General features: G+C 37.7%; 2 protein-coding genes across 3 annotated transcripts in view; one reads left to right on the forward strand and one right to left on the reverse strand.

Moving 5' to 3' along the window:
* The first annotated feature begins 48041 nt into the window (after nt 1-48041).
* Nucleotides 48042-59777, forward strand: si:dkey-8e10.3 (serine/threonine-protein kinase SBK1). Of its 2 annotated transcripts, none has more exons than XM_052093754.1 (4): nt 48042-48173; nt 50048-50228; nt 51087-51289; nt 57897-59777. In XM_052093754.1, exons 2-4 carry the CDS (start codon nt 50060-50062, stop codon nt 58542-58544), a joined length of 1020 nt encoding a protein of 339 aa, XP_051949714.1. In that variant the 5' UTR covers nt 48042-48173; nt 50048-50059; the 3' UTR covers nt 58545-59777. The 2 variants fall into 2 exon arrangements, with proteins under 2 accessions (XP_051949714.1, XP_051949715.1); XM_052093755.1 differs by having other exon boundaries at nt 48080-48173; nt 50052-50228.
* A 9228-nt stretch (nt 59778-69005) lies between these two features.
* The window catches only part of LOC127620582 (antigen WC1.1), a 17281-nt gene continuing 16398 nt past the window's right edge, over nt 69006-69888 (reverse strand). Inside the window, exons 16-17 of the mRNA XM_052093745.1 lie at nt 69731-69883; nt 69006-69645 (exon numbers count right to left, since the gene is read on the reverse strand). Of these exons, the coding sequence (XP_051949705.1) occupies nt 69392-69645; nt 69731-69883 (407 nt within the window). The 3' untranslated portion in view covers nt 69006-69391. The remainder of the gene's footprint in view (nt 69646-69730; nt 69884-69888) is intronic.

Genomic DNA, 69888 nt, shown 5'->3' on the forward strand with positions numbered 1-69888 from the left:
AGCAGCAAAATAGCAGCTTATCGACTGACTTGCTATAGCTAGTAAATAGTGTTTCAACAAACATTCAGTAGACTTTCAGTAGCCTGTATAGATCTCTATTAATTACCTACTTACATTATTGTTGAGAACATCAGTTCATTAACAGGTCATTAATAAAGATCTATAAACTGGCTACTGAAAGTCTACTGAATGTTTGTTGAAACACTGTTTATTAGCTATAGCAAGCCAGTTGATAAGCTGTTATTGTGCTGCTGTTATACAGGCTATTGATAGTCAACTGAATGTTTGTTGAAACATTGTTTACTAGCTATAGCAAGCCAGTTGATAAGTCACTAATAGTCAGTTAAATAGTCACTTATAGTCAGTTAAATATCTACTTGGGATCATCAAAATTAATTGGCACCTAATAAGAATAATAATGTGTGTATTATTTTGTATAGCATGCATCCATCTCTCGACTATAACTTTACTTCCAAAGAATCTATTAAAAAACTGTTTACATATAGGGCTGCTCTTCATTTCAAATTTGTATGCCCTTCCCTCGCAAACTTCATGTCGTCTCATGGACTCGGATGCACATCACTGCTTACGTTGAGTGTCCACTACTGGCGGAAGACAATGGGGCAATGGGTTTAACTGGAACACCTTGATTAACCCATGATCAGAGCATGTTGAAGGCTGATGTCAATTTGTGGAATTATTTTGTGATTTTCTCACCTGAGAAAACAATGTTTTTTGGAGATTTAAGAGGCTTATGTATAAATCTCGTAAGTTTACTTATTTTTTTTTAAGTATTAATCAAGATTTACACAAACAAATGTTTTTACATAATAATGAACGCATAGGCTATAACTGTGTGATAAACAGTTTAAGGTAGCTACAAGTATTATGCTGTTAAATTTCAATATAATTTTCTAAACTGCTTAATTGACCAAACTTTACTTCCATGTTACATTAGAGTTATGTGGGGGTGGGGTATATGAAGTGCAATCTGCTGTCACGGCACAATCGAGTTGCATTGTGGGATATGGAGCAGAATGAAGCATACATCAGAGTAGGCTCGCTCCAATGGTTGAGGGTCTGTCAGTATAAACTTCCCCCGCTCACTTAACAAAGTGGAACGGACTTCCAAAATGGCGCCAGGAATTCCCCCAAAGGGAAGTGCTTAGGGGAGGTAGCGAGTGGATTTTAAAAGTGGAATGCAGCCTAGTTGTCTCTGCATACTAAGCAGGGATAGTTACACACTTCAACTTTAAATGCTCTTTTGGGATGGGGGAGGATGTTCAAAGAATTTACAGAATGTTATTATAGTAAAATGGAAAATTTTATTCCTCATGATTAGACTCACAGTAACACCCATGACTAATGTTTATTAAGGCTGCAACACAGACACATACAGTTCTTACTAACACTCTAAAATAACACCCTAGCTCTTCAGTTCCTCGGTATCTAAGCGTAAACCTGGAAAGTGTTGTCAACATCTCTTGAAGCTCCATTAATGGCAAGTCTTCCAGGCGATGTCATTATTTCACCCTCTTACTGAAAACAGACTAAGAATAACGCAGCTAACAAGAGAACTCAAAGAATCCTTATATGGCCAAAGAGATCAGACCCCAACATTAGACCTGTGCCTCCACTGAGAGCTCTTGAGCTGTACATCTCTCAACGGTGGGGGCCCATGTGTTGGAATGACTGGGTCAGGGACCACAGTGCAAGCCTGTGACTGAGGAATGTGACGCTGGAATGCGAGGATCGGGAAGTTGGTGTGCGGGACAAGTGAAGTGTTCTCTCTTTTATAAGATCATGTGCAACTCTGTGACTCCAGACTGTCCTGTAGTGTGATTCCATTGAGAGGTCAGCTGATTACAGAAGAGCTGACTACTGATTACACAGAGTTGTCACAGAGCTGGAGGAGATTGTTGTTGTCACATGTTGAATGTTTGAGATGAACTGTGTGATGATGAGTGTAGACAGCTTCTAAAATGTCTTATTTCAGAGTTTCAGCTGATGCTTCTGGGGTAAAATAAAAATTCAAAATTCAAATTCTGACTCATGTTGTTCCAAACCTGTATGACTTTCTTTCCGTAGTGGAACACAAATGAAGATATTTTGTTGAATGTCCAGAATGTTTTGATTTGTTTCTGACATAAAGCTATCATACGGCTTTAGAAGACTTGAAATATAATGCACAAGTCATATGGACTGCTATTATGGTCCTTTTTTCTCCTCATTTTTGGAGCTTGACAGCCTCAGTCCCCATTCACTTACATTGTACTAAAAGGAACAATCTGGAAATTCTACAAAATATCTAAGGACAAATGCCAAATCCATACTAATCTGTTTGAATTTGAAATATCTGTTTTCAGTTTCCTAATGTCATAATTTTCAAGAATATGCAGTTATGGAGAGCATTTCAAAACCGTACATTTTGGTGAAAAACTCCATTATAGTGTGGATAAGCAGTGTTGGGTAAGTTACTTTAAAATAGTAATCAACTGCAAATTACTAATTATTTCAAAGATTTTAATCAGATTACTTTACTTCTTAATTAAAAAAGAATCACTTTACATTTAAGTTACTTTCAAAACACGTTCTGCTCAACAAATTCAAAATAATTTCTATATTTCTTACACACAAGTCATACACTCAGCACCTCACATTTCCTTCTTTTCCTCCTTCACAATGACTTATTACAGGGCCATAATTAATGTATTCTACATAAATAATATATTAGCAACAAGCATATAATTTACAAAAAAATATTTAAATACATTTTAATTAAGTCAATAACTCTATACTGATTACAAGAATTAAAAATATAATGCATTACACAAATTTTTGGGACTAAAAATGTATTTGATTATTGTTGATGAGAGGTGTTAATGTAGCGAAAGTAAAATGGTTTACAATAGAAACATTTTAGTGTGGACGTGGCCTTAGTTTGTGTTCCATAGAAATACGCAGCTCATAAAGGTTTTGTCACGTATTGGACTCCTGTTAAGACTATACATTTGAAAGTTCCTTTTTTCCGCCCTCTGAACCTTCTGTGGCTCCACATTCCGAGCCTTCCACGGCTCTGCCCGCTCCTCCTCCAGCGGCTCCACCCACTAATCCTCCAGCAGTTTCGCCCACACCTCCTCCAGCGGATCCTCCCAATCTTCCTCCTGAGACTCATTCTCCTGAGAATCTTCCTCCTGTGGCTCCGCCTGCTCCACCTCCTGCGGCTCCACCCATTTCTCCTCCTAATGGTGCTTTTCCACTGCAAGGAACATCTCAACTCAACTTGACTCAGCTCGCTTTTTTGAGGTTTTCCACTGCGGATAGTACCTGGTACCTGGTACTTTTTTTAGTACTACCTCTGTTGAGGTTTTATTGGACTCCTGTTAAGACTCTTATTTTGAAATGTCTTTTGTTTCCCTCCATAGTCTCTGTCTTCAGTTCCTTCCTTAAATGTATCCCAGGTGTTCCCCATTTATCTTGTTATCCTTCTACATATTTATATCCTCAGTTTCCTTGTTCCTTTGTCGGTTCTTGATTGTATGTAGTGTGTTATTTACCTGCATACTGCTGTTGAGTTTTTGTTATCTTTATCATTGTTTCCCCTTCTGTTGTTTAATATAATAGTTCAGCATTTGGATCCTTACTCTCTTGTCTCTTCCCTGTACAAACTCTAACAGGTTTGAAACAACATGAAGGCCAGTAAATGATGACAGAATTGTAATTTTAAATCTTTGCAAATAACTATTTGATTTTCACCAGAACTATAGCACTTTTTACTCTATTTCGATGGATTTCTACAAGCATCACTGCAGCTCCCAGCAATCAGTGACATTACCATTAATGTCAGTGTCACCTCGTACTGACAACACAAATAAATCAGATGAGATGTAATCAGAAAGCCAGGAATGTCAACATTTTGTACTCTTTTGCTTTGTTGCCGAGAGGCTGGGCTGGAACATTCCAATCTAATTTGTTCCTTTAGGAGGTTTTGTACCATTCTAATTATGGTCAATGCAATATTGTGCAAACCCACTGTGTCTGTACCCAAACCAATGGTTTATTAGTGACTGCTCAAAGCAAATGCTGTAATGACAGCACTGACAGCCCTCTGAAGGTATCACTCCTCTGTTTCCATAGCAACATGACTCCCAACACGTGCTTGGGTGTCTCTGGTGCTGCACTGGCCACCACTGTGGATCACATTACCAGATTGCTTCTCATTAACCACGGCCCACCTGATCTCCCAGCTTGACACTGAAGATTCACCATAGCCTTTGCTCCTGTAATCACAGCACACAGCTGCCAAAACAATTACAGCTGTGCCAGGAGACCCCAATGTAAATATCATGGCCTGTTGAAAAGGGCTTGCAAACCAAATACATGGAATAGAAAATGCACAACCATATAATGGAGCATAATTTGTAGTGCCAGCCATTTTTGAAAGCACACTGTGTATGTTTTTTCATATCGAAAGCACTATTTCATTTTGATCAGTGATTTGATGTGGTTTTGGTATTAAAGATATAGCAAAATAGTAGTGAAGGTTCATTTAATGATGCACAAATATTTTTTTTTTCTAAAAATTCCTATGACCTAAAATGTGTATTTGAAGTACCTCCTGAGATTTGTCTGTCTGTCTGTCTGTCCGTCCGTCCGTCCATCCATCCATCCATCCATTTATCCATCCTTCATCTATCTGTCCATCCATCCATCCATCCATCCATCCACAACCACGCAGTTGGGAAAACCTGGCTTAGATGCTAATGCCGTGGTATTCTGAGTCATATAGGAATGCTAATTGAATTGCTATCGTAATTTGGAACATATCAAGTCAAGTGGTTTTTATTGTCGTTTCAACCATATACAGTTAGTACAGTACACAGCAAAACGAGACAACGTTCCTCCAGGACCATGGTGCTACATAAAAAACAACAAAGGACCAACATAGGACCACATGAGACTACACAACGAAATAAAATACCTATATAAACTACCTATATATACCTATATAAAGTGCACGTGCAAACATGTGCAAAAAGTACAGGACAGTACAACAAATTACTGACAATGAACAGGACAATAGACAGTGCAGCGCCGACCAGTACTCAGTAGTGCAAAAAGATGACAGTTTCTAAAAATGTAAACATAACATACTATGAGATAGTGTTCTATGCACATAGCAGTTATTGAGGTAGCAGACAGTTATAAAGTGACAGTTATTAAAGTGCAACTCAGGACACGTGTGTGTCAAACCAGTCTCTGAGTATTGAGGAGTCTGATGGCTTGGGGGAAGAAGCTGTTACACAGTTTGGCCGTGAGGGCCCGAATGCTTCGGTACCTCTTGCCAGACGGAAGGAGGGTAAAGAGTTTGTGTGAGGGGTGTGTGGGGTCGTCCACAATGCTGGTTGCTTTGCGGATACAGTGTTTTTTGTAAATGTCTTTGATGGAGGGAAGAGAGACCCCAATGATCTTCTCAGCTGTCCTCACTATCCTCTGCAGGGCTTTGCGGTCCGAAACGGTGCAAGTCCCAAACCAGGCAGTGATGCAGCTGCTCAGGATGCTCTCAATAGTCCCTCTATAGAATGTAGTGAGGATGGGGGTTGGGAGATGTGCTTTCCTCAGCCTTCGAAGAAAGTAGAGACGCTGCTGGGCTTTCTTGGTGATTGAGCTGGTGTTGAGGGACCAGGTGAGGTTCTCCGCCAGGTGAACCTCACATATCCTCAATGGCTCCAATAAGGATCATCTAAGCATCAAATAAGGTCCTACTGTATAAACTACAATCTACTACACCTACAAATAAAAACTTTTATAAAATGTATGCAGCAGGATTTAATCTATTATTTTCCAAATTGTGACAGAAATTCAGAAGTAGTGATTTGTTAGCATTCATCTATGATTGTATGTTAGAGACTGTAAGATTATAATTTCCATATACAATTATTTAAATGGTTTATGAATGGTAAGGTATGTCATAGAATACCATGGCTTTACCATCATAGTAGTATCAACAAAAAACATGTTTAATATGCAAACATTCTAGCATAGTTTTAATTTATTTCACTATGCCATATGCAGGTATGGTAATACCATGGTATTTTTTTGGTCAGGGAAAATGCTTGCACATTCAACACATCTTCAATGGGTGCCAGATCAAGGCAAAAAGCATGAAAATATAACTGAAGAAGTAGATCCACACACTTTTATACTATTCACTTTTATTGATTAAAAAACAGCTGATGATCAATCAAAGATCCGTTTGATCAAAACATTGCTGTTGTTTTTAAACAATAAAAGGGAATAGTATAACTGTCTGCGAATTTACTGTACTTCTTCAGATATACTTCTTATGTGAGGGGACACAGTTAAACTGAAAAAAAAAAAAACCTCTCTTAGCACTTACATGAGAAACAATCTTCAGTATAAAATGATTACCTCCAATTGCCCCATTCCCACTGGTCATGATAACACAAGAGCTGCTCTGTCAGAGATAATTACCCTCTCTGCCCCTCCATGATGTGCTTTAACATGCAGCTGCTACTGGTGCTACACCTGCGATCGTCAGACTCGCTGTAAATTTTCAGCTCAAAATAATGGAGCCCAGGTCTAGCACTAGCCCATCATCTATAATCTAATTAGGATTAATAACACATATGATGATGGATGTGCAGCTATCATGGACTAAACCAGGTCCCACACTGCCAATCTGCATTAAGACGAGCAGCTCTGCAAAGATGATAGACAGCAATTGGCTTGTCATATGTGAAAAAAGAGACTTCTCTGTGTGTAGCCTATATGTTGGAACATGGTTTGAAAAAGAGCTGTTTTGTGGCCCATCACCTGTCATGACTTAGGAGAATTGGTTATGAAGCTGAAACATAATTAGGAGGCCTTGTCCAAAAGCTGAAAAATGTTGCCTTCACAACATAGAAAATGTAAAAAAGCATCAAGACATGACATAATCCAAATGTTTACAATTCTGTCTACTAAGGCCACATCCACACTAATACATTTTCGGATGAAAATGCATTGATTTTGTTACGTTTATGCCTCTTATCCACACTGAAACACTGTTTTCCTGTACTGAAAACCAAGACTTGCTCTTGCTAGAAAATCATCTCTAGTATTGCATACTTTAGAAAACTATTGTTAGGAAACTGACCTATTAGTGTGGACGGAATAAAAATTATGCCTGACTGAGCAGTTAAAAGGAGTAAAATTATATATAATTATATTATGCCTCCATTTCTACCAAGAAATAAAAATTGTAGTGTCTAGTTATTTACTTGGTTATGTCTATAGATCATTTGAATTTGTTTTACAGTAGATCATTTGATGTAACATTATGTTGCCTGAGAAGTATGTCTGAAACCAGCTTTCATATGAGGTAAATACATAGACCAAAATGATGCTTGTTCCTGTTAAAGGGGTGCTTCACCAAACATTTAAATATTGTTCTAAACCTAGTCATTTTTCAGTGCAAATAGTGACATTTGTTAAGCGTTCATGAGTTCTTTCAGAGAAGCTTGTTTTTCATGTTTTCCTTTTGTGTTCCACATTGGATCGAAATTCATATGGTTTTGGATCAACATATTTTAGTTTTGTTTAGTGTACTGTAGTACCCATTAACCGACTGGGCAGTGAGGCAGTATGGCAGCTTCCTTAGGATCCGGACACAGTTGTTAAGTCCACAAGGTTTATAGTAATGGTGAGCTCCAAACAGGTGGATAGGGCCAGGTGTGGGGTCAACAAACCTGTATTGTTTTATAGGATACGAGAGTTCCAAGCAGGTGGAAATGTGACAGACACCAAAAGGTGAAGATGAGCAAAGGGTCCTGAGAAGATGAACAGGTGTTAAGTGACAAACAGAACACAGAGCAATGTCACTGCAAGGGGACAAAGGTTAAATTGATGTCGCTTCCTGATTGTGCAACAGACTGATGTGGAAAAAAGTTGAGAAAATGAATAAAACTGTCTAAATAAACAAATCTCCAACATATAACTGTCTTAGTGATATTACTAAGATATTACTAACTCACTGAGCTGTCTTCGATCTACTGCCTACATCAGCAGTTGCCTTAGAAGGCCAAAGTTTAAAAACTCTGTGTCCCTTTTCCTAACATCATGTTTTTTTTCCCCAAATATGTGGTAATGGAGAGCTTTTTGAAACACTGTTATTGTAGGAAAACAACATTCTACAGTGTATAAGGGATATAAACATGGCGAAAGCTATGTGTTTTCAAAAGAAAAACAATTTAGTGTGGATGTGGCCCAAGCAATATTCTAAATGAAATGAAACCCCTTATGTAACAGATCTGCAATGTTTACATCTTTATTTGTCTTACAAATAGCACTTCTCATGCAAAGCACTTAAAACTAATGAAGAGTTTAATGTTAGCATGATGCTAACACATCTCTACAGTGGACTATGCCATGAGATACATGTGATTTTAAAGTAATTTTTAAGTTTTAACATATGAAGCTGCACTTATTACTGTAAAATACTTAATTTTGATGGAGTTTAATGTTGTAATGCTAAGTGATTGTGCAGTGTGTGTGTGTGTGTGTGTGTGTGTGTGTGTGTGTGTGTGTGTGTGTGTGTGTGTGTGTGTGTGTTTCACTTGGAGCTTGCCGTAGGTGGGTTGTAAATGCATAAACACTAAATACGCGGCAGGCAGTTCAGTCATAGCAACGTGGTGCATCAAATAAATGTAAGTACATTTGTTAACAGTAGTCTTTCCATAAATCAGTGATTACCTGTCACTTGAGTTATGTAAGCAATATAATTTTGCTTTAATTATATGAATTCAGCCAAGGAGATTTATTTGTGGACTCATTGATAGATCTTTGTTTGTTCTCTGTCATTTGGATGAATAAAATGCTTAATATGTTCTTGTGTGTGTTTTTGTCCACGGTTTAGAAATGCAGACCATGTACCAGAAAGAAACCATGTACGTTGTAAGTCGTTACATTCAATTTAAAATCTTGACTGCCATGCATGAGAGGGAGCACCAAACTGAAAGATTAAATTTTTAACCTTAAAGATAATTCATTGATTCACAGTCATTTCTGATTTTACAGGTTGGTACCAGTGGCTGATTTCCTGCACCGTGCAAAATATGCAATTTTTCCATACACACTGATACTTGAGTTATGTAAGCAATATAATTTTGCTTGAATTTTATATGAATTCAGCCAAGGAGGCTGGTTTTGATGAAATGTTTCCGCTTTTGTTTGTTTTCTCAACACATTTCCAGATTTTTATCTCGGGTTGATCACTTTCTGTACACCTATAGCCGAGTGAGGCTGTGTTGCGGATGCAGGCATGATAGAGATATGCAACGTAAACATTCATGAAGGCAGAACCGCGTGGGAGACTGACACTTTTGGAGACCTGTAACTGTAAGTACTTGTAACAGCTAAAAGGATGGGCAAGGAGGAGGCAGGAACTGGCTGAACAGTAAAGGTAAAGTTAATGAGATAAATTAACTTAAAACAACATAAAACATAAACAGTTTATTTAGTGCTGGCTGTGCACCATCACGGCACGGCCACGCCCTCCTCCTCATCACAGTACGTCTTTAAAGGAGACCTATTATGTCCCTTTTTACAAGATGTTCAATATAAGTCTCAGGTGTCCCCGGAATGTGTCTGTGAAGTTTCAGCTCAAAATATCACACGGATAATTTATTATACCATGTTGTAAATGCCTCTCTTTGAGTGGAATCAAAAACACGCTGTTTTCATGTGTCTCTTTAAATGCAAATGAGCTGCTGCTCCCCCCCCCAACATAGCTATGGTCTCTGTGAATACAGTCAGAGACAATGGTAACCTTAGCGGCATTAGCGGTGGAATCAGCTAAAAAGCACATTCAGAAAGGCGATTTGTAAACATTCACAAAATATAAAGTGCGATTCTTACATTTTCAGGATATGAAGCTGGAACATGAACAGTTGGTACTGATCCATGCTTGAGAATCAAATTTTTTTAATCCTGCTTTATACTGACACTCATTCACAAAGCAGTCCGTTGTAAAATGATTTGCATAAACATACACAATATTTTTTATGTTTTGGGGCACATTTCCTTCATAAACAAAACTTGTCCACAGCATCTTCTGTGGCGTTGATGCCGGGAGTACATCATGCCTGAACACTAATGATGCTTACGAAGCTGAGACATTATTCTTCTCACTGTATCTGCTCCAGTGCAGAAAAAAATGGCGAACTGGGTGTAGATCACCCAGGGGAGGATCTAGCATAATAGGGTGGAGTCCGTCACCAGTCGTGGCCGAGGCCTGCTCTAACGTGACGTCATGTGACACACAGTGACACACTGTTTTTGATTAATAGAAATATAAGAAAGAGGAGTGGGTGGACTTTTAACATTGTAGGGTGGTTGTGTACACACACTGCCGACTCACATTTATGTACAAACACCATGTATAAATGAATTATGCATAATAGATCCCCTTTAAACTATTTTTACAAGTTTAACTAAGCAATATTTGATGACGGACCAACGCACCACCGTGTGCTGTGCATTCAATGGTCTGAAATGATTCTGCATTTCCAAAGATTATCACATACATTTATTTTAACAAATCTTTCCAATTTTCATTCTCACAATGCTCTTCTCATAAGGGTTTTACTATATTAATATGAACCGTTTTGTTTTGTTTTTTGGCACAACAAAAATATTTTTACTTTTGTAAAATTGTAACAACAATGATTTCACTACAGTAATACTGCAGTATCTTTATAGAAACCATGGTTTTAATAAAATAATATTGTAGTAACTAACTATAGTAATCATGGTTAATTTGGTGTTTCTGGTTTTACCTTAAATACCATGGTTTAACCATGCTTACTAAAACCTTGGGTAGTTTTTGCAAATATCTGATGGTGGTTGTCTTTTTTTCTTTACTTTGATAAGACTTCTCAGTTTTGAATCCTGACTCCACTTCGAAGCTCAAAGAGAACTGGGTACTTGTGTTTAAGGACCTGGAGCCGGTTGCATAAAACTGTTTTAGACTAGTCTTACTAGTTAGTCGTCTAAAATGTTGGTCTTAATTTTTTAAGTCAGTTGCATAAAAACTTAGATCAGTCTAATTAAAGACCAAAATGTAAGACAGCACACCTCAGGCTAACTTTTGTTTACATTCTATTTTGCCATTGAAAATAACAGCTGAGCCAGTGGGGGCTGAAAGGGGCTTGAGTTGAGACTTTGACTTCAAAAATGGTAACAAAATATTGTTTTTTTAATTATTTGGGTTAAATCACTAAATGTGGTAATTAAAATACATTTTGAAGCATTGTAGTCCTCTAATAAGCAAATATTAAAGCGAATAAAAAATGTATTGAGCATCCACTGTCGGCCATTTTTTTAAGCTGTTCAGTGTCTTATTTTTCCCGCAATGCAAATTAGACTGTCTTACTAAAGACAACTGTGAGCTTGTTTTATGCAACAGGCTTTCTACGGCGTCTTCAGCTAATCAAACTAATTGTTAGATGCAGTCTTAAGTTAATGGCTATGTTTATGCAACGGCCCCAGATCCTGCACTTTCTAACAGAGAGAAGTGGCTCTTATAGTTTATAGTTTATAGTTTATTTGCACATATAACATTTAAAATACTACTTTACAAATCCATTAACGGAAAAAAAACAGAAAGAAAAAACATACTGTGCGGGAGAGAGTGAGAAGACCATGAGGTCTTATAAAACCACCTCCCCAAAATCTCATTAAATGGACATAAAATTACATGATCAAGCAAGACAATACAATCAATACATCAATCATTTTAATATAACAAATTAACAAGATAAACTTAATTATATGTTAACATTTTTTTCAGCTCTCTTTTAAAAGAGTTTAGAGTGATTTTAGTCTTTAAAACAGGGTCTAAATGATTCCAGAGGGAAGGCCCTCTGTATTTCAGTGTAGACTGATTAGCTGTAGTTCTACAAAAAGGAAGATAAAAATCTTTACAACGCCTTGTGGAATAGGCATGAACATCCGAAGAATAAATGAAAAAATTATTAAAAGCTCTGGGCATAATATTTGTCATATTCACATACTTATACATAAAAATATTTATGCAATAGATGTTAACATTAAATATTGTCAAGATGTTATATTTTATGAATAGCGGAACAGATGATGACAATCTATTTGAATTACTCATAATTCTCAAGAATTTCTTTTGTATTAATAAAATCTTATTTAAATATGTTTTGCATGTTAGCCCCAAATAATATTACAGTACAGAATGTGGGGATAGATTAAACTGTAATATAATGTTTTCATACATGAAATATAAATTAAAGAGCGAACTCTACTCAATATACCAACAGATTTCATTATTTTTCTGCAAACATGTTGAATATGATATTTCCAGGTTAGTTTTTGGTCGACAATGACACCTAAAAATTTTATTTGGTTCACTTGGCTAATTTTTAAACCATCAATTGATACCTCTATGTCCTGGCAATCTCCTTTGTTTTTTTTTACTAAAAATCATAAAATTAGGTTTTTGTATATTAAGAGAGAGTTGATTAACTTTAAACCATTTAGAAATATTTTCTAATTCTTCATTTGCTTCTCTTATTAATGTGTCAATGTTAGAATGAGATAATAGAAGACATGTATCATCTGCAAACATGAGTGGCATAACATTTTTACATACAACTCTTAAATCATTGATATAAATTAGAAATAATAGAGGTCCCAAAATGGACCCCTGCGGTACCCCACATAAAAGTTGTCTCCTATTTGAGCTCAGGTTGTTAACAAACAAATTGCTCTCTCTCTTCCAAATAGTTTTGTACCCAAGTTAAGGCTATATGTTTAATGCCATAATTTTCTAATTTTGCTAAAAGAATATTATGATTTACAGTGTCGAATGCTTTCGACAAGTCTACAAATATACCAATAGTGTTATTTTTCTCATGCAGATTTTTTGTAATTTTATCGACAAACTGTAGAAGAGCCATTTCTGTAGACATGTTCTCTCTGAAACCATACTGGTGATCATATAAGGTCAAATTTTCTGTCAAGTGTTTTAATATCCTTTTAAAACTAATTTTTCGAGTATTTTAGAAAAGAAAGGTAATAGTGAAATAGGTCAATAATTGTTAAATACATGTGAATTCCCAGACTTAAACAAGGGAATTACTTTAGCTAATTTGAAATCTCTTGGTACAACGCCTGTTTTGAGTGACAAAGAGAGAACATAAGTTACAGGCTCAATAATATAGCAAACTACTTTCTTTATGAGACTAGCTCTAATTTCATCATGTCCTGGAGCTGTGTCCTTCATCTTTAATATAATTTCAAGCACTTCATTGGAAGTTGGAGGATCAAATTCATTTAAGCAAGGATATGGCAAATCAAAAATTTGAGAAGTGAATTTTCCTGTATTCGTAATATTTTTTGCCAGTGAGGGACCAACATTCACAAAGAAATCATTGAAACCGTTTGCTATATTGATGGGGTTTTGATAATTCTCTATACCATCGGATAATTGACCTGGAATTCCTCGAGTTATTTGTTTTTTATTTAATAATTCATTTATAACATTCCAGGTCTTTTTTATATTTTCACAAGAATTTCCCAACTTCTCAGAAAAATATTTTTTCTTGGCATCTTTTAGAACTTTGCTGAATTTGTTTTTATATTTTTTTATAGTACGCAATATTTAACAGTGTGGGGCTAATGAGAGATTTTTTATACAACTTATTTTTAATAATGGAGGATTTTCTTAATGCAGGTGTAAACCATGGCTTAGAAATATTTCTGTTTTTACTTCTACTTTGTACCAGAGGAAAACATTTTTTAAACAAAGATGAGAATATATTCATAAATGTCTGATAAGCTATTTCGGCATCCTGATGTCTGAAAACATGATTCCATGATATCTCAGCCAGTGACCTTTTAAAAGACTCAACAGATTTAGAACTAAGTCTACGATGTTTCATACTATAGGTTGGCTTTTTTTGCTGAGAATTTGTAAAAAGCAGAAATACAGGGAGATGGTCTGAAATATCAGTAAGCATTACACCTGATGTGATTGAATTTACAAAATGATTAGTTAGTATATTGTCAATTAAGGTTGCCGATGAACATGAACACTCTTCTTCTCTTTTCCTATGTGTAAACTATGACAGCAGGTATTGGGATAAAGAACATCTGTATTTAATAGAGCAGCAAGGTTTAACTATTTAAATTACGTAAAGGAAATTGTTTACCCCAAAATAAAAATTATGTCATTACTTACACACATGCCATTACACACCAAAGGAGAAACTGCTTTTATGTCCATTTTGGTGGTTGACAGACTGGTCACTATGTCCTGACATTGTATGGAAAAAAGGAATTTGAATAACTTAAAATGTTGTTTCCATTTTTGTTCCATTTAAAAAATAACAACATACTAGTTTAGTATGGCATGAGATTAAAGTAAGTAATAACTAATTAAGAGTAGAATTCTTACTTAGAGTAAGTGATGATAACATTTTTAATTTGGGGTGAACTATTCCTTAAAGAAACTTGACATAAATTAATTTCACATCACACATCCAAATGTCATAGCAGTAAACTTTTCTTAACAAGACTTAAACTTTTTTTAGATTACATTGAACAATATTTTCGTTTTATTTTAGACAAACAAGTTGACATTGCCTTTCTTGTCCATATTGTGCTCTCAACATCGATACACAATTGGAAGGAAAATGTTCAGACCAAGCATCACAGGAAAGCCTTGACATTTCTAAATTCATAGGATTAAATACTTACACGTACACATTTGCAAATACACATACCCACGCTCTGTTGCACGATGCCCCACCATCAAAACTTCCCTTAGATCTTGCAATATCTTGAAAAATGCGCTGTATGTTCACAAACAGTATGCCATTGCTCAGCTGCTTCTAACTTCTTTTTGGCTCCATTGAAAAAGAACTCATTGAGTATGCCAGGGCCTTTAGAGAAGCCTTCATGAGGAAATACACAGTAACACTATAATAAGGTTCTAGGCCTATTTCTTAACATTAGTAAATGCATTTCTTGCCCTTGACCCATCTGCTGAACACTGTATAAATGATGAGAGAATTATAATTGTTTGGGTGAAAAATCCAAACCAATGTGTGTTAACATAAATGCATTTCAAAAATTTATATTAACCCAAAATATTGTTCATTGCTACTTTAATGTAAAAACTAATGTAAACAAATACAAAGTTATTGAAAAGTGTTACTGAAAATATTGAATAATTCAGAAGAAGCACTAGTAAGTCAAGAGAACTGTGTCAGATGCATAATCATTTTACTGCTTCTAAAGATGTGTACTCAAAGATTTCGAACTTAGTTGCCCTGATAATGCATTGATACACAGTAATTTCTGCACCGTGCAAAAGATAAAATCTTTCCATACACACTGATGCTTGGAGAAAACAATCATTGCTTTCAAGCATTTGTTGTCATTCACTGAGAAGCGCATCAACAAAATACATAGCGGGCAGGGTGCACATTTGCTTCAAAGCGTTCTGTCTTAAATATGAATTACCCAAACAGCAAATGTAAATAATTATCACTGACTGGAAACATGTTTACCCAAACAGACAATACATTTCTACCTTTTATATTGTTATTGTAGTCTGCCTGCCTCTGTGTGGTTGTGGCAAAGTGATTTTGAAGACCAAGAATTCTGTTTAAAATTGTTTGATGATCAGTTGAACTACTTGTCCAGGCTGTTGTTATATCTAGGATGGACAACTGTAATGCTCCTCTGGCAGGACTTCCTGCATGTACAGTCAAACCTCTGCAACTGATCCAGAACATATTGGCCGCTTGCATAAGTTCAAGGCATTGAAACTTGCTTACAGAACAACCGCTGGCTCTGCACCCCAATATACACTTGCAACTTCAAGACTCTTTGCCCTCCAGAACCTTAAGGTCAGCAGGTGAGCGGCGACTCAAGGTACCATCTCACAGAGGCACAAAATCACTTTCTCTGACCTTCAATTCTTCTGTTACTCTCTGGTGAAATGACCTTCCAAACCCCACCTGAGCAGCTGATTCTCAAGCCACCTTAAAGGAACATCTTAAGACGCATCTCTTTTACGAGCACTTGACCCAATACTAAAAGTGAAAAAACATCTTCTTTCTCTACTTAATGTTTTTTTAAATCTAAATAAATTTTTGTTCACAACTGTCTCTCTCCTTCCTCTCTACAAGTGCTTCTTTAAGCAATCTACAACTTTGTATTACACACTTCTCTTATTACTGCCTCCTTAGGATGATTTGCATATCTCTATTGCATTACAAGTTGTGTTCGGTACTTTTCAGAATATTACAATGTGTGAAATTGTGCTTGCATTGCTAGCAGCATTTGCGTTTACATACTGGTATAAAATAAGTTGCAGGCCTTAAAATACTACCTATGCAGTAAGTTCAATAGGTATTTTGAAAAGAGCCTATAACTAATCATCATTACATTTATTCGTTTAGCATGAATTATGACATCTGTTATAGGACAGGTGACTTTCTAAAATCACCCATGCTTTCACATGCTCAATCCCACACACATAAGCACACGTCACATGGCTCACTTAGTAAAGGTTAAGCATGAGGAACATGGTAAATTGATGAGGGTGACGCTATGAATACCCCACAGGTCTTTTCTAAACCCAGTGGCCTTTCTCGGATGCCTTTGAATTACAACTGAGGGCCTTTTCCTCCAGAGCACATGACTGCCCTCTTCCCATGGGACGTGAACAGCACATTTGTAAGTAGCGATACCCTGCGGCCCATCAAACAAACTCAGTTACAACAGACAATGCATGTGATTTCTTCAGTATGTGCTCGTTTGAATGTGAGTGCGTGTGGTTTAGCAGCTGCAGTGATCTTCTGGATGTTTGGCAGCGACTTTCCCATGTGAGGATTTCTCATTAGTCAATTCCAATAATATACAACACTGCTCTAATTGTGAGGAAAAACACTTGCCGAAAGTGGCTTGCATGTTAGATCTCAGTTATGAATTGGGGCATTTCTGCACGCCATTGATTTGAAATATGACACAAGATCTATTTTCACTTGTCCCAAGTGATAAGATCCCTGATATCACAGGTGGCCCGCAGACAATTTGGTAGAACTCTCAAGCCAACCAGCAACCTTTAAATGTGCCATCTATTAATTCATCTATTCAGATTTGTTGCCTTGAACACATTGCCACATACATTGAAACTGGGTCCCATCCACCTAAAAACAGCTCATTATTTAGTTGGGATTAGGGTTTGGAAAGTAGTATGGGGACAAGAACACAAATAATTAGTGTTCTCTGTATGACCACACACACACTTTTGTAACATTAGTCACAAACATTCACTCCTGTTTTGCACATTTACACTGTCAAATATGTTAGAAATGTTAATGGTAAAGCAATGCAAATGTGCTACAAGAAAATGGTAAAATTGTAACTGGGTTACATTTTTGGGTAAACTACTTTTTTCAAAAGAATAAACAAAAAAATTAAGTCTTTAAGCAACATGATCAATGCCACCAATTTACTCTTAAAACCTTCCATTAAAACTGAACAAATTACTTTTTTCTAAATGTGTCCAATTAAACGCTAATATGTTTTATGTTAAAGAATGTGTCATGCAAGTGAAGCAATAAATAGATTTCATTAAAGCTAATTTATCGGGATTCAAAAAAATGTAATGTCTTGAATTAATGGGGCAGCACCACAGAGCTCATTAGACAGGAATAAAGTGATAAATTGCAGAATTTAGAAATAATGAGAGATGATATTGTGCAGTGATGCATGGGGGTATTGCCACAGGGGACAGAAAAGAAGAAGGTATGTGGAGAAATAGAAGCCCACCTCGAAGGAAGAGGTAGCTGCATCTCCGTCATCTTTGGCTCATGTTTTGCCTTGGTATCATCCAACCAACCACTGCTTTAAACCATTGTGAATGGAGCCATTGGCCCTCCAATTTTAGTTAAGCACTTCAGATACACATTGTTACAAGTTAATGTGACTAGTTAAATGATCTATGACCCCAGGCACTTATTCTCTTTCATACTCCGTTTCTCTGTTTCTTTTCACTGTTGCTCTCTGATCTTTCGTCATGATGGGGGGGTCGCAGGCACACAATATGCTGTTCAGACTTTTTTAAGAGGCTTTTTAAAGAGAGTTTACAAAAGATCTAACTCCACAAACAGGATAGCTTCTGAGGAAGAGGTGCTTGGGAAAACAGATAATACTATCTGATTATGAGAAAAGAATGGAAATGAGCTATAAAGAAATAGGATATGTATGCTGGACAATGAAAGACCTATCATAGATTATGTTCAATGCAGGTACATTTTTGTTTGCATTGTTTTCTTTGCTTAGAAATACCATTAACAGTGTACAATGATGCTATCAAATGGCAATACTATAGTACTATATGTACCATGGTACTGGCTGATTACTGCATTTATGGTTTCTTAAACTTTAGTCATTCTACTATCCCAGGGGTTGATTTTTGTTGATATGAAGGTCTCATTAAAATTGACTTGGAAACATTTTACAGGCTTTCATAATTTATTTTTGGTACTTTTCAAATGTGCTTTAAGCTTGTCCCAGACTTAGACTTTGAAAATTAAAGGAATATTTGGGGTTCAATACAAGTGAAGCTCAATCAACAGTTGCTTCTTCTTCTTCTTCTTCTTTTTTTTTACTCTGCCCATAGAACTATGGGGATACCATGGTACTATGGTTTGAGGAAAAATTGTACTTTATGTACTTTCGATCAATTCTCTTTTTTCTCCATATGCGCATGCACACACACACACTTCTTCTCTTTGGTTGTCCATCGAAATCCGATGATGACGTCCACTCATGTAACGGTGAGATCTTTGATGGCTGAACAGTCCTATCCTGGATCCACAAGCTCTATTGCTGATGGGGCATATATATGTGGTAGTAGTGGTGGTAGTGATGGCAACCATGGCTGTGTGTGTCTCCTGGCTCTCTCCTGTTGTCTTCTGGTTGTCCTCTCCATCTGCAGCATATGAGCCCAATCCCTACAAAGCTGTCACCAGATGGTATGATCAGCAGCAACATACTCCAGGTCCTCGGGTCTGATCTTACATTTCCACAAGGCAATCTTCATTTGATCCTTATAGCGCTTCTTCGGCCTTCCAACTGAGCATTGACCATGATGTAGCTGGCTATACAGCACTCTGCGGGGTAGCCGACATGGGGGCATCCTTATCACGTGACCCAGCCACTGCAGCTGGTACTGGATGATCATGGCCTCAATACTTCTGCAGTTGGTCTTGACAAGTATTTCAGTGTGAGGCATACGCTCACGCCATGTAATTCCCAGAATGTGCTGAAGGCATCTGATGTGGAAGCACTCTAAGGACTTAATGTGATGGCTGTAGGTTACCCAAGCATCACAGCTATAGAGGAGGGTGGTTACACAGACCGCTTGGTATACAACAACCTTTGTGGAGGGATGAAGGTTCTTGTTCTCAAATACTCTGTGCCGAAGTCTCCCAAAGGCAGATGAGGCCTGTTTAATCTGGCTCTGGATATCATTGTCGATGCTGCTATCCTCTACGAGAATGCTCCCCAGATATTTTAAGGATGGCACTACTGACAGCTATTCACCACCAACAGTGAAGGGAGGTATGGTGGATAGGACACTGGTACTCCATTGGCAAACCACTTCTATTTTGTTGGTGTTGACAGTCAGCCCCATCCTGCTGTACGCTCTCACAGCCACAGCAAGGATGGACTGGAGATCCTCCGGAGTACGGGCCACAAAAGCACAGTCGTCTGCATACTGCAGCTCCAGAACTCACTCTCCACAGAGTTTAGTGGTTGCGTGGAGCCTCCTAATGTTAAAGAGATTGCCATCTAGTCTGAAGTCCACACCCCTGTCTCACCCCTGTGTGTACAAGGAAGGGTTTTTTCCACTGATGGTCACCCGAGCAATCATTCCATCGTGGACTGGTGGAGGATGTTAACAAATGTATTGGGACAGCCAAACCTGAGGACATCCCTTAAGAGCTCTCTTTGCACAGTGTCAAAAGCATTGAAGAGGTCAACAAAGGCCATAAACAGGTCCTGATATTGCTCCCGGCACTTTTCCTGAAGCTGTCAGGCTGTGAAGATCATGTTGATCGTACTCCTCTTCCTTCGAAATCCACACTGCGATTCAGGCAGCATTGACTCAGTGATGTTACTGATGAGTCTCTGAAGCAACACCCTACCCAGGACTTTACAACAATGTTTGAATCTCTCCATTGTTGTGGGATGTTCTCATCAGTCCAGGCCTTGGTAATGTACCGGTATATGGTGCACATACACATGTACCCTCACTACTTTAGTAGCTCAACAGGGATATTATCTGCACCAGGGGACTTGTTGTTCTTAAGGGAACGAACAGCTGACAGAACCTCATGGAATTTGGTGTTAGACTGAGGTCATGGATGGGAGGATGTTTAGGCAGTTCGTCCAGGATGGTGGAGTCTGCATCAGTCCTGATTAAGCAGGATGTCAAAGTGTTCAGCCAACCTCAAAAGGATAGTCAAGTCAAGTCATTTTTATTTGTATAAGCGCCTTTCACAACAAACATTGTGTACACCCTCTGTACCGGCAACACACACACACACTCACACACACACACACACACACACACACACACACTCCTCAATACTGTTTCACGGAGTCAGAATGAATGCGGCAGAGAGAGAGAGTTGAGCTGTCATTGTGTGTGTGTGTGTGTGTGTGTGTGTGTGTGTGTGTGTGTGTGTGTGTGTGTGTGTGTGTGTGTGTGTGTGTGTGAGTGAGTGTGAGTGTGCATGCGAGGGAATGTTTGGTGGGAATTCATTGAGAATGAATCCTGTGAGAACCAAATCTTGCCACCATCCCACTTCCCATCATGTTCTGCTCCCTCTTGCCACATGGAGACAGACAATGCTGGCAAGCAGTTTGGCTTAATTTAAAACAGGAGGTCTTTTTGCTGTTTGGAGGCTTTATTGAAGAGTTTTGGTTCTTTTCAGATGGCAAGATTGGCTCACTTTTACTTTTCTTCAACAAAAGAGAAATGCCAGATATAATTTATTTTCCTGAGATGTTCTGGGATGCTTTTGATGAAAAGATCTTGATGCCATGAGATTACATTTAAATTAATAAATTGGCAAATAGTATTTAACAATTTATTAATTCAAATATAAATATAAATGCTATAACTGGTCAACCATTACAAAAGTTTTGAATTGAGAATTTTCTGAATTTTTCTGTCATTTAGTTTACAGCTAAAGTGTTTAATTGCTTTGATAGCGCCATAGAGCCACAGCGTTTACATGTTTAGGGTAAATCAACTGTAAGCCCGTTTATCGGTCCAATGGCGGTCTCCAATAATACGGGTGAAGGTCTCTGCGCGTTATTGTCTTTCTTGTTACGCAACACAAGATTAAATGAAATATATTTTCTCTTATGTATTACCTCGTTATTTCATCTGACTCCATAAATGAAAAAGGTTTTAATGATATCTGAGCATAATTAAAAGTGAGCGAATGTTTGATTATTCCTTTTAACTCCTTTAATTGTATTTTACCCGTTCAGATTAGGAAACTATGTCGCTTTGAGGCCCTCGCGTGTTTTCTCTACACCGCGGGTCTCACGATCACAAGCGGTCAGTATTGGATCATCAAACAGAGGTAATTGCTATATACCTGAGATCGGTCACGTTCACGTATCACACAATCAAAGATACTTCAGTATAGCCCCATGGAATTGCACACACTTGAATGTAACTTAACGTTTTCTTCAGTAGAGGTCACGGCCACTATTACAGATGTAGTTGACCAACATAACTTCTCTTATAATAGCTTTGGATTGGCCATGCGTGGTTTCCCTCGTACACTTATCTGGAGAAACGTCAAATTAAAACAGAGGTAAGACACACCCGAATTTAGATTGGTCAAGCAGCGTTTGCTGTTCTAAACGGAAATTCCCTTTTTGTCTTTGCAAACCAAGTACACTTGAATTGATGCCAAATATTAGTCGTCACTAATATGACGCAGACTTGCGGTAACATACGAATCGTTCAATCTGTTTGGGAAACACAATGTCAGAGTCAGTCAGAATAAAATCAAATGTGTACAATTTATTGACCAGGTAACATAATCAATTCATCAATTCCAATTAGATAGTGATAAGTCAAATTTAGAAATTGTATCAAAACCAAAGAAATTCTAATTGCAATCACCTGATATAAATTACACACAGTAAACTGTGTGAGATCGTCTGACTACAGAGAACCATGAACGATATGTCACATCTCCTTAAATACCCAGATAATTCAATATGCTTACCAAATGGTGGTGTCTGTCATTATAATTAGATTTTGGTCCCCTATTGAGGGGATTCCTGTAGATTTACATACAGGAGGTATGGAGGATCTGGGGGAGGGCACACCTTTAAGGGGCACACCACAGTTCTCATATTTTATTACTTCTTTTTGCTTTTCATTATGGCTGGGAGGATGAGACCAGTTTACCAGGCGGACTGAGACACTTTAAATGATACCAAACATGTTATAGTTACCTTTTTGTCCACACTTCACATTGCATATGTTTTTAGTGAGCTTTAAGTGAGAAGGAGAAGGAGTGAGATGAAAAGACTTTAGAAGGGAGGTGTTAGCTGCACAGTTTGTTGCATCTCGGATGTTGCTGTAACATATGCAAGAGAGAGTTCAGATGTTAATTCTCATGAGAGCCTTTTGTTTTCTCGAGGAGTAGCCCAGGCTCACTGGCACCAGCCTTACACACCCTATTACAACCTAAGGCTGATTTAGGGTTGATGTGAAAAAATATTTTAATATGTTTGAAATATAATTCAAAATATTTAATGTGGATAAAAAAAATTTACATAGAAAAAAAAAAAGACAATTACTTTATTTTATTTTTTTATAGTGACAGTAGTGGCTAATACCAAGTTACCATTGTTGGATGTAATTCAGTTACATAGTCATTAGTTACTGTAATCTAACTACTTCTAGTAAAAAAAGTAGTGTAATGCATTACATTTTTTTATTCTTATGATCAGATTAGAGTTAATGACTTTCAAATAATATAATTATTTGTAAGTATATTATAGGGCAGTGTTTTCCAACCTTTTTTCTGCCACGGCACACTTTTTACGACTAAAAAAAGTCTACGGCACACCACTATCCCACATAGGCTAACCATCGTCAATATTTTTCCTTTTCAAGAACTTGTCCATGTTTTCTGTCTGTTTGTAGCGTGTTTATTTGTAATGTTTGAAATTCTGCTATGCAGGAAAAAAAACACAATAAAGAGTATTTTGGTGTGGCTTGCTTCTGTTTCACAAATTTGTTCAAAAACGTCCTTACCTTCTCCTTTATTAAAACTTGCATGGCTACAAATCTACTGACTTACAAATCCTACAGTAGCCTATTTAAACTGCTGAGCATAGCTTTTATAAGAAAATACCACAATAATAGACAAATAAAAATCATTTTGAGTTTCAATAATGTTCTTTCATCATTATAAAGCTCATTTCACATGAGTTGAGTCGAGATGTCAAAGCTCCGTTCATGTGAAAGACCCTTAACGAGTATAAATTTCACTCACTTTTGCACAATATTCATTGCTCTTCACCATCAAAAAATTTACCGATTATGGTTTCATAATGGTGAATTTCTCCAAAAGGTGAGGAGTTTGGATCCCTGAAATTATTACTTTTTTAAATGCATTCATTTATTTTGTGGAATTTTATAATTTTCCACGGCACACCTGACAATCTTTCACAGCACACTAGTGTGCCACGGCACAGTGGTTGGGAAACACTGTAATAGTGATGCTTATATCTAATGTATTATTTATGTAGAATAACACTGAACAAGAAAGAAATATAGACATTATTTTGAATTTGTTGAGTGAAACATTATTTGAGAAATGAACTTAAAAATAAAGTAATCAGTAATATGATTCCTTTTCAATTAACTAATTAGTAAAGTAATTTGATTACAATTTCTGAGAAATAATAGGTAATTTGTAGTGGATGACCATTTTTATGTAACTTACCGAAAACCTAAATTACCAACATTTTACAGTATATAATAACAATGTTATTTTGGTGGAAAGTATTGTGTTACTTTTTTATTCTTCTAAGGGATGGTGTTCATCATATACCAATAAGAGGGACAATACTTTCTGCTAATGTAATATTTCCAACAGAAACAGAAAAAAATCACCATTTACCATAGCAAAAAACCCACAAGGCAGATCTTTCCTCCATCAAAAAAACAAAAGAACAAGCCATTAAGAGACTAAATCAGGATGTACAACACCAATATCTTATGAGTAATTAATGAGTCCACAAGATCAGAGCTGTAGACAAGAGAGTTTGTAGCAACAAGGAGAAACAAGAGCGGAAGGAGGTAACCCATTAGGAATCCAAAAGCACAGTGTGGGATTTATATATACAGTATGTCTCTGGATATGAGTGCTAGAGCTGAGTGCCATCTAAAGAAGCATAATCGCTACTGGTTCAGCCCTCTAATGAGACCAGATTCAATAAAAAGACACTTAGGAGACCACGAGCGGAAGAGACAATGCAAATAGAGTCTATTCTCAGCCTGGATGTCTGTTTCTTAGAAAGCAGAGATGAAGCAATGGGGCTGTGATGTTTATTTGATTTAGGATTTTAGTTCTTTAAAGTGAGACACTATCCACTGCATTGCATTGACAAGAGAGACCAGAATGATTTTCTTGGTAAAAAAAAAAAAAAAAAATAGGCAGTCAAAACATGTACTATAATTAAATATTTGCGATGAATATCATGGCTTCTTTTGAAAAACTGTCAATAAAAAATAGTGTAGTTACAGCTATCTACCACTAGGAGTCAACTGCAGAATCTAACCTACCAAAAATCTGGCCTCATGGTCGGCACCTGTCCCTCTGGGGCATTGAGTTCAACCAATGCAAAGTATCGGTACAATTAAACAAGAAATAATTATGCTCATGATGTAACGTGTTAGTGCCAGTGAATGTATTGTGGAGTGGAGGTATTGTGTGTGCTCTTCCATGATTTCATTCCTACATTCAATGATTTCAAACGACCAATTCTGTATTCAGTTATTCCGAAGAATCTGGAATTCCACAAGGCTTGACACCTATTATCAAATTCAGTTTTCATCTTCTTTACAAGCCTTCGTTTCATTCACCCCGTCACTATTTAAATCACAACGCATTAGCGTGCAGCAACTCAAGATTGTGCTGATATCCTTTGATAGCTGCCCCCTGTCACCCCACTCCCTCCAGGTTTCTACCCTGCTTTTGTTTCCCTGTGAACTTGGCCTCTTTGGAGGCCCACACAAAAGCATCCTAAGTAGCGAGAGTCCCGTTTGTCACTGCGCCACACACAGACAGCAATCCACCGACTCGGTGCGAGACCAAAACACCCCCAACGGTCTCCACTCCACAATACATTCACTAGCACAAATACGTTACATCATGAGCATCATTTTTTCTTGTTTAATTGTACCGATACTTTGTTGAACTCATTGCCCCAGAGGGACAGGTGCAGACCATGAAGCCAAATGTTTGGTTTAGATTCTGCAGTTGGACCCTAGTGGTAGATAGCTGTAACTACAACATTTCTTTATTGACAGTTTTTCAAAAGAAGCCATGATATTCATCACAAATATTTAATTATAGTAGATGTTTTGCCAGTGCCTATTTTTTTTTTTACCAAGAAAATTAAAAACAGACACTCCATAACAGTCAAAGACCAACAATTTAACAATAATGAAATAAGACAGATCGCAAGAATTCATCCAGTGTGAACCGCCCTTTAGGGTCAGAGAGAGTGGAAAATGCTAACTGTATATAAAATAAATTATGACTGTTTTTGTTTCAAGACTTTTTGGTAAAAAGTTAATAAAATTGTACAAATGTGTCTTTTAAGGGATAGTTCAGCCAAAAATGTAAATTCTGTCAAAATGTTCCAATCTTCATGCTGATACAAACACGTATGACTTTCTTTCTAAAATGGAACACAAAATGAGATGTTAGGCACAATGTTTTCCTATCACATTTATTTTATGGAAAAGTACAATAAATAAGTAAATGGTGACATGCCTAACATCTCCATTTGTGTTCCACTGAAAAATGGAAGTCATGATGTTGAATAAATAATGACATCTTTTTAATTTTTGGCTTGACTATCACTTTTATTACTTTAACTTCTTTTGAAAGACTCTGCTCAGAAATGGCGCTTTTGAGTGCTTTGGAAAAAACCACAGCATTCATAAACATGGGCCAAAAACTCTTGTGGAAACTTCCTACTTGATTTCCTTGGCTCTGACCCCATCCATCCCACCCACAATGCCCTGCTGGAATTCCTGGTGGGAGGGTGAACTCAGGGGGGCTCCCAGCAGCATTCCTCCACAGCGATTCCAGCTAATGGATCAAGATTGGAGAGGAGGAGGTCAGAGACAAGAGAAGGGGGAAGTTCATATTTGGGGTTGGGCTTTGCCAGTTTCTTCCCATGGCCCTCATGGACAAGCTACACCAGAAGACAGCGTGCACACACACATTGCAAAAGAGAGACCCGTCAAAACCAATTATGGATGATGGGGGGCAGCCCAAAAAGACTATGGATATAGGATAAAATTGGGGTCACTGAAAGAGTTCACAGAGGCCTTTCATGGAAACCAAGAGGTTACTGAGCACCGACCTGTGGCTCTTTGTCTTGTTGAATCCATGTTTGAGATTAAAGACCCCATGAAATCAAAATTGAAGTTTTGTGTCTTTTAGTCCAAATCTATTAGCTTTGAGGTCATCTATATGCTAGTGTTCTCTTAAAAGTAGCTGCCTGTTCTTGTGATTTCGTGACTGCTGCAACATTTTTGTAAAATTATAATACATGGCTCCTTACATGTATTGTGACAGTTCCCAGGTGAAATGTGAGCTAAAAGGGAGTTAAATGTTACCCCAAAAAGATTGTTTTTATGGTTAAAGCCCAAAGTATACTTTAGTTTGGACACAAACGCTTAGTGTCTGATTTTAAACATTTATAATTGTTTAAGGCCTACTTTTACACTTCATATTTAATAACAATGAAAATAGTATGTAGTATACATTTTGTAAACTCTGCAGTATTCAGTAAGTAGGAAGCTAGTACCTCTTTGTGATCATAGCAAGTGAAAATCATGCAATTGTTCTGTGAAATTACAAAATATTTAGAAAATTGCACTGATGATCACAGAATGGTTAACTATGGTACACTTCGATCAAGGAGTTGTCCCAAAGTTCACGGCGACCAACCACATTAGTCAATGTTAGTCAAAGTAAATGTAAATTTCCAATGTAAAATCTGGGCCCCAAAGTAAAGCAATGTCCCAAGTGACACACTATACACTATGCACTAAATATACTATGCCATGTAGTGTATACATTTTCTAATTGTATTATCGTCCCAAATGTAACACGTTTACTACAAGGAAGCATTCACTGTTTAACAGCTGATGGAAGTTACATTTCAAGCGCACGCGTTGTGCTGTCACTAGCTTTAGCGAGTTAGCCAACCTCAGTTCAACATTTGTATCTTAAACAACGTCACACAGCTTGGGGTGATGGTAAAGCATTCAACTCACATTTGTAATGTGCTGTATTCACTGAAGTTTCGCTAGGATCTACATTGTTCATTGTTTACAATTATTTTGTCATGCCATCAGCACAGACAGGTAACTGTGCTCCGTGTACTGAGTGTATGAAGTTTCCATCATCACTCTGTTTTGCCGGTTGAAAAAGTGCATCATCCGGGAACTTAAAGTACACTTCTTTATGCTACAGCTTCAGTGTTAACATATTACTTGCACTACTTAATGCCGTTGAATAGTGCAGAAGTGAGCAGTTTGGGACACACCTCTTGTGTTTATCAATGGCAAATGTAAGAGATTCAAAATTGTTTGAATAGCAATGGCTCTCACAGGCTGCTTTTGTTGACACTATTTCTAAATAAACCACATTGAAGCAGTTACACAATCTACCTTTCTAAAAGTGTGTGGAAGTGGGCGACAGGGCAGTATGGATGTATTATACTCCAGAGCATCATGTGTGAGTGTGTATATTTAGCTGTGTTTCTGCTACTAGCATGCAGCCAGACTTGTTACCATGGGAACCATTTGCTCCAGTCTGGCATCACCACAAATGCATTTAGGCCTTAATATGTGATAAACCCTTGGACTGTTATACGAAACAGACATGCTTGATAAAAAGTGGACAGCAATGTTAATTGCATCATAGATGATGCTATCTGAATTTCCTGGTGATCAGTGGTCAATCAGAGATACCCCAAATCCTGCAAAAACAGTCAGCAGTTGTTTAAACTAAAAGTAATACTTGTATGGACTAGTATGGATCATTCCAGAACAAGCGATGAAATCAGTCCTGTTTCTGAGGAACATTAATTAAAAACAACAACAAGGACTGAAAGTCATAAGCTGAGGCTGGACATAAACAGTACTAGCATCAGATGAAATATTTGTGAAAAGAAAATGAAAGAGCACTGATATAAAATATATGTGTTCAGGAAGCATACAAATTCACTTGATATTCGCGCCAGGAACGTCGTTGTTTATATTCAAAAGGCAGCTAAACGCTAGTTGTCGTATTATGTGACGTAGATGTTATAGAGCGCCATCTGCTGGTAATACCTGAACAGTTGAACGGCATCATTACCACACATACACTAACGAGGTTAATACATTTTATAATTAGGCTGCGCAGCCCCTAAATACATATTTATGTAATTATTTACTCACCTATTATGTTATTTTCCCGTAGTACACAAATTAAAACGTTTTGAAGGATCTTCTTGCAGCGTTTTCCTCAGTGAAGGGGACGGGTGACGTCGAGCTCCAAAGAGACATTTGTGAGAAAAACAAAAACTCAATACAGTCCAAAATATTTCAGTCTATTTTTACATTTCAATTGTAGAATTGTTCACTTGTATTACAAATTTCCATCTAACTGAACTGAATAAATGTGTCATGTAAGTGAAATGTGTAAATTTGTAAATGTGTAAAGAAGAAAGAATTATATATATATGTGTGTGTGTGTGTGTGTGTGTGTGTGTGTGTGTGTGTGTGTGTGTGTGTGTGTGTGTGTGTGTGTGTGTGTGTGTGTGTGTGTGTGTGTGTGTGTGTGTATTGCATTTTCCTTTAATAAATCTGATGATTGTCATCCTAGATAACATTCTAAGAACTTAGCTAACGTTCTCTCAAAGTTTTTGCAGTAATAATAAAGGTGCACTCAGTCATTTTTTTCCCCCTCATTAAAAAAAAGTTTTATTCCAAAATAAATTAATTGCATTTTTGAAACATACAATCATGAATACTCACACAAGATGAGGAATGTAGTCATATCAGTAACCTCATAAAAGCTGTTTAAATCTAAACGGAGAGGGTCCACACATGGGGGCTGCCATGTTATGAACACATGACCAGCCGGACCAAATAGTTAGTCCAAATGACACTAACAAAAAAGTTACTGAGTGCACCTTTAATAAAAACTTTGTTCAACATTTTCTGTTGTTAATAAACTTTCTCAAAACGTTTGCATGCAAACATTGTTCATACATTGCACATTGTAAAAAATATTTTCACAATTTGTCATCACAACTTTTCTCTTGAATCTAATTTAAGCTTACAGTTACTAATGTTGTCGTTTATGAGAAAACATTTTGTGCAATGAGAAAATAATGTTCCAATAACGCTTTCCAGAATGTTCCTATAACCATGCAATGTTACTGGGAGAACGTTGAGAGTACGTGTGTACAAAAAGTAATTTTCCAATGAGGTTTTCCAGGAACGTTCCTATAACTGGGAGTTATTAACGTTCTTAGAATTTTCAGAAATAACGTTTTCACAACCTAATTGTAATGTTGTGAAAATGTTCTTAGAACATAAAATTGTAATCAGGGATTGTATTGTAGACCATGGTCTTTTGGCTGGTTTTAAAGGAGTTTTAGGATTAATCTACTTCATGCATACTAAAATAAAAATAAATGAAATCATAGGACTTACATTGTCATTAAACTTCTAATGATTTGCATCTACATCTAATACTAACGACGTGCACAAAGTAATATTTCATGTAATATTACTTCTTTCATTTCATTAATTAAACTATATGAACTGTTTGAGCATGGCACTAGCAACAGGTCATCAGGAGTTTGATTCCCAGGGAACACAAATGGACGGACATTTCAAATAAGTTGAGAATCAAACAGCATACTGGAAATGTGAACCTTTAATGTAGTGTTAGTCACTTTGGATAACATTGTCTGTTAAATAAATAATTGAAAGTGTTCTAAAAATGTACAAGAAATGGGTTTATTGACCCCATGAGTATATGAGTAATCATTGCTGAATAACACAGAAAATGTTCAGGCTTAGAATCATTTATGACAACAAATATATTCACACTTCCAGTGTCAGGTCATTTTGACATTTCTGACCTGACCCTTATTTCCCGATCATGACCTTCTTTTGTTTTTAAAATATGTATAACTGAAGCCTTAGTGGAAGTAGAAGAGTCTTTTCCAGTACAGGGCCAGTGAACTTCTTCTTTCTGGTAAACTGAAACTCCCACATTTCACTTTCACTGAAATGGCTTCCTTTTTCAAAATGCCAGGTGAGGCTTGGCACAGGAAAAAAAGCAAGAGAAAAGGTCCTAAATTATTTACTAGCCTTTTTAGCAGATGTTTCCCATTGTTGTATTATGAGAAATTTACAGTAATCACTCAAATCTGAATAGCACACTACCATACTTCTCTTACTGTTGCTGAAGCACAGTGCACATTTTTTGAATGCATGGTCCAGTATTAACTCTTGCCAAGCGCCATATGCAAGAAAAAAAATTACTGTGGTGAGTAAATAAAAGTTAGACTACTGCCAGTAAATTTATGAGGAACTGAAATATCATATGACTATAAATTTTGAACTGTAACTAAGATGCAGAACTTTTGTTTCTGTTTGTTTGTTTCTTTCTTTCTTTTTTTTTTACAGTTATTTCAGTCTAATGGGATTAGACCCATATCCTGCTAAAACAAATTAAATAAAAATAACAGCTTAAACCAGCATATGGTTGTTTGCTGAGCTTGATTAAGCTGGTATGAGCTGATTTAGCTGGACAGCTAAATTCCCAGAAATCCTTAAAACTTCATGACTAAAACCATCAAACTAGACCAGCCTGACCAGAAACCAGCTTCGTGGCCAGCAAGACCAGCAAAGCACCTTTCATTGGCTGCTTTTTTTATTACATTTTTTCAACAAGGTATGGACAAATAAATCAAATGTATATTGACGCATTGCATACAGAATATATTGACAATATTATCACCAGATATAAAGCAGGATTCAAAACAGGAAGTCATATGACAAGAGCACAAAAATGAAAATTTAATATTCAAATCACGTTCTAAGTCTTTACCACTAGAGGACGTTGTTGACAAACCTGTTGGCATTTGTCCTCTGTTGGTGCGTTTTGAAGGGGTTTCTCTGGGTTTTAGTCTGCTGTTGTTCCTAAAACATTAACACAGGCAGCTAAAAAATATAATACTTTTTATAAAATTTTGGCCTACAAAATGTGCTTGACATATTGTTTAAGATATATGGTACTTAAATGATATATCAATATAGCTATTACACATGTGCTTGACTTTTAACAGACCATTAACTCTTTTATGTGGTCAGTGAAATCTGATACACACATAAATCTATTTTCTAGTCACTCACTGGTTTCTAGAGCAGCTCCAGGCGGTACAGTCACATGAACATAACTGATCTTCCCTGCAAGGCTTTCAAGCACAATTCCAAGACTGCCAAACTAAATATAAAACTAAAGATAACCAATACTCTTGAAGGAACAATTACTAGTGCTATTATCCACTTGCAAGGGTCAATGTTCAAAAGACCTTTAGCTCTTTTACATCCTAATGAAATGTTATAGAGGTATCTTAATATGATAGTAGATTGTATGTGTTCTGCCATATATACTGTATTATACTTCTATCAGGAAGACTTGTGGACTTGAGTAAAATTTATTTGAGATTTATTTGATGAATATTAAACAGAAAAGTAATGTCTCTCTCTTTGGCATAGGCCCCGTCTGGCAGTCTGAAGAAGTTGTACTGTAACCGTCATATCCAGCAGGGGAGGAGCCTACCCCCGTGCAGGATGGGACTCAACTGGTGGTGGTGGGGTGGTGGAGGTTGCCGTGTTAACTCCCTGAAACAGCAATGTGATAGATTGTGAGCAGACTTATAAAGCAATGGCTTACATGTGATTGGCTGGGAATTACCCAGCTAGTGGTGCGATGATGTACAGCTGCTAGTCTTCCTGCTAGAACTGCGCTGTGCTTACATTAACTGCAGATTTCTATGGCTCATTGCATGGTATTAATCTTGCATTCATGAATCAGACCTAATTATATAAGAAAAGTTAATGTAATGAAAATGAAAATTATTTATAAAGATGCGTCTTTATAAAGATGCCTTTCTGTATTTGTGTGATTCATGGATGCAGTCGTTATCTCTCCACCTCCAATGGCCACAAGTACTGTCTCACATGTCTGGGCAGCGATCACATTGAGGCAGCGTTTGGATGAAGGTTTGGATGGTTCATGTACTGACTGACCATGGAAACGTTGCGGTCATGGCTTTCCTTCTTCCGGGGGAAAGCCACTCCAACTGCTTCCCGCGTTGCACCTTCTACCTACGTGTACGTAGGTACACTGGCGCTGGATGCAATTTGGGGAGTTCAATGGGCGCGATCTTGCCGGGTAAATCCCTGTGGACCCCCCAGTTCGCATGCATGCTTGTTTGCCCCTGTTGAGTTCCGAGATGAGACCAGCTTGCCTCATGGCCAGCTTAATGTCTCATTTGGAGCTCACGAGCAGGATGAGTTCTCGATCGCTGCATTGGATGATTTCAGACGCAGAAGACTCGACTGGACTGCCACCTTTGTCTCTGCCTGCCCAGTCTGAGGCCGACGTAGAGCTGACCGCTATGCTTGCCCGGGCTGCTGCAGTATCGGGTTGGACTGAACCCTCCATCCTCCCCTGAGCCCTTGGGGCTAGATGATTGGTTCCTGGGTTCAGGGCGCTGCTCACGGATTCTGAACCCATCTACTCGCCGAGGGCATCCCTCTGTGGCAGTACCCGTAACGGTTTTTTTTTTCAAAGTTAATTTTAATTGAAGGATTCTACATTACAAAATTATTATTTAAGTGAGCAAATTTAACTTTTAACATTTTTAATAGAACATTTAACATTTTATAAGATCTGATTTGAGTTTCGGACACGTTGAAATATTTGTGCGACTAGACCGCATGTGACCGCCCAGACGTATTCATTCAAATGTCAAGTCAAGTCAAGTGGTTTTTATTGTCGTTTCAACCATATACAGTTAGTATAGTACACAGCAAAACGAGACAACGTTCCTCCAGGACCATGTGCTACATAAAAACAACAAAGGACCAACACAGGACCACATGAGACAACACAACGAAATAAAATACCTATATGAACTACCTATATATACCTATATAAAGTGCACGTGCAAACATGTGCAGAGTACGGGACAGTACAACAAATTACTGACAATGAACAGGACAATAGACACAGTGCAGCGCCGACCAGTACTCAGTAGTGCAAAAAGATGACAGTTTCTAAAAATGTAAACATAACATACTATGAGATAGTGTCCTATGCACATAGCAGTTATTGAGGTAGCAGACAGTTATAAAGTGACAGTAATTAAAGTGCAACTCAGGACACGTGTGTGTGTGTGTGTGTCAAACCAGTCTCTGAGTATTGAGGAGTCTGATGGCTTGGGGGAAGAATCTGTTACACAGTCTGGCCATGAGGGCCCGAATGCTTCGGTACCTCTTGCCAGACGGCAGGAGGGTAAAGAATTTGTGTGAGGGGTGTGTGGGGTCGTCCACAATGCTGGTTGCTTTGCGGATACAGTGTTTTTTGTAAATGTCTTTGATGGAGGGAAGAGAGACCCCAATGATCTTCTCAGCTGTCCTCACTATCCTCTGCAGGGCTTTGCGGTCCGAAACAGTGCAAGTCCCAAACCAGGCAGTGATGCAGCTGCTCAGGATGCTCTCAATAGTCCCTCTATAGAATGTAGTGAGGATGGGGGGTGGGAGATGTGCTTTCCTCAGCCTTCGAAGAAAGTAGAGACGCTGCTGGGCTTACTTGGTGATAGAGCTGGTGTTGAGGGACCAGGTGAGGTTCTCCGCCAGGTGAACACCAAGGAATTTGGTGCTTTTGACGATCTCCACAGAGGAGCCGTCGATGTTCAGCGGAGTGTGTTCACCTTGTGCTCTCCTAAAGTCAACAACCATCTCTTTTGTTTTGTCGACATTCAGGGACAGGTTGTTGGCTCTACACCAGTTCGTCAGCCGCTGCACCTCCTCTCTGTATGCTGACTCGTCGTTCTTGCTGATGAGACCCACCACGGTTGTGTCATCGGCGAACTTGACGATGTGGTTCGAGCTGTGCATTGCTGCACAGTCGTGAGTCAGCAGAGTGAAGAGCAGTGGACTGAGCACACAGCCCTGGGGGGCCCCAGTGCTCGGTGTGGTGGTGGTGGAGAAGCTATTCCCGATCCGGACTGACTGAGGTCTCCCAGTCAGGAAGTCCATGATCCAGTGGCCCAGCAGGTTCAGCTTTCCAATCAGGTGCTGGGGAATGATTGTGTTGAATGCTGAGCTGAAATCTATGAACAGCATTCAAACGTATGAGTCCTTATTGTCTAGGTGGGTGAGGGCCAGATGGAGGGTTGTGGCGATGGCATCGTCCGTTGAACGGTTTGGACGATACGCAAACTGTAGTGGGTCTAGTGAGGGGGGCAGCTGGGTCTTAATGTGCCTCATGACGAGCCTCTCGAAGCACTTCATGATGATGGGTGTAAGTGCGACGGGACGGTAGTCATTGAGGCAGGACACTGAAGAGTTCTTTGGCATGGGGATGATGGTGGTGGCCTTGAAGCACGTTGGAACGACGGCGCTGCTCAGAGAGATGTTGAAGATGTCGGTAAGAACATCTGCTAGCTGGTCTGCACATCCTCTGAGCACTCTGCCAGGAATGTTGTCTGGTCCAGCAGCCTTCCGTGGGTTGACTCTACGTAGAGTTTTCCTCATATCTGCCGTGGTAAGACGTTCGTTGGGAGGCACTTCAAACCGAGCGTAGAAGTCGTTCAGCGCATCTGGAAGGGAGGCATCTTTGTCACAGGCAACTGATGTTGTCCTGTAGTTGGTGATGGCCTGGATGCCCTGCCACATGCGCCGCGTGTCACCGCTGTCCTGGAAGTGACTGTGGATTCTCTGGGCGTGTGCGCGCTTTGCCTCTCTGATTGCCCGTGACAGTTTAGCCCTAGCTGTTCTTAGGGCTGCCTTATCGCCTGCTCTGAAGGCGGAGTCTCGGGACCTCAGCAGCGTGCGCACCTCCGCAGTTATCCACGGCTTCTGGTTGGAGCGTGTGGTGATGGTCTTGGAGAAAGTGACATCATCAATGCACTTGCTGATGTAGCTGGTCACTGATGCTGTGTATTCACCATACGTAGAATCACCATATGTTGCAGCGTCCCTGAACATGTGCCAGTCAGTACACTCAAAACAGTCCTGAAGAGCAGAGATGGCTCCTGCTGGCCAGGTTTTCACCTGCTTCTGAAGCGGTTTTGTGCGTCTGACGAGCGGTCTGTATGCTGGAATTAACATAACAGAGATGTGGTCTGAGTAGCCGAGGTGGGGGCGGGGCTCCCCCAAAACTATGAGCCTGAAGTGAGAAACACTGATGTTTTGTTTTTCCCAGTCTTTTTTCTTAACTCCTACTACTTCTATATATATGTATATATATAAAAAAAAGGCTTTTGTAAATAAATAAAGTAAAGTAAATAAAGTTCCAAAGTGAAATGTCCACTGTGTGGCACAAAAAGGGAGTGAAATGTTATCTTGAACAGATGAGATTTTTAAGGTTAATGTTCTATCGAGATTGAAATCAACAAAACCTACCTCCCTACCCTAAACCTTAAACTTAAACCTGACCGATAGTGTCATTAAAAGCAAATGTGACATAAAAAACGAAATTTCTGAAGCAAACACATAACTTTGTGGTGCTACTATGACACTTTCAGCTCACATGTTGACTCGCATGCTCTTCAGGTCATTTGTATCACATAGTCGATCTACCGTGCAATTTGATCACACCCAAACAAGCTTGTAAATGTAGTTGGTTATGTAATGCAAATGACAAAATGAGTCATGCGCTATAGTAAAAGTGTTTATATGCCAAAAGATAGCATTGTGTGAGAATAAGAGTGAAAAGTAAGTGTTTATACCGTAATCTTACTCTTGATTTGAGTAAAAGGGGATAAAAGTCATTGTTGTTTTAGCGCCTCTATTGTTCATTCCACTTGGAAATTGCTTTATTACGTACAACAGGCCACATAAAAAAAAAAATTAATAATTTAATTTGTTTGCCAAAATGTTGTTATTGTAACATGATTCTATGACAAGGTTCGAATGCCACTAAGGGTAAAATATTACAGTAAAAAAGATGACTTAGCAAACCAATTGAATTTAACAACATTCTCTCTCACACAATCTCCTCTATTGTTTTCATTCTAGCTAGGAAAAAAAAAAACTTTTTCCTTTTATAATACTTAAGTATAATTTCATATGAACGTATGTTTTTGGCGAGATACTTTGACTTTTACTCAGTATCCATACACCCCTGTTAGTGTGTCGTTTTTAGTAGAAGATTAACTACAGACTTTTACAAAACAAAAAGTTACCAAATGTAAGAACAAAATCATCAATAAAAGTGGTGTAAATACACATTGAAACAGTGAAACCATGCAAGTGCATTAACTATTCAAGGCCGGTGCAATCTTGGAACACCAGCTTAGAAAATTGAAGTAAAATGTACATATTTCTTTTACCTGTAAACTTTACACAAATTAGCAAATAAATATGACAAGGTTTTCTGCTTTAGGATTGATACATGATGACTCATTGTAAAGATAACAAACAATCATAAATAATATTTACTTATAAGATAGAGCATTCATTTTTACATGTTTGAATTGAGTACAAATGTTGTTCATGCTTTAACTTATGAATGTAAAAAGTATATTTTATGCTATATTTTGTTTGTGTAATGGTTGCCTAAATACATAAATTAGAAAATCTTCAAATTCTTAAAAGAAACTTCCAAAATTCTATCATCACATATTTTACTGTGTATTTCAGGTAGAACATTTAGTCTTTTCATGTATGCATCCACCACAAATATATGTGCTCCTGTAGCTCTATTGGTAGATCACTGCACTAGTAACACCAGGGTCATAGGTTTGATTCCCAGGGAACATGTGAAATGATATAAAAACAAAATGTGTACCTTTGGAAAAAAAAGTCACTTTGGGAAAAAGTGTCTGCCAAATGTATATGACTAATTGCTGAATTCTATTGAACTGTAAACTGTTTTATACACCAGTAAACAGTCACTCAAAATGCCACTAGAAACACTGATAGTCTCAATTTCATCCACACCTTGATGATGTGTTTGAGCAAATATAGGTTTTACTCTCAAGACAAAATGCTCTCTTTAATATGTGAGCTGTCCTTACTCAAGCTGCCATTACACACAGGTCTTCACACTTCATTACTCAAGCTCATAACATTCATAAGCTGCTTGCTATAAATATTTAACAGCACTACTATTATGGATCAAATGGCAGTGACATCATACAAATCAATTAAAAAAATTCAGTACATTCCTGTTCTGATTTATTACTCAGCTTAATACAGTTCTTAATACAATTAATTCTTTACAGCTAACAATTCTGAGATGTAAAGTCACAATTGTGTTTCACAATCTTGCCATTACAAGAAATAAAGTCACTACTGCAAAATAAAAACGCAGAACTCTGCGATATCACTATTGCAAGAAATAAAGTTCAATTGTGAGATATAAAGTCATGAGTGAGTTTACATCTCAGAGTTTTGAGATATAAACTTGCAGTTATGAGAAATATAGTACGAATTAAAATGCGATTAAAAAGGCATAATGGTCTTTTGGAATGGATCTGGTTTTCATGCGTTGGAAAGAACCTTTTTTTATAGTATACTGAGGAAAAAAGATTAAGTATTTTTATATTGAATAAATTAAAGTGTGAATTTGAAAATATGAAGTAAATTTGACATGTGTACTCAATTCAAACACAAAAAGTAATGCTCTAGCTTATGAGTAAAGATTATTTATGATAGTTTTTTCAACTTTACAGTTCTTATGCACAAGGTTTGGAGGGTTACTTTTGAAATGTACTCCACTACAGATTACAGAATTCATGCTGTAAAATGTCATTTGTAACATATTCCATTAGATTACTCAAGGTCAGTAACGTATTCTAAATACTTTGGATTACTTCTTCAGCTCTGGTAGATTTTTTTACTGGAAAACAATACAAAAATTATTATCAAGAATATGAATTTTGCCCTAATATCAAAGGTCTTACTAGAAAAAAGAAATTATGATCTAACGTGAATTTTCTTGATTAAAAAATCTGATCTTGTCTGGTAACATGTGCATGTTAAATGGCTAGAAATAGCATTTTAGCTTAGCGTAAAGCTGACAATTTACACAAGGTTTATTTCTATTTCTTCTGCTCCAAACTTACTTCAAACTTACTTCTCCGTTTGCTCGTATGAATGTGACACATCATAAGAAAGTATTTCACTGCTGTTCATATGCAGTCTGGATCAGTCGCATAATTCAAATGTACTTACAAAAACTTGGGGAAATAAAAATTAAGTAAATCTTACTAGCAATTTTTTGTCATTTTATGCACACATTTTGCAGAAAGAAAGTCTTTGAGAATTGTGCTTACTTGCCATAAAAAAGAATATCCAAAACAATACTAATGGGAAAAATATATTTTATTAAAAATGTATTTTCTTTATGCAAAATAATCTTTTGAATTTAGGTTGGTTCACTTTATTATCCACATTGTGGAAAATTGTCTCTGGCTTCACCATACAATACATCACAAAAAAAAAAAAAATAATAAATATATATATATATATATATATATATATATATATATATATATATATATATATATATATATATATATATATACATTAAAAAGGCATACAAGACAAGACAGAATCACCAATCCCTTGCATTATAAATGTTAACAGCATTGGGCACAAAATAAATCTGATAAACGTTCTTCATTGCACGTGGTTGCCTATAAAGTCTCCCTGATGGCAAAAGGTGAAACTCACCATGAAGAGGGTGAGACACATCCCTTACTATCACTAAAGCCTTTTGCTTGACTTTACATGTACTATATAGATCATTCAAATGTCTCTGTGTCTTGCCGATTATCTTACTGGCTTCATTTACAATCTAGGTCATCTTGACCCTGTTTTTAACACTCAAATTACCATACCACAAGGTCATGTTAAAAGTTAAAATACTTTCAACTAAATTCTTATAGACCATTTCAATTATGTTCTTACTCACACCAAAATTTTTTAACCTCTTGATCAAATACAACCTTTGTTGAGCTTTCTTACAAATGCTGTCAGTATTCTCTATATAACTAAGGTGAGCATCTATGTGTGTCCCCAAATACTTAAAATTACAAACAAATTAAATTGGATTCCCACAAAGTATTACAGGTCCCAACTTCAAAATATTCCGCTTATCTCCAGTAATTACCAATTCTTTTGTTTTATCCACATTTATCACAAGTGCACTCAGCTGACACCACTCAAATAGGGCTTTTATGTGCTCTTGGTATGTGCGCGTCCTACCTATCTCTCCAACTTTGCAAAAGACCCACAAGAGCAATATCATCAGCATATTTAAAAAGACTAAACACCTTATTTCTAATTGTAAACTCATTAATATACAAAGAAAAGAGTAACGGTGATAAACTTGCTCCTTGTGGGGTTTAGTGTGAAATATGACTCTTCTTGACATCTTGACTTGAGATTCACCCTTGAACACTGTGTAATGGAATCTGTATCGCTCAGTATTCCTGCCTGTTCCTATATGTGCTTTATTCTTTATGAAAATCATGCAATAATATCAATGCACATAATCCTGCTGTAGGCATCGCAGGGCACAGAGGGTGAACATTACCAAGCATGTTTGGCTCCCATTGCTGGCTCTTTGTTTGTTTTGATGATTGGAGGGAGATAGACATTCCCTGACTGTTTTAGAAGTGATGGCTACTGTCCGTACTATCACACCATTCCGAGGTTTGATTTAAACCTCTCTGTAAGACAACGCTCTGCTACCATGCTCTCTGTTGACAAAACACTTCATATCTTGCTCGCTACCAACTAGAGTGTGGGATTAGTGGCCGCCTTTGTGTGTTTGTGTATGTGTGTGTGTATGTGTAAGTGTAAGTGTGAGGACTATATGGAAGTTTCAAACATTCTTGTCACATTTGCGAATTTGAGTAATCCTGCTGATACCCCACTACATCATAGCTGGCATTCTCCTGCTGGGTTTGGCAGCGGGGGGATCGTGCTTCGCAATTCTGTACACTTAACACAGGAGAATATCTCTCTCAGACATACAGTCCTTAGATCAGATTACATGATGTAAATTGTTCTGAATTTGAAAGTTGAATTCTGGTCTTTTTTCTGTCCTTAATTCAGGTGCATTACCACATTATCACTGGGTTTCGGATTTCTGGGATTTTGGTGATGATATTCCTTACAAAAATCCACTATGATTTTACTAACTGCAGTAATGTATAAAATGGAAGTTTCACACTAAATAATTTACTAGTGGAGTGAAGGATTATACATTGGTACATATAACCCATAATTCTTACTGAAGTAATTTCTCTACCAGTGACGAACCTTTATTTGTAAGAGTGTATGGCTACAATACAAGAACTACTGTTAACATTCATGAGGGAAAGAGCATTTGGCACACATTTCAAATGCTACCGCATGTGTGATGGTATTGAAACCACCTTGTTCATTAGTGTCATATTTATCAGTCTTCAACGCACTCTACGGTCCAACCCAAAATCCGGCCTAAGCTCTGTTTCAAAGAGCGCTTGCCAGAGACAGTAATTAGCCTGTAAAAATAGCATCTATTGAATCCACAGTTTCTAGAAAAGGGCTCTACCGAGACCTCTTGCCCACTAATTCATCACCAGAGAGGACAGACACGCACCGACACGCACACACAAAGAAGCGTCTGGCATCTGCATCTGAAACTATATCTCACAAGGCTGTCTGCACCTTCTACATCCTCTCTGGATCAAAATCCCCTCTCTGCTAAAATAAACCCTTTCTTTCCTTGTCCTAACCTCCTCTCTGACATAAAGACACCAGGCCAGAAGTCAGAAGTAAGAAGCCACTTGGTCACACACTAAAAGAATTTACACTTTCACTGTCACCTCGTTTTAAGATTATAGGCCTACATGATGTCTGTTGTGCATTAGATATAAGGGTCTGGTTTTTGAGTTCTTTCAGTTTAGGCAATGCAAATCATGAAAAGCTGAAGATATTGTGCAACACATACAATCAAACTCAATGTATTCATAATGAAGTTAATACAGTAATCCTGTCTTTTTGCAGATAGATTTAAATAAAACAAAATAATTTGACTACAAGAGAATACATAGTGAGCCCTGAAAGGTATTTTGACACCGGATTCACCCTTAAAATGTTTGGACATCCAGAAAGCATTCAAACACTTTTTGTCTTTATTTTAAACAGTATATATTGAGATAACATATTGAAATTTCTAACCTAACTATATTTTTTGTTTCTTGTGCTATCTTTCATTATTTTTGTAGCTAATGCAATGATATTCATACAATGTAAATGTGTTTTCAAAACTCACCCTAATGCCATTCCAGATGTCTACAAACTCAGCTCTATAGGTCCATACAATGCAAGTGAATGGTGGCCCGAATTTGAAGCTCCAAAAAGCACATAAAAGAAAGGCATACCACTCCAGTTGTTAAATATATGTTTTTAGAAGGGATATGAAAGGTGTGGGTGAGAAATAGATCAATATTTAAGTAGTTTCTTTTTTCATAAATCTCTTCTTTGACTTTCACATTCTGAAAATGAAAGTGGAGATTTATAGTAAAAAAGGACTTATAAATGTATCTGTTTCTCACCCAAAGTAATTGCATTGCTTCAGAAGAAATATTTTAACCCACTGGAGTCATGTGGATTACTTTTATGCTGCCTTTATATGATTTTTGGAGCTTTAAATGTCTGGCCACCATTTATTGCATATACATATGTACTGAGCTGAAATATTCTTCTAAAAAAGCATCTACAAATGAACCACATTTTGATGACCTTCAAAAGCAGAATTACTTGAAGAATTATGGTGGTACTATTTAGAAAATAACCAACAATTTTTGGTGACCAGAATTTTCCCAGCACAGAGCTTTAAGGTTCTTTTTGGTTATCCAGTACAGTTTTTATTGCTGAAATTGAATGTTTATTTTAGGTTGTGCATAATGGTTTCCTTAACATTCCCTTAACCTCTAAATTCCGGGAACCTTTCTGCAATCATACTGCAATATTACATCAATATTCAGCCTACAAGCCATAAGCAAAACACAAAACCAAACTTCATATGGAGTACTAATATTGAAGACTTACTGTAATTCTACCATTAATATGTATAATTAGGTGGATTTTTTTTTATTATTATTATTACCGCGATACTGAAATTCTCATCCCAGATTGAATGTGTTCAAATGCTACATGAGTTGTGTTGTAAGTGGCACACAATCTTAAACCTGATATGTAATCTGATTACAGTGTTCAAGTTAATCTATTTTGTGAGCAGGTGGGAAGAACCAGATGAGTTGCTCGCCTTAGGCTATTCACACCGCATAGAAACAAAATCACTTGAAAACATTCCCACACGCCAGTGTGATCACCTTCAAATCCAGTCTATGCTTTTCACTCGAAATTAACATTCCTCTGGCAATGAAGTAGTATTATGTCATTGAAACCATTATGGAAATTTGTGCATCCCTTTTGTGTTTACCTATTAATTTGCAACCGCATTCTGGATCACTGGTGGTCACTGACAAGTAGCACGTTGCATGTGATGCATGTTTTGGAAATAATGATTCGGCTTCAGCTGCAAATTTGGCTGACAGTCTGTCTGTCCACACTGATCTGTAATTCCACTCCCAATGGTCTCTCGAAATATTTCACGCTGGCACCCACAACATTTTCCCTGTGCCTGTGCCTAAGTGATCCAAACCACACCAATCAGCCACAATATTAAAACCACCTGCCTAATATTTTGTATGCCCCCCTTGTGTCACCAAAACAGCGCCAACCCACATCTCAGAATAGCATTCTGTGATGCTATTCTTCTCACCACAATTGTACAGAGCGGTTATCTGAGTTACCGTAGACTTTGTCAGTTCGAACCAGTCTGGCCATTCTCTGTTGACCTCTCTCATCAATAAGGCATTTTATCCAAAGAACTGCTGCTCACTTGATTTCTTTTTTTTTTTTGGCACCATAGTACATTTTAGAGAATGTTGTGTGTGAAAATCCCAGGAGATCAGCAGTTTCAGAAATTCTCAAACCAGCCCATTTGGCACCAACAATCATGCCATGGTCCAAATCACTGAGATCAAAAATGTTCCCCATTCTGATGGTTGATGTGAACATTAACTGAAGCTGCTGACCCATATCTGCTGCCACACAATTGGCTGATTAGATAAACACATGGATGATGGTTGGTGCCAGATGGGCTGGTTTGAGTATTTCTGTAAGTGTTGATTTCCTGGGATTTTTCACACACAACAGTCTCTAGAATTTACTCTGAATGTGTCAAAAACAAAAAAACATACAGTTCTGTGGACAGAAATGCCTTGTTGATGAGAGAGGTCAGCAGAGAATGGCCAGACTTGTTGGAACTGACAAAGTCTACGGTAACTCAGAAAACCACTCTGTACAATTGTGGTGAGATGAATATTATCTCAGAATACTATTTTGTTGCACTGTTTTGGTGGTACGAGGGAGACCTACACAAAATTAGGCAGGTGGTTTTAATGTCGTAGCTGATAGTATGATATAACTCTGTGTCAGACAGGATGCTAATATGACTGATTAATAAGGGCCGAAGAAGTTCCTGCTCATGGACTTACACCACCATAAAATTACACACTGTATTTTGACACCTTGTAGATGGAAAGGCTGTAATAAAATTTACTATTTACTACTAATAACTATTTAGTAGCCTGTAAAGCCCTGCTCTCGCTACATGACTGTCAGACTACATGAATCTCCATACTGCTCACATTACAAAAAAGGTTTCTTTTCATCTCCCGTCTTGTTGTCGTAGCAGTGCACACAACACACAACAGAACGCAGACGAGGCGCACAAAACTACAACATCTTTGGCCAAGGAGCATCCCCGGCCAACAGCAGAACAAAAACGTTTTCTCACATAAATCATGCGAGAAATTAGATTGATCACAGGATTTCTCCAAAAATAGATATGGTCACGATCAGCCCTCTGTCCAAAAGTTGTTTTGTACTGATTTTGTCTGAACAACAAAAGAACAGACACAAAAAGAAAATATAGCAGAAATATTGATTAGGAAGATGTGTGCAGGCTGTCTGTGTCTGTTTTGGAAAAAGAGTTGGAGGTAACTAAAACAATATATTTATTTGTTAAAAAATTATTTCTTGTTAGTTTATACACAATTACTGTATGATCAAATTGTGGCTTTCCATTCTAGTACAAAGATGAATGATGAGATGTGATTGGCTGGAGAACTCTGCCGTTGTGGCTGCATCACTCACATTGCAAGATTATGTGTTGATAATATCAAACATGCTTGAAAATTTTGCAGCATCTGTGACAGCTCAAGACTGGCTTAGATCACAGTGCTTGCTCTCTTACTTAACAAGCATCACCGACCGTAGCGAGCACCGGTTTGGCTGCAATCCTAGGGTTTTGGCCCAGACCTCGGAAATCTGTCTACAACAACAAAATCGAACCAAAAATAATTTAGTGAGGGCATGGATTAAGTCGACTCTTATGACGCAGTCCGATTTATTTTAGTGAATCTAAATGAATAAGTTACAAAACGATTGGCTGATTTATTTGAGTAAAGTCTTGTTTTGTTTTGTTTGTTTTTTAAATACAAAATAATAGCATAATAGTAGCCTAACTATAATAATTTAACAACAAAAAATGTATCTTCATGTTGACCTAGCTGTCCCTTTTTTAGTAGTATAGTGTAAATTGATCTGGGCCTCGTTTCCCAAAAACATCGTAAGCCTAAGTAGATCGTAGATTCCATCTTACTATTCAGCTTAGTTTTGTGCGGAGGCATGAACTCTACAAGACTTATGAAGGTGTCCTTTGGTAACTGGTGCCAAGACAAAAGCAGAAGATCCTTCAAGTCCTGTAAGTTGTGTGGTGGAGCCTCTGTTGAATTGGACTTGTTGGTCTAGCACATCCCACAGATGCTCAATTGGATTGGAGTCTCCGGGGAGAGTGGAGACTCCACCCCCTCGCAGTCCAGCTAATTTGGGAGAGATTCAGGGAGGTGCTGGTGGACCTGTTTGCCTCCCGATAGTCCTCTCATTACCCGCTTTGGTACTCCCTGTCCAAGGTCCCCTCAACACGGATGCCTTGACACACAGCTGGCCTCGGTGGCTGCGCAAGTATGCATTTCCCCCAGTAAGCCTTGTTGCACAGACATTTTGTCAGGGAGGATGGGCAGCAAGTCCTGATGGTTGCACTGTACTGGAACAACCAGACTTGTTTCTTAGACCTAATGCTACTGGCAGTGGCCCCCCCTGGTGCATACTCCTGAGGCATGATTTTCTCACCCAGGGGCAGGGCACGCTCCAGCACCTATGGTCAGACCTCTGTAACCACCATGTCTGGCTCCTGGATGGGAAACAGAAAACCAAGCAGGCCTTCCACCAGCAGCAATAGACATGATCACTCAGGCCAGAGCCCCCTCCATGAGGCGGCTGTACACTCAGTGTGGCGTCTCTTCGTAATTGGTGTTCTTCATCCCCAGAGATGCATAGTCGGGGCTGTGTTGTCCTTCCTACATGAGGGGCTGGAGAGACGGGTGTCTCCCTCCATCCTGAAGGTGTGCATGGCTGTTAAAGCAGCGTATCATGATACACTGGATGGGAGACCCTCACGGCAGCATGACCTGCTCACCAGGTTCCTCAAGGGAGCGAGGAGATTAAATCCTCCTTGGCCGCGCCTGATTCCCCATTGGGATCTCTCTGTGGTCCTACCTGCCCTACAGAGAGCCCCCTTGAACCCCTGGAGCAGGCCAAGCTCAGCACTTTGTCACTGAAGACGGCCATCCTGGTGGCGCTCACCTCTATCAAGAGGGTTGGGGACCTGCAGGCGCTCTCTACAAGCAGTGAATGCCTGGAGTTCAGGCCGGCACACTCTCACGTGATCTTGAGACCACGGCACGGTTACATGCCCAAAGTTCCCACCACTCCCTTTTGGGATCAGGTGGTGAACCTGCAAGCACTCATTGGATTATGGATGCCATTTCTTTGTCTTACCAATCACAAGAACTTGGGAGTCCAGGCACACTCCACTAGAGGTGTTGCGTCCTCCTGGGCACTGGCGAGGGGCTCCTCTCTAACAGACATATGCAGTGCAGCGGGTTGGGCTACACCCAATACCTTTGCGAGGTTCTACAACCTGCGCATAGAAACAGTTTTGACCGTATTACAGGGTAACAACAGGTAGGCCAGGCAGCCGGTTAGGTGTATCACTTGCATTAGCACTTTTACCCTTTCAAGGTGATAATGTGGGCTATCTTGTCCACAACAGTTTCCCGCAACTGGTAAAACACGAGTAATGCTGCCTGGCCCAGTACTCGTGGTATGCCCCTTTTCAGGTGAGCCTGTGTACTTGGGCTCAGTGCTCCATACGTGGTGATTCCCCCCTCGGTAATCCCATATTATGCATTTCCACTGTTCGGTTTCCTCTCTGTGAATTCAGTGTTTCCCCTCAACAGAACTTCTGCCTCGGCCACTGTTGCTGTGTACTCTATCCGTTGATAGGGTTCTCCACAGTGACATCCTTCCATATGTGAACATTCTCGTCGGTAAGTCCATGTGAAATATTCTCCACATGTTAACCTCCCTCTGGTAGAATGTGGTCTTGGTAGTGCTCTCCTTCCTCGAGAGGGAAGAGCACTTCACCAGCGCTATTCTAGCAGGTGCCCCTAGCAGGGCGGGAAATTGCTTAATACAAAAATCAGGAATGGCAACCGCCTGCAGTCTCCTTGGGTAAGTGTCTCCCTCCCACCATTATCGGGACCAGGGAGACGCCTTACCTAACTCGCTGGAAGGACATGTTTGAGCACTCACTGTAAGGCAGGCAGCAGCCTTCCCATGTCAGCTCCTCCTGAATACAGTGTCTCTTTCATAAAAGCACTGCAGAATGGGGATAAAAATAGAATCTGATGAAGCAGAGAAAGTATGCTCTCTAGCTTTGATTAGACTGATGAACTGTTCTTTGAAGAGAGATGTTATGTACAACCCCATGTGTGACCTTAACCCTAACACAAAAAGCACAATTGCTCCACCTCGATTAAACAATTTCTTGTTGCCTAATATAAATCTTCTGTCATTTTTTTGTGCGAGAATGTGCATATGCATATCTGGTGATTTATGATACACAGTATATGATAATGTCTCAGCTTTAGCTTGTACAGGTGCTGTACAGTAAATGAATGTGCATATGTGTGAGATAGGTTGAGCATGTGTGTGATATACACGTATATAAGTGAACATTAGGGAACGTGGAGTCTGAGTTTAGTCGTGAATCGGTTTACTTGTGTGGGTGCGGGTGGAGTCAGCATCAGAGAAGTGCAACTCTTCCCAGAGTAGGTTCTTCTTCCATATAAAGCTTTACAGGAGCACTCTGCTCAAAGCTCTTCATCGAACAGGAGTCCTCACTCCAAGCACTCTGCATTGGCTTCGGCTGCTGCACTGGTTCTATTGCTGTCTGGTTGTGCACTCTGATCCTTTGCACAGCTGCAGAGAGGTGAGAGAGAGTGAGATACTTTACTACACAGCTTACAATGGCAGACATACATTGTAGATAAAGTTGATTCCTGTGCATTTTTGTGCATGTTTGTGGAGACATGTTTTTTTGGTGCAAGTCTGTATTAGCAATTTTAAATGAGAAATGCTGTTTTATGTATGCAAGCAGTTCGTTTTTGCATTGCTTTAATCTGACATAGTGATTTGTTTTCTAGCTTTGCCAAGGCAGTTGGTAAGACATTTGTGAGGAATATATATTTTGTGATATTAAAGCAACATTTTTAATTGTCAGTTTTGTTCAAAATAATTTTGGAACATTTTAAATGTATATTGAACTTTTGTGAATAGTTTTCTCCAAAAGATATCATTGGACTTCTCAAACATATTGTTTGAGAAGAAAATTTTTGACAGAAATGTATTTCTTCTTTTTTATTTCTGTGAATATTAATTTGCACAGCTCAGGCTATTAGTGCAAAATCAAAACATAATTTATGGAATTAACTCCTGTTTATTTATTTATTTTTTTTTATTAGCAGAAAACTCTTAGTAATTTTTGAATGGAAGAACAGTGATGCAGTGCAACTTTCGCTTTAAAGCAACATGCTCATTGAAGTTTAGAAAGAAAGAAAGAAAAGAAAGAACTACAACAGTACATCCTGTATTAAGTTTTAAACATGTTTTGTATGCACACATGAATGCATGTAGTGAGTGTTTGGAATCTCAGTGGGAACATGTTGATTGTTCAGTGATGAGTGAAGTGCACAAACAGATACAGTGTGGCGAGATTTTACAAGAGACGACACAAACAGACTCTAGTTCAAAGCAATACTCAGCAACTGCAACATACAAGACTTTCAAAAGCTCATAATATAATATTGTTTTGTAAAAATAACAATAATAATTTTGACATAAAAAGATGATTTATTTGATACGCTTAGAGTAAAAAGGCACTTTCCAAAATTGGTTGAAGAATGCAGCGGAAATTTCAATTGTATTTTACATTAGAAGCTGGAAGTTGTTGCGCTTATTACATATAATTATTCAGAGTATAAATATTAGATTAACTTACACTTTAGTATCTATTAAATTTGCCATAAATTGGAAATATGCCTTTTGCACAGGCATAAAACATAACCAGCATATATGATATACACGCTAAACATAAACAGAAACAAGTAAACATTAAACATATACTATAAATTCACTTTAAAAATATACTTTAAAATGACAAAATAATTTCATGGATAAAAGGACTTTTACTTTAAAAATTACTACCAGTGGAACAAAGGATTATTTTGTATATTGTTTTTTGTTTTTGTATTATTACTAGGGTTATAATAATAAAAATCGATTTACAAGTTGCTTGACAAAATTAAATAAGTACCAATACATTTTATATGACTTTTTAAATTTGTATTACCACTATTCCGTGTGTAGAATAATTTTGTCTGGGAATTTTTAAACCCTGTGAAATTTCACAGAATCTAAAGAGCATGCAAAATTAGAGAGTGTTTCTTGGTTTTTCTGTTACGTTCAGTTTCTTAACATAATAAATGCATTAGGTATCTTGGACAAAATTAACAATCATCATTTAAAGCATGCATTAATGTTGGTTAATGTTAATTATTAAAAATTTAATTAATTATTTAATTGCATTAAATAATGGTAATTTTAAAATAACAATCTTTTTTTTTTTTTTTTTTTTTAAATGTGTAAGTAATATGTTAAAATTTGAATGAACCAAGATTAAGAACTGTGGTAAAAATGTATTGTTCGTGGTTAGTTCATGTTAACTAATGTTGTTAACTAATGTTAACAAGTACAACCTTATTGTAAATGTTAACCAATCTGTATTTATTTATTGTTTCCAATAAGACAGGAGGTACAATGATTGAGCTGGACTCAGTAGAGGAGGGCAGCAGTCTGATAGACGAGCTGATGAAGTTGACTTCTCAGAGTTTATGTCATCTAGAGATAAAAGAACATTTTAATATCATTAAAGAAATCGGCCGAGGCAAATATGGTCAAGTTCTGCTGGTCACCCACCGCTGCAAGGGTACGTCATTGAGAACATTTATTAATCAAGAGACAGTTGAATGAATTGTCATTTTGACTTGAATTTTTCACAAGTAAGAAGTGTTCTTGCAGTTTTGCTGTTTTTTGAAACTTCACTTGTTCAATCAAATCTGCCCATTAAAAGTACACTAATTGGTGTATAACAACATAGACATTTGAATAAAACCTTTTAATTTAGATGTTGCACATTATTTATAGTGAGCCAATTTCTATACAAAAAGTGTGGGAATTGTATTATTATTATTATTATTATTATTATAATTGAAAAAAGTCAAAGAAGAAATCAATTTTGATTCACCCTTTAAGACTTTCAAAAACTACAAAAAAGAAACATGTAATACCCTATACATATATTGCACATTGCACATTGCACATGTACTATGGTAATACCATTTTATTTAGCACATATACCATAGTGATACCATGGTATTCTTTCATGTACCTTGTAGTATCATGTAAATACAGTGCTATATGAATACTGGAATCATTTAGTACCTTGGTATATCTCAAAGTACCATGGTACTACTATTTGATACAATAAATTCACCATGTTACCGCCTCTGAAATTTTAGTAAGGGAACTCTTCGTACCATGCCAAAAATAACAATAATTGAGATCTGTGCTGACATGCAATGTAAATCAAACACTCCCTCCCTGCCTTGTTCTCCCACAAACAGCCCATATTCCCATGAAATCATCAAGACAAGAATGCTTTCCACTTAAGTAATGACCATGTGTCATTTTATGCATCTCTAGAGATGTTGATCTAAACCTATAGTAATCCAAAAGCACTACGTCCTATGATCATATTTCATTTTCACTGCTGATTGTGTTGCAGGGACACCAATGGCTCTTAAAGTGTTGCCAAAGGCCTCAACCAAGATGCAAGGCTTCCTGCGAGAGTACTGCATCTCCTTGCATCTGTCATGTCACCCCTGCATCGTTGGACTTTTTGGAATCGCCTTCCAGTCCAACGAACATTACGGATTTGCACAGGAGCTTGTTGTGGGACGGGACCTGTTCGCCATCATTCAGCCGCGGGTGAGTAGTCAGTCATCATAAGACTCGTCCTTTGATTCACATGGCCAACACCAGTTTCAACTGTTTTCTGAATAATTATTAGATCTCAGCACTTTCATTGTTGGCAACATGAACATCAATTAACATGAAAAACTAAACAGCCTTACTACTTACTACTCAGCTAACTTGAGGGCCGGATTTGGCCTGTAGGTCACCAGTTGAAGAGCCCTGTCATACATTTAAAAAATTGAAAACTCATTGAAAATATACGTCTTGACTATAGTTCAAGTCAAATTACCATGACTTAAAATCTGACATTTTTGTGACAATTAACCTTTTATATTTACTCTAAGAAGAGTTGTGGAAAAACTGAAAAAACAAATAATATACAAATTGTTCCCTTTATTTACACTTAACCTGCTTGAAGTTGTTCAACATTATAAGCTTCACCTAATGTTTTCATTAAGAAATGTACATGTTATGGTGAACATAGAGCTTGTTGTTTTAAACTATTTACTATAAGTTTCCCTTTCAATTGTTCCAGAGTGAAAACATTATTTTTGAATGCTGGTAAACAATTAATAATGTTATTTCTTTGTTCAAGTCACATATTTTGGCCTTGTTTTTCCATAACAGGTTGCTTGTTTTTCTTGCAGTATCTGATTTCCCACCCTTCGCACCATTTACTGTCATGGTGTACATACATTAAATAAAATATATATAAATACAGCATAATGTTATTTACCATTTGGAAAGGAGGCTGAAGAACGACAGATCCAAAATGAAATAATCACATTTATATTCAGAACAAACTGAAATGAAATACAATTTCAATTTTAAACACGACTCATCTCTCTCTCTCTCCCTCTCTCTCTCTCTCTCTCTCTCTCTCTCTCTCTATTAAATTCAATTCAATTCAATGGGCTTTATTGGCATGAAAGTTTCAAAAACAATGTTTCCAAAGCATCATATAGAATAAATAAAATAAAAACAAAATACCTCTCTCTCTCTCTCTCTCTCTCTCTCTCTCTCTCTCTCTCTCTCTCTCTCTCTCTCTCTCTCATTTTTTTAATGTCTTGGATGCCTTAGTCACTATTCACATTCACTGCATCATTTTTAAATGACAGATACTAAAGATTTTGTACAAGAAACTGACATTTTAAAAGAGTTACAAACTCATTCTGACATTACAAGATAGCACTTTACACTTTAAACTTGGCAACAGTCAAAGACAATGTATATAAAACTGTGCAAACAGTCAAACAAAGCAACCATATTACCTGTGTGATGCATGATGGGAAGAGGGTAAAATGTGACTGAACCACTGTTTTCTTGCAAAACCATTTTTCTCAATGTAGGCATTTTTGAACATAATTACAAAAAATTACAAAACTCTCCGCTGTGTTTGTTGGCTCAGTTTAAAAAAAAAAACTGAATATATTGTAGCTGCACAGAGAGGCATTACAATACTTGTGTTCCTGAAAGTTGTTTAAACATAGGGCTAAAAAAAAAAAAAAAAAAAAGATGTTTTATTATTTCTGTATTATTTACTTGACCAAAGAATAAATTGTGCATTGTAGTTATGCTGGCACTGCAACTTTACCAAAGTGACCAATTAATCATGGGCACCAAATCCTTAAAGTCACCCTGGTATATACTACTGCCCTGTTTACAGGCTAGGCATGTTCACATGCTTTTCAGACTGAATAAGAAGCAGACTCTACGCTTGACATATTTGGGTAATGTTCACATGTCCTCCTAGGAAATGTCGGAGGGTGTCATGTGCGAGTTAAAGAACTCAGCAGCTGTTTTTCTCTGTTAGCAGTCATGTCTCTGTTACTTCAGCAAACCCTGTGAAACCTTATGCCAGACACAATGAAGCCTGGAAAGATTTAAGAGGGCAATAACGCAGCAGGGGTTCCTAAACTCATGGAACATTATATGTTAATTTATCATGGCATGATGTAAACTTCTGAAAATTCAGTGGCTGCACAAAAGCAAAGTGTCAATATCAAACCATTGGATTATTTTTTAAACTAATTTGTGTGACGTAAAACGGTAACCATGGACAACAATTTTACTGCATTTATCAAGTTTGATTAATGTTATTTTTACATACATATCAGTTCATGGTAAGTCACAATAATTAGTACAGGATGGCAAAATCATAATAAATTGTTCAAGTTGGCTTCTTCAAAGACTTACGACTTTAACCCCATAGAGAAAAACAGACGAACCAATGAACAATGTTATACATTTTTTCCCCTGAAATTTAACCCCTAACTCAAACCTAAATCTAGCCATAATATTTTACCCCTCACACAAACCCTAAACCTAACCATGATATTAATATGAAAATAACTTGTGTACCAAAGAAGAAAGAAAACGGGTGAAATGAGTGAAGTGTGTTACGGTTTATTGACCTAGATCAGTCATTTGCATTGTATAAATAAATATGGAACGAGTAACCACAATTTTTCACAGAGGTTTCCTTTCCCAAAACAAAGTGTTGCATAGGAGGCTAGCGAAAATTTTATGTCTGTATTGAAATGATTTGAAATTCTGTTTGTGGTTTTTTGGACTCTATGGGAAGCCGGACGACATCTTACATGTTGTCATGAGGTTATGATTATACTGATCTATTTTCTATATTAAATTAATAAACCAACATTAACTAATGTTTACTAATGTTAATGAATAGAACCTTACTTTAAAGAGTTACCCATTTAATTTATATAAATTACTGAACTTATTGTCCCATTTCAGCTTAATAAACTATTAATTTATTCATCATTATTTTATTTTAGAGTGCTGCGTGACATAGGAGACACTAATGACCAGATACCATTGAACTAATATAACACAGCCTATTGACAATCGGCATAAAGTCTTGTCCACATTGCAGTTTATTCTGGCCAATGGCCACCAACATAGACCGAAATGGGGCTTTTTGACCCACCACAACATGATGTTTGGGATGAAAATCGGAAATAGCTTTGAGAGCATAGCGGATTATACAGATTTGCTCAGTGATATCATTTTAATATTTTTTTATGATTTGAGGCCATAAACCTCACAAACTTTTTCAAGTTCAGGTACTAATATTTCACTGGAAATGCTCATTGTAGTAGCCTGGAAATAAAACTTGTAAACCTGTGAATCTTGACGTCTAGACTTAGGCGTAATTTACAGTTGGGATGGGTGGGACATTTCCCAACCACTTTTTGCCTTTGCCAGTTTTATCCCCACAACTTTTTGAAATATCTTTCATCAGGTAAGTGTCTACTGCAATAGAAACATCTCCAGTTCTTGAGCAAGAGTTTCCATTTCTTTTGTGTGTGATAAAAAACAGTGGTGATCCAGCAGTAAAATGTGTTAAAATGTTAAGATTCATGCTCGCTTCGGCTGTTATCAGTGACGTTGAGTGACAGTGGAACTACTTGTACTGGAGGTGAAAACTTCACCATGAGACCAATCATTAATTCTGGCTAAAATCGTATTGATCCATGTATTTATCAATGACTAACAAAATACAAGAACTGCCAGTGTTACATGTACGGATCAAGATTTCAAATTAATTATGTGAAAAATATATTGGAGAATAGGTAATCAAGAATGAAAAATGTTAACACAATAAAATATTATTTAACATTATCATTCACAAACTAGTTTCAGTTTTTTACGATTGCTATGACAGATTTTTCAATCCTTTCAACAATTTTCCAAAACTCTTAACACAGTTAGCACTACATCCGTCTGTGTAAGCTATACTATTAACAAATTTCTTGTTGCTTTAACACAAAATCCATACAATTAACACAAATTTAAAATGCTTGAACTTCTTTTACACACAAGCTCAACCAAGACCAAAACAATGTAATTTTACAGTCAAATTTACAAATGCTTTCACACTGTATGTCAGAACAGATAACATCATGTTCTAAACATAACTTATGTAGGCTAAAGTCAAAGTGAACAGCTGTTCATATTGTGAATTGAAACACAAATATATTCCCTGTATCTTATTCCATTGCTAATGAGAAACAGCTTATTGAAGTTATGCAAATATATAAATCACAGCTGATTCCCATCTAGGAAGCACACTCAGGTGTTGAGGTTCTTTCAATCACATGATCATATGTTTTAAAAGAGGACTCTTTGGGCTGATCTTGTGTGGAAAAGGGAGAGGAGTGGGGCAAGGGCAAGGGCAAGGGCGAGGAGTGGGGCAAGGGCAAGGGCAAGGGCAAGGGCAAGGGCAAGGGAGAGGAGTGGGGCAAGGTAGAGGAGTGGGGCAAGGTAGAGGAGTTAGAATGCGTGGTGCCGCTCAAAGAAGGACCAGAGCTAGGGTAACTGATCAAATAAGAGCTACTATCATTGACCATGTCATAAACCACGGGCTATCATACAGAGTAGCTGGTGAACGAGTACAGCCAAATCTCAGCCGGGACACAGTGGCATCCATTGTCCGTATTTTCAGAGAAACCAACAGGTAGGATATTGCTTCTCCTACAGCAAAGTGTAAATAATTTTACCATTTATTAGAGTGACTGTATGCCTCCGGTCTCTAAAATGTAACTGTATTTTGTCCCTCTAAGGATTCAACGTCTACCTCCCTCAGGGGGCAGAGGAAAGCTCCTGAATGAAGAACAGGAACTTGCTATTGTCAACATGGTGATTGCTGACAATGAAATAAAACTAAAGGACATTCAGTCCAGAGTTGTAGAGGACAACCTTGTCTTTGGGAACATTGCAGCAATCAGCATAACATCCATTTCTCGGACTCTAGCTAAACACAGAGTTCGAATGAAACAACTATACAAAGTTCCTTTTGAAAGGAACAGTGAGCACATCAAAGAACTCCGTCACCAATACGTCCAGGTAAGGTTATGCAATACAGTCATTACTGTACTATACACAGTGTGTTTTGCAGTAAACTACTCTATAAACCTGGAGTACATTAGGACATACAGTAGATACACAGCAAAGCATTTACATACACTGTGTCTAATTACTTTCAGAGAGTCATGGAGTTGGAGGCCAATCAAGTCCCACATGAAATTATTTATGTTGACGAGGCTGGCTTCAACTTAGCAAAAAGGCGTCGCCGTGGGAGAAACATAATTGACAAAAGGGCCACAGTTACCGTGCCGGGCCAGAGAGGAGCCAACATTACCATGTGTGCCGCAATCTCCAACAACGGTGTACTCCTGCATAAATGTGAGATTGGCCCCTACAACACAGACCACCTTCTCCTGTTTTTAGAAGACCTGCACGAAAGACTGGTGCCAGAGGTAGAAAGGGGACAGGTGGGAGACCACTTGCCAATATATGTGATCATATGGGACAATGTGGCATTCCACCATTCCCGTGCAGTCACAGCCTGGTTTGAGGCCCATCCAAAGATGATGTCCCATTTCCTTGCCCCTTACTCCCCTTTCCTCAACCCCATTGAGGAGTTTTTCTCAGCCTGGAGATGGAAGGTTTTTGACCATCGTCCACATGACCAAATGTCCCTCCTGGATGCAATGGATGCTGCATGCCAAGACATCACAGCTGAACACTGCCAGGGGTGGATAAGGCATGCCAAAAGTTTCTTCCCACGATGCCTTGCCAGAGAAGATATCAGGTGTGATGTGGATGAGAACATGTGGCCAAATGCAGAAGACCGGAAAGATTAGAAGATTACTTTGTTTTTTAAATTATTATTCCAGTGCTTTTTCTGTTTGTATATCTTGCAGCAATGTCCTTTTGCAAATAAAGTCTTTACTGCAGCAATTCTGTCTCTGTCTTTTTTTTCAGAAACTGTACATTCTATAAAGCTACTCTGAGATGGTCATTCATTTTTTGTATTGAAGTTCTGCAGCAAAAGAAACAAAATGCATGCATTTACTAAACCCAACAAAACAAAAATGTAGAGAGGCATCAAAAGAAACTACAGTGCAAAACACAATCTATGATCAATACAATATACTGTCTATTGTATAAGGGCAGACCTGACACATAACACACGCAGACCTAATGCAGTTTCTGTAATTTCAGCTGATGATAGTGTTTTTTTGTCATTGTGTTATGATTGACTAAATGTTCCTGTTGGAAGAGAACATGTGTTAGTGTTTTGAATAATTATTTGATTTTGAAACATGTTTGCAGTGTTTTGTTAGACATAGTGTATTGTGTTAGTGTATTATTGTATTTTGAAAATTAGTTTTGGAGTTTAGTTTACAATGTGTGATTTTGAGCATGAAATTAACCGTTTTGCCAGTTGTGTGTTTTAGGTGTGTTGGTGCGTTAAGAGTTTAGGAAACTTGTTAAATGTATTGAAAAAAACTGTCATAGCGATTGGAAAAAAAACTGTAATATTCATGAGTTTTGCCACTTTGTGATGTCACCCCCGCCCCAACCCACCAGACTGTCCCCACCACTTTTTAGTACAATGTGGCGCCCCTGCTTCTAGATATTGGGTATAGCCAGCCAATTAGATTGCCGATTAAAAAAAAACACAATATTTGAGGACAATTATCATCAAATGCATTGTGAACAATTTGAGACCCAACCTTTGAACTTCCTTCTAAATTAACAACTTATTTTGATAGAGTTTTTGACCCTGCTTTTCTGTGTTTCTCTCAAGGTTGGCATCGCAGAATGTGCAGTCAAACGCTGTGCAGTTCAAATCTCTAGTGCTCTAGAGTTCATCCACCAGCGTGGGCTGGTCCACCGTGACATCAAGCCTGAGAATGTACTGCTACTGGATAACCATTGCAGACGGGTCAAACTAGCCGATTTTGGCCTCACCCAGAGACGCGGAACCCTTATCAGCTTCATATCAGGCACGCTTCCATACATGGCTCCAGAGTTGTGTGCCATGGTCTTGGAGGAAGGCCAGAAGGAGGTGAAAGCTCCTCCACTTAGTGTGGAACCCAGTCTAGACACCTGGGCTTTTGCTGTTCTACTATTCTGTATTCTCACCGGCTTCTTCCCTTGGGAACGTTGCAATGAGAGTGACGATTTCTACGAGGAGTTCGCAGACTGGCGGCGGGAACCAAAGAAGGCCTCTGTGCCGTCTCAGTGGAAAAGGTTCACGCCCGTGTGTGTTGAGATGTTTAGCATGATGTTGGCGGTGGATGCCAATGAAAGGTGCTCGGTAGGGAACGTTAAAGGTTATGTGGGTAAGGACTGGGTGCGAGCCAAGGGAGTTAATGGATGGGTGGGGGAAAATGGGGAGGTCAATACGCGCACGCCGAGTCCTTGCAGAAGTAGCCACAGCAATGAACAGTGATGATGTCATGTGATTCTTTGAGTGGCCAATGAGTGGTAATTGGTTTCCCATTGCAGCGCAAAGTACTTGAGCTGATTAGTGGACTAAAATAGCATTGCTTCGCACAGTATGCACACACAGTTATATATACAGTATATGCAAATATGCTGTTAATACTGCAGATCTTAAAGGAACATTCTGGGTTCAATACAAGTTAAGCTCTATCGACAGCAGCATTAGTGGCAAAATATTGATTATTACAAAAATTTATTTCAAATATCAACCATAAGATCTTTTAATTTCAAACCTCCTTTAAAAGAAAATAAAAATCTATATGGGTTCCAGTAAGGCTCTTACAATGGAAGTGAAAGGGGCCAATCCGTAAACGATAAAATACTCACTGTTTCAAAAGTATGGCCACAAGACGTAAATGATATGCATATTAAAATCATTTTAGTGTGGTAAAATTGCTTACTATCTTATCTGAGAATTGCTACATCCAATTTTACAACTTTGTTGCTATAAAAATTTAATGCACCATAAAATGACTGTAAAATGAGGATTTAAGCAACTAGACAGCTCAAGCAATCTTGATTTAACAGAATGCTTAATGTATTTCTACCTTTAAACCCTCAAAATATTGGTTCAAATTCACTTCCATTGTAAGTGCCTCACTGTAACTTTTGTTTTTGCCTCAATTGTTATTTTTTTAAAGTAGGGACAACTAGAAATTATATTATACAATTCTGGCAATTTGAGACAAATTTTGTATTGAATTAGAAATATACATTTAATTGCATTTATCCTGGAATATTGTACATTGTATTAGACACACATAAATGTTATATTTAATGCTATATAGCATATTATTGGGATGGTTTAGCTTTGAGATGTTTAATTACACATGTATATATTATATATAGTCCTATACATGTTTATTTGACCTTAGCAAAACCTTTATTAGCTATACATTTTTCTACCGGATACACACTTACTATTGTTGTGATTAATGTGAGGTGTTACAGTATGTGTTACAATAAAATGTCTTAAAATCATTTTTATTGTAAACAAAGATCTTTAATACAAAAAAAGGCATGTGGAAGGGCACAAAATTATCTGATGCTTTAAAATAAGTTTTTTGACTTTTGCTTTTAGAATTTTAAAGCATTTATTTCTAATAAATGTACACCCATTTGCACTAAAGACAACCATAACAATGCATTTAAATGTCATATCAATAAAAGTCAGGCTATGCCTATGATCAGTACATAAATAAATTCCCTAACTGTTTGTTTTCTTTTAGACAAACCTACAGATGTGATCATTGAGTAATAGGGTGGATTGTCAAAACTTTGAAACCCCCTCCATAAGTCATTCATTGCATTTCCTTTGAACCCCAGTCATTCATTACACATACCAACTACAACACTCTACATTTAACATTCAATAATCTTGGGGCATGTGTTGCAGCTGGTGAGGTATTGATGGATCCTAGGCTGGTGTTTGTTAAAGCCCGGCTCTAGAGAAACAATCCCAGTGGGGTCTCTTTACGCCAGAGGGTAGGAGGTAATTTGGCAGAAGCCTTGAGCTCAGAGGCTACCTTTGCTTTGCAGGATATTTAGAGGGTTAGACGAAACAAGATTGTGTTACCGCAGTTCCTTTGGGGTGGTCTGATCACACTCCAATCAAAGGCTTTCATTAATAAATCCTCCATTAAAGCCAAATGCATCAGGTTTAACTGCATAATTGATTCTTGACTAATCAGCAGTGCATTACAATCCATTTTAGTTAGTCTTCCAATGAAATACAAACACATGAAGTATCTTTAAAAGGTATTTAGACAATTTAGCTCACATGCGCGAGGAGTTTCCTCATTGTAAGCATTTTGAACGGTCTTTTTGCGAACACCTTGTTCAAAACCCTGAGATCTAATATTGGTCTGAGGCCGCCGTCTTTCTTGGGGACAAGAAAATAACGGCTGTAAAACCCCGACTCACTCAGAGAAGGTGGCACTCTCTCTATGGCCCTTTTGCACAGAAGGTTTGCTATTTCTGAACGAAGCATGCACGCTGCTTCCGTGTTCACAGTAGTTTCGAGCCGCGCTCTGAAGCGGGGAGGGCGGCGATCGAACTGTAGCAAATAGCCCTGTTTTATTGTGCTTAACACCCATTTGGAAATCCCTGGGATAGCTTTCCACGCTTTGAAGCGTAACGCTAGAGGGTGAATGGCCAAGTCGCATGACTGCTCGCAGACAGCAGGGACAGGCTGTTCTGAGAGTGACTTCCCGATTGAGGTGAATGGGGAAAGAGTCACATCTGTGAAGTGATGCGCGAGCATAGTCACGGGCATGGGACTTACATACAGAGAGGTGTTTGCTGGCCGTGTGACAGAGCAGGCAGAGAAGGGGCGCGCGCACGGATTCGTGGGCACGTTTATTGACTCTAACACTCGAGCTGGCTGTGCCTGCTTTATGTGAGTGGGCTCTGATAGGGACACGGGAAGTGTAATGCTTGTGTGTAGGGGTGAACACTGGATTGTGGGCACATTTTATACACATAAGGCATGTTTGCTTTTCACAAAATTTATTTTGTTCACCGTGAAAACGCCATTTGAGTGCAGGCAAGCGGGCAGTATCACCGGCTTGTTGGCTGCTGAATCCACCACTGCAGTAGCCTGAGAGAAGGGGACTGACAGGGGGCTAAGCTTTGACGGTGGTCCGGCCGCGGCGGGACTGAGCAGTCGTTTCCTTAACAAAGCTAGGAGGACTTCGGTTGCTCGGTTTCGGCGCAGTTGTTCGGTTTCAGCGCAATCTTAGGCCGAGGCCCGCAGGCTCGGCGTGGAGTTCCGAGAGGGGCCTGGGCCGCGGGCGCCGCGCGGCGACGACTCTGAAGAAAGCAGCCATCGAGTCTGTTGGGAGCCTGCTCAGAGGGCGGTGACCACTCGAGCCCGAGGCGGTCGACGGCCTGTGTGAGGAGGCGCGTTAGTTCTTCCTCGACTCCGGCGCGGGTCCTGCTGAATTCCTGGGCCGAGGAGGAGGCTTGGGAGCCTGACCACTCCTCGCTGTCCGAAGCCATGATGGAACAGCAGCCCTTATCCTCCGCCTCGTCATCCGAGATGGCAACAGTGCGGCCGCTCGGCGGCAACTGCGCGTCCCGGTAGGGCCGGGAGGGTGAAAGCGAGGCTCGAGGGAGAGGCTCCGGCGAGGTAGTCGCTTCTAACACCGGTTCCGGCAGCCTTTGGGAGCGGCGCTTCTTTCTGCACGGCGAAACGAAAGGCGGTGCGGCGGCTTTGGTTTTGAGTGCTTCGAGTCGAGCCCGCAGGGTCGACATCGGAAGCTCCTCGCAGAGGTCGCATCCGCCGTCAGCGAGGGCGAGCTCTGCATGTTCCAATCCCAGGCAGAGAGCGCAGATGAGGTGGCGGTCTCCAGCGCTGAGAGGGGCGCGGCATGAGGCGCAGGTGGTGCGAGGCATCTTAAAAAAGACGCTCGTTGCTCTTTTTGTGAAGTTCGCTGAGGAACTTGCTTGCTCTAAAAAGGATACATCGCCGGATGGCGTAGCTCGCAGGATGGCTGAAGGTGGCGAAGACGGCCGGCTTCTTCGAGCGCTGTCCAAGCTTGCTAGATGCCCCTCGAACGGCGACGCAGCTTCTGCAGTTCAGAGATGCGAAGAGCTTCGCTGAATAGATGAAAATCAGGGTTCCAGCCTATGAACTTACGCTTATATGCACTCTAGCCCATTTTGGTGGGCTTTGAGGCAGTGATGGCGCGGGCGCCTGTCATTGGACGCAAGTTCACTCAAGTTCGTCTATAGGCTGCAGCAGTTGCCGCAGAGCAACCTATGAGCTCGCTAGCTAGTCCACTCAAGGTATGCAGTTGCTGCACTGCGTTGACAATGGATACAAAATTAAGGATAATTTTTTGGCCTCAATATCTCAGAAAAGATGAATCTTTCCCATAGCGTAAGCTAGCTTACGCAATACGAGAGAACCTCTCGTAAGAGAACAAAATATTGAACCAAGTGGCATTTATTTTATAAAAAACAAACTCTAACTACATTGAAGCTATTTAAGGAAGAAAATATTTTTTAATAAATAACTATCAAATTACATGATTTAACACTAGTATAATAGTTTAGTCCATATAAATACACAGCTAAATGAACTAAAAATATAGTTCTATCAGGAAGAACCACAGACATGAGTGAAATTTTAAGATGGCATTTTTTTGATGAATATAAAAAAGATCCTATCTCCGTGCAGGACGGGACTCAACTTGTGATGGTGGGGTGGTGGAGGTTGCCATGTTAGCACACTGAAACAGCATTGAGATAGATTGTGAGCAGACTTATAAAGCAATGGCTTACATGTGATTGGCCATGGTGCGATGATGTACAGCTGCTAGTCTTCCCGCTAGAACTACGCTGCGCTTACATTTATATTTAGGCCTCTAATATAAGCTTAAATATAGTTATATATTTAAAAGATTTTGATTGCTTTTGTGGCATATAAACACAGTTTTAATTCAGAACATAATAATAATATCTAATAGTGGAGATGAAAAAAGCTAAATGACTAATGGTTTACACGAACTGTCCTATTGAAATGATTCACCAAAATTAAATGACTTCCCAATGCTATATACAGTAAAAGTGAATCAGTCAATCGTTTTTTGAAAGATTTATTGAAATGAACTGTCCGAACGAACCGATTCACTACAATTATTTGGACTTCCCGAGGGAGAACAGTTTAGTTGAGGGTAAAATAAAGAAAATTTGTTTTTAGACACTTTCTGGTTGACAAACACATGTGGTTATTCTGCTAGGACAGCTGTGGGACTTTAAGTGAACTTACTTCATACATCCACTAAAATCACATTGACGCCATTAAAAGTCATTGCAAAAATAGCTCAGAAATGTGGTTACTGTAGTTCTGTAAAAGCTCTACCATCATCTGTTTGCATATGTCCCTTGGTTTGATATTTCGTTATGTATTCCAATTAAATTGCTACAAAATGTGTCAACGCTCGTCTCGCTAGTAAACATGTTGATATGGTGTCAGTTTCTGGAAATCTGGCATGGCCTGACACGATGTGGGAATGAAGTCATCATGCTGCACCATGCTGTCATTTCCACAGCTGTTCTAATTACTGTTAAACACAAACCGTATAAGACACTACGGCTGCATCAAAATGAGGTTTTTATTTTATCTGTAGCTTATACTGTAAATGCCACTCAACTCTTCAGAAATATATTGTTTAATACAGGTGAGCACAGGTGGAACATTGTTAGTGCTTGTACACAGTCCATCTATATTCTCTTTTTAAAATGCACTCTGAGATTCTAGACTTTGTTGACTTGACAGCTCATCAATCATTTAGAATTTGTCTGTTTTACGAGGACACTTAAATATTATCCATAGTGGCTGCTGTCAAACTAGATATAACTATTCTTCCAGCTCATGTTTTTAGCTCATAAATGCATTAGACCATAAATGCCATATAGGCTAAAATTTCATATATGAGACATTTTCTAAATTTTGCACTCTCACAGTGGTGCAGAGAATGTACGGCCATTCTAGCTGAAGTAGTTTTGTTAATATTTTGCATCTGTGACTATTTGGTAGCTTTAGTCATCTGAAATGTCTGTTAGCAAACAAATGTTTATAATGGGCATGAATCATCCAGGATAAGCTCTTATGCAAATATATTTGATGCTATTTGTTAATATAAATGTATATAGGCCTATAATATAATACAAATGTAAATATTTTTTCATTTTTACTTGTTTTTGCTTTTATAATTTAAAATAATTATTTACTGAAAAAGTTTATGCAGATATTATGAAGATAATTTTGAGTATGTATTTTAAGGCATTTGTGACAAGATTGTCTAAGTACTGTTTGCAAGTTAATAGCAGTTGTGAGCACAAATGTTATTTAGTAGTTCTTCCTTCTGTGTTCTCCGTGGAAATAAATAAAGTTAATACATTTTACTTAACAGCTGTTTAACCTTCAAATTAGTGCTGGGGAAATGAGGACATGCATTGTGTTAAAGTAGCCTACTGCATGTCCGCCCATAAAATAATCATTAAAAGCAAATATTACTGTTTACCAACACACATTGATCCACGTTGCAACAACGTCACGATGACGGACTGGCACCGTCACACAGTTTCGTTGTGGCTACGAATCCAGGAATTTCACTTTTCCGTTTGTCACTATGTAACCAGTTATACCTGGTCAAGAGGAAAGTTCTGTCAACATATTACGTTATAATTACGTAGCGGTCACGTAGTTTGGCTAGCAGGGCAGACACATGGAAACATTGAGCAAAGCAACATAATGACAGTTTGATAATGCCCGAACACACTGTATGAAGTGTGAAGACTGTGAATGGGGCATCAGTGTCATTTATACATTAATTATAGGCAAAATATTTACAGGATTATAGCGTAAATATCTAAATGATGAGGCATTTTTACTCAGTTTGGAATTTCAGTGTAAAACCTTATATAATAAAAAATAATAATAAAAAAGCTAGATCAGTTCCTGATAACACTGCATAATAACTTTCAGTAAGAACATAAAAAAAATGAATATTTTAATTATGCAATTACTTTACCAGACCCAGCAAAGCAGAGTTGCAGCGTTTGTTTCTGCAAGTATCACAATACTTTTTAAAAATGAAATAATAATAATAATAATAATAATAATAATAATAATAATAATACACATAACTGTGACACTCTCAACTGTATGACAACAATAGGTTTGTTGTGGGACAAAAATGTATATTTATGTATGTCGACTGTGTGGCGCTAAAGCGAGTTAATTGTTCTCTCAAACTGTTTTTTTATTTTTTTTTTATTTTTTATTCCCTTTTTTTATGAGCTCCTGCGGAGCCCCTTGGAGGATAGGGGGATTTATTTTGATTTTTTTTTTCTCCCTGACATAGTTTTGCGTTCCCTCGCAATTCATTTACCATGGTTTAACTACAGTACCCATATTTTAACCATGATATTCATAGTGAAACCATAGTGATAATACAGGACACTGCAAATTATAGTAATAAAAATAATAATTTTATGGGTACAGTTTACCTATGGTTTTACTATAGAAATATTGTGGTAACAATTTAAAAAGAGGTTACATTTGTTAACATTAGTTTACAACTTTAGTTAACATGAACTAACAATGATTAATGCTTTTACAGCATTTATTAATCTTGGTTAATATTAATTTCAACCAATGATTTTTAAAATCAAAAGATGTATATATTAACATTAATTAATGCAATATGAACTAACATAAATGAACAATGACACATTGTATTTTAATTAACAAACATTAACAAAGACATTAACATTAACAAAAACACACTTTGTTCATTGTTAGTTAATGATACCTAAAGAATTTACTAATGTTAACAAATGTTACCTTAAAAAATAATAAAAAAGTGCTACCAATATTGTAGACTAGAGTAACTATAGTTTTTGGTGGACATTTGTTTTTTTTTTTCTATGGTAATATTGTAGTAACCATGATTTTTTTTTTATTGTCATTATTATATTTAATTTTGATGGACAGTGCTGGGTAGTAACTGATTACATGTAATCTGTATTGCTTAATCATATTACAAAAATCAAGAACTGGTAATTTGATTTAATTACATTTTTAAATACTTCTAATTGGACTACAGTTACTTTTTATGGATTACATGATTACATATTAAGAAGGCAATGGCAATACCTTTGTAAGAATTTATTGATCAATTTAATGATATACCTATCATTGCAGTTGATTTTACATTCATTAAAGTTCATAATGTTGCAATTTTGTTATGCACTTAAAATCAATGATGTCTCAGGGTATTGAATTATAAACTTTGGCCATGCACTGTCATTGCTGTCAGATAAAAAATGGTATGCTCATCTATGTAATGTTTAATGCCCTTTTTAAAAATGTCACGAGGAGCACTTTTTGTTTGGCTCTTTTGGTTTGTAATAAATAATGATATACATTTTCTTTTTTTTGTACTTTTATTGGAAAATTATACAAGGTTATCCTACTTAAATGCATGACGTTAAATAAAATAGAATTGGGTTGGAAGTAATCCGAAAGTAATCATTTTAGATTACCCAAAATTTGTATCTATGGGATTACATTACTGATTGCATTTTTTATCATGTAATATGTAATAAATAACTGATTACAAATCACAAGTAATCCACCCAGCACTGTTGACAGAAACCATAATTTTACTAAAGTAATATTGTAATAGCCTAACTATGAAAAGTTAAGTAACCATGTTTTTCTGGCAGAAATCATGATTTTAATACAGTATACAGTATCCACATAACCATGGTTTTACTATAGATTAACCATGGTTAATCTTGTGGTTACGATAGTTTTACAACTAATACCAAAATACCACAAAGTTATTTTAATTACCATAGTTTTGGTTTTCCTGCATTAACACAATGGTTTTACTATGAATATAATGGTTAAAATATGGTTACTGTTTGCAAGGGTACTCAAAACCTTTTCAGAAAAAAAATTCACCCTCTGTCCTCTGTGATTTTCTCCCTAATTTGGCATGACCAATTCCCAATACTCTCTAATTCCTCATGGTGGCGCAGTTACGCAGTTACCTTAATCCGGGAGGTGGATTACGAATCTCAGTTGTCTCCACTTCCGAGACAGTCAGCCTGCGCATCTCATCACGTGGCTTGCTGAGTACAACCGGGCCTGGATTCGAACTCCTGACACATGAGGTTTTTAAGGTCAATGCCCTATTGAGTTTTAAATCAACAATAACTCCGTACCCTAAAACTAACTGATAAAAAGCAAATATGACATTAGTGCTGGGTAGTAACTGATTACATGTAATCTGTATTGCTTAATCATATTACAAATATCAAGTACAGGTAATTGGATTTAATTACATTTTTAAATACTTCTAATTGGACTACAGTTACTTTTTATGGATTACATGATTACATATTCCCCTCTCCCCCATCCCGATTGGAATCTACACCCATGAGTACTTCTATTGATCTACTTCTATTGCTATTGCTAATTAATGTGCCTTTCAGGACTCACACCCCGATCCTAAGATTTACAAGTACAACTCTCTATCAGTTGAACTACTGTGTATTTTGATCGCATCTGAATACGCTTAAAATGTAGTTGATTATGTAATGCAAAAGTTAAAATGTACCAAAGTGCAAGTCATGCGCTATAGTAAAAGTGTTTTGGTGTCAAAAGATTGCATTGTGTTTGGAAAAGGCTTAAAAATATACGTTTATGAACAAATATTTGTGTGAAAGTGAAAAAGTCATTATTGTTGTAGCACCTTTAATGTTCATTTCTGCCACATTACATAAAATGATCCAAGTAAAAATTATTTAAATATGTTTAGGTATAGTTACATGTTTCTATTAGACCAGGTTGCTAATCAATGCAGGTGTGCTCTTCTTAATTTAAGATGATTGTGTCACTGAAGTGTATTTACAATAATACACTAATTTAACAATAATCCTCCTTTGAATTTCGGAATGTTCTTCTCTGTTCTATTCAGAGATTATGGTCCCTGAAGGCACGTCAGTAATAACTTGCTCATCAGAAGAAACATGTTCTGTTTACACAAACCACTTACAAATAAGCCCCGCTGGGTAAAGCAGATGCCATGTGGACTTCAATGAAGGACATCACCAAAATACAGTTACTGTACACGTACTCCTTACAGTACAATGCAGCTGCTAGTGTGTGAATATGGGTGCGTGAATATGGCCCTGTGTTAACAGTAACACAGATACTGCACTGAGATGTCAAATGTAATTAGACAAAATTTCAATTGATCCACGAATCACAAGAGATTAAGCAAGATTGTTGAAATACAGAGAGCAAACTCTTGTGCTGTATATCAAACTATAGGTGTTATAGAACATACAGTTTAACACACAGCACCTGAGCAGATCCCCACAGACACAGCTTCATCCTTCAGTTCTTTTTCCACCATCTGTGACATCAATAGCAGATATGCTTTGGAGACACGTAAACCTGGGACCTTAAATTTGAACCTTGAAGGGTTAGTTGTTTCATCGTTTACTCACCCTCAGGTTATACCATACTCATATGACTTTGTCTCTTCCATGGAACACAAAAGAAGATGTTGGGCAAAATGTCAGCCTTGGTAACCATTCACTTTCATTGTATATTTTTTCCCTACAATAAAAGTGAATGGTGACTGAGGCAATCATTCTGCATAGCATCTTCTATTGTTTTCCACAGAAGTAAGAATATCATATGGGTTTGGAACAACATGAGGGTGAGTAAATGATGACAGAATTTGTATTAAAAAAAAATAAAAATAATAATGCATAACAGTTATAACTATCAAATATTTTAATATAAAATATCTCTTACATGACAAGTCTATAAAAGCAGTTTATTTATACTGACGGGAAATAGGACAGGCAGGTCAAGACTAAAGGACTAAAACATTTCAAAACAGCAAAAAAAAAAATAAAAAATTTGTATCTTTTAATTTAATTTAATAGATGTAAAACTGGAACATTTGATCTTATTAAAAAGGTTTTAAAAACCATTGTTCATTAAAATATGGCCATGTGATCATTTACCAAGTTTGAAAGTCACACAGTAATCATTATATAAACACTTCCATCAGTTTAAACAGAATAGACCACAAACAAATACACAAAATAATTAAAGATAGACACAAAACAGACACAAAATAGACCAATGATTCTATTTGATAACCAACAACAACGAGCTTGTTTAGTTGAACTTTCGTCCACAGCAAAATGCGAGCGCACCTTTAAATTGGAACTTTATAAGTGACAGAATGAAAGTTACATAATTTCTTCATTACACTTGTTGGATGTAACATCTACCTCAGTGGTCACAAACACTGCATTTGCATCAGCACATGTGACTGTATCTGCCATTACATCCATGTTAACTGCATCTTCAGCTGCATTTAAAGCATCTACTTGTGCTTGTACAGTTTTTGTGGGGATCCCTGCATTTTCATTGGCATCTGCAGGCATGACATCATCATAGTCCTCCTGATTCTCTATCTCCACTTCATAGGTGACATCATCTGCTGAGAGCACAGAAGAAAACAGTAACCAAGTGTACAAATCAAACACACATGCAAACAATGTGAAGTGTGAATATAAGTGCAGTACCGATCATGTTTTCAGGTCTCTTAGGAAGCAGTGGAAGGCTTGGGTCAAAATCAGTGAGGGTTTGGAGAGGGGATACATCATTGACTTGTCTCTCAATATCATCATATTCTGTCCCAGAAGAACCTTTGCTCCTGTCATCTACATCGTCCTCTCCTGTT

This window comes from Xyrauchen texanus, chromosome 27 (assembly GCF_025860055.1).
Source record: "Xyrauchen texanus isolate HMW12.3.18 chromosome 27, RBS_HiC_50CHRs, whole genome shotgun sequence".
Classification (NCBI taxonomy): Eukaryota; Metazoa; Chordata; class Actinopteri; order Cypriniformes; family Catostomidae; genus Xyrauchen; species Xyrauchen texanus.

Coding starts and splice junctions, on each gene's coding strand:
- si:dkey-8e10.3 (XM_052093754.1), top strand. CDS start 50,060: ATGATTGAGCTGGACTCAGTAGAGGAGGGCAGCAGTCTGATAGACGAG. Junction 50,229..51,086: donor GGTCACCCACCGCTGCAAGG/GTACGTCATTGA, acceptor ATTGTGTTGCAG/GGACACCAATGGCTCTTAAA. Junction 51,290..57,896: donor TCGCCATCATTCAGCCGCGG/GTGAGTAGTCAG, acceptor GTTTCTCTCAAG/GTTGGCATCGCAGAATGTGC.